Raw genomic sequence first — 58,370 nt, 5'->3', positions numbered from 1 at the left:
CCGGGAGCGGGGACCCGGGCTCCGGCTGCGCGCCGTGGACCCCGCGGGCTCAAGGGCAAACCTTGCTCTCGGGAGCCGAGACCTCGCAGGGCCCGGCCGCGGAAGGTCGGGCGCTGTGTGAGTGCGCGTTGGGCCCGGTGCTCGGGCAAGTCTGGGGACGCCAAGATCCGCGGGCCCCGAGGCCCCAGCTGCGCGGAGCAGGGCCAGCTCGCGGCAAGCAGAGGCGCTGCGACAGGCTTTCGGGTGGCTGGCTCCGCCGAGGCTTCTCACTGACCCGAGGCCCCTTCATTGCTTCCCCCAGAGTTGGGGCTCACCTGTCGGAGAAGCAGCAGGTATTATCACAAGGGTCACAAATGACGTAAGGTGACCAGATTTTAACATTGGTAAAGCGGGACACCACTGATCAAACTCCTATCTTGGCGAAATAGCCACACGACAGCCGAAAACCGTCTACCCTAGCTTGTCGTGCATTCTTTCCAAAAACCGGGACTTTTTTAAAACGCCGCGGGACGCGGGAAAAATTGTTAAAAATCGGGACTTTTCCGTCCAAAGCGAGACGTCTGGTCACCTTACCTAATCGGACAGTTCTTTGGACTGTGGCTGGCTAGAGACGAGACTGGAAGAGACAAGCGATAAACACGTTAAGGAGAAATACTCGCTGATAGCAAACCAAAACCAAACTCACTGTCCCTGTGGGATTCCATGACTAACTGTTCCCGGGAATAGAAAGCCCCTTTTTTCTTAAGCAGGGCGCCTGGTGGTTTCGAACTGCTGACCCTGCCCAACGCATAACCAATTCTTTCACACAAAGCCCCAAACCAGAGGTCAGAAGCGTCACTCCCAACAGTTACTCACCTGCGTGGCAGCCCTGTGCCTCTGCCTCCAAAAATGTCTAATGGAATGAAGAGGGCCCTGCTCCCCACCCCTGTGTAGGAAAAAGCTGAGGCTTTCTGTTCTAAAGAAGGCCCATTAACAAGGTAAAAACAGTCCGTTGAACATTTGGTGAAAACCAGAAACATCCAAACCCTTGAATGAATATCCGCTTGGGAATGTTCCAGATAACAGGATACTGAAGTGTAGAGGCCCAAGCTGAGGGCAGAACGAGAAACTGTCCCCGATTTAGTCAAAATAAGCAAAGTTCCTTGTATGGTTAAACGTGTTTTCCTCCTCCTTCTCCAAGGTCTTCTATCCTCTCTTCAACTTTGTCTTGTGGATTTTCAAAGCCCAGTTCAATGAATCTATCTGATGCTTTCTTTTCCAGTTCCCAAGGACCACTCCTTTCAGCTGAGGGAACGGCATCCCCCTCTATTCATTGACCATCCAACTGCCCAGAGACTTTTCCTAAAATGCTCTATAAGTAAAATGTTTGTCGTTAGGTTAGTTGAGAGCCTAGTGTCTAGGGAAGAAAGTCTGTTAAGTTGCTCGCTCTGTGTATACTGCCTAGAGAACAGAGTTTGTACCATGAGGAACCTCAACAAACATTGATGCAGAAACGAAATGATGCCTTCTAGTTTTCCCTCGTCTCGTTCCTTATCATGCTGAGGAAAACTCTTGTAACAAGGCAAGTTTTACTAAATGCTTTACTTATCAAATCACCCCAAGAAACTATCAACTGAAAACAAAAATTCAAAGCAATTAAGTTGATTCTGATTCATTGTGGCTCCATAGGGCAGAACTGCCTCTGTGAGTTTCTGTAACTTTAGGGGAGTAGAAAGCCTCATCTTTCTTCCTCCGACAGGCAGGTGATTTCAGGTTTCTTACATTGCAGTTAATAGCCCAATGCATAACTACTCTACCACCGGGACACCTGGTCTTTCCTAAAATGAGTGCTCTTGCAAATGAGTCCCATAGACCAGTATTCTGCCTCATTCCCACCCCTTGAGGAGCGTTGGTGACAGAGTGATTGAAGTGCTTGACTGCTAAACAGAAAGTTGGTGGTTTGAAGCCACCAGCCAGTATGCTGAAGAAAAATGTGCTAGTCTGGTTCCGTAAAAAACATTACAGCCATACTTACCTGGCAGGGGAGATACTATGATCCCGAAGGTGGTTTTCCCAGGGCGAGGCTTATCCATTGCACTCCGGAAGTGCTGACCCCTGCATTTCCCCAAATGTGGGAAACTCGACTGCATAATTTGTGGTAGTGGGGGACTGTGTTCGCATTCTCCCCTTTAAAAAAAACCCAGCTAATTAAAACAACAACAACAAACATTACAGCCTTGGAAACCTTCTGGGCAGGGCTGAATTAAGCAAAGTGCAGACACTGAACCCTGATAATCTGGGGTGCCACCAACTTTTTAGTGGCTGTGGATAACTAGGGTTTTTAATATATAATACATCTTCTGCAAAAGAATTGTCCACATATTCTACAATCAATAAAGAGTCGGTACACTTAATAGTTTCAGCAATCAATGTCAAATTCCATTGATCTCCCAAAATGAAAAATTGGCTTTTGCCTATTTTGCTTTAAATGGCTCATATCTCACTTTTGATGCTTTTTGGTGGGGGAGAGGAGGGCGAGGAAGAGAGGGAGAGGTAACAAAGTTAATATGAAATCAAAAGGTGTTATAGAGAGATTATAATGGCTTCTTGGGGGGCGTGGCAGGGAGCTTGGGAGGAAATGGGGAGCTAACAACGAGTACAAGAAAGAAGAAAATGCTCTGACATTGATTGTGGTGATGATTGTGCAGCTCTTCTTCAGGTGATTGAACTACTGAATGTGCGACTTGTGGATTATGTCCCAATAAAACTGCTGAAAAAGATGAAAGGGTGTTGTTAAAGGAAATTAATGATCAAAATTCAAATAAATGTTAGGTTGCTAACTTCAAATTCAGCAGTTCAAACACCACCTGGCACTCTGCAGGAGAAAGGGGAGGTTTTCTGCTCTTGCAAAGATTTAGTCCTGGCCCATCTAGCCCAGAAGCAACAAAGCCCACATGGAAGCAGCACACAACATGTGTGATCATGAAGGGCCGAAGGGACCAGGCTTCAAACACCAAAGGTGGGGGGGGGGATGGGGGTGGTTGGGGGGTGGTGGTGGTCATATCCTCGTCAATGAGGGTGGCGCATGATGGGGACCCAATGTCCATCTCTAGACAACTGGACATACCTTGCAGAGGGGTAGTGGGGAGATGAGTCACTTAGGGTTCAGTATAGCAATAATGAAACCCACAACCTTCCTCTAGTTCTTAAACGCTTCCTCCAACTACTATGACCCCAATTCTGCCTTGCAAACCTGGTTAGACCAGAGGATGCACAGCGGTACAGATGGGAATTGGAAACGCAGGGAATCTAGGACAGATGAACCCCTCAGGACCAGAGGTGACAGTGGCGATACCAGGAGGGAAGGGGGTGTAGAAAGGGGGAATTGATCACAGGGATCTACATATAATCTCCTCTCTGGGGGACGGCCAGCAGAGGGGTGGGTGAAGGGAGACGCCGGGCAGTGTAATATAAGATATAATAATAATTTATAAATTATTAAGGGTTTATGGTTTATGGGGGAGGGGGAAGGGAGGGGGAGGAGAAAAAAGGAAAATGAGCTGATTCCGGGAACCCAAGAGGAAAGCGAATTTTGGGAATGATGCGGGGAACAAATGTATAGGTGTGCTTTACACAATTGATCTATGTGTTGTGATGAATTGTAAGAGCCCCAATAAATTGATTTAAAAAAAAAAAAGATTTAGCCCTGGCAACTATGTGGGGTCACGGTGCATCCGAAATAACTCCATGGCTGTGGGGATTTTTTTGTTTTTGTTTTAGTGTAAGGACGGGCTCAAAGCCTTTTTACTAATTGAAAAGCTGCACACACACCAAGTGAAGGTAAATGTGATTAAACAATGATTGCCAGCATAGAGTTGAGTCAATTGCTTCTAAGGCAAGGCAACTTTACATCCCATGAGAGGGCAAGTAGGCATTGGCTGCATGTTCATGTACTGAGGGCAGCCTGAACTTTATTTTTAGGTAGGGCTTTCATTGCTATTGTGCTTTAATTAAAACTGTTTCTTTCTATTCTTTGCTTTTACCAGTTCTTCAATGATTTCATCACATTTAAGCTACTGAACAATACCGCATCCATAATAAGAATAATTAATTGATTCTTTCTTGAATCACTGTTGAATGCTAAGGGTTTTGGGGGGGTGGGGCGTGCTAACTGAAATGTCAATAGTTCCCATACACCAGGTGCTTTGTGTGAGAATGATAAGGCTTGCGGCTCCTGTGAAGATTTACATCCACATAAACCCAAGGGGGCAGGTGCACTCTGTCCTGGGAGGCCCCCATTCGCTCGCTCTCTTAGTTCACTTCCCGGAGTTGCATAGTGGTTATGAGCTGGGGTGCTGTCTGGGGGAAACACGGGCTCTTTCACTCCTGTAAACAGTTACCGACACTCCCAGGGGCAGTTCTACACTGTACTAGAGGGTCCCTGTGAGTCAGTATTGACTCCACGGCAGTGACTAGATCCAGTTAGTTGCCTCTCCCTCTATTCTTCCTGGCCCCATTCTGAATACTCTCGTAAACTACAAAACAGTAATCACACTGTGGTTCACAGTTATTTCAGCAGTGCCTGTTACCCTGCCCATTCTTTTTTGTCATGATTGCTAGTTCTTTGAGAGCAGAGGCCACATCCTATTCATTATTGGCCCAGCCTTCTCATGGAACCTACTGAAACCTACTGAAAGGAGCTAAGAAGAAGTAAACAATGAGTATAATGTACACATTAGGGGATTATAATTGGAATGTCGACTATGGGTGCATTAATAAAAAGCCTGGCCAGAAAATGTTTGTGATGCGTGTGTGTGTGTGTGTGTGTGTGGTTGTGTGCATGTGTACTGGAGCATGTATATGTGTTTTGACCAGCATCACTGTAGCCAGGAGAAGGACAAAGACAACAGATGGTGTGTGGGAGTTGGTCTTGGAGAAAGCCCTGGCAGATACATGCTGTGCATGGGGTTGGGTGTGGCCAGAGGGAGATCAATAGGGCTCCCTTGATGTTAGGGGCTCTGTGAGAACAGAGAGCTCATTATATTGGGTGTGGGGAGCAGGGAGAGGGTTTTCCTTCTCCTTGACCCTAAAGAAGGAGCTGTGGTTCTATTCCATGGAAGTCAAGTCAAGAGTGATATCATAGGCATTGGGAGTCTCCTGGTTATACCAGTTAGGTGCACCAATAGCTGTCCCTGTCTTACGTGATGAGTGAGGAGCCTTGGCAGATTTCGGGGAGGGACAGTGGTTACCTCTAATAACAGTGAGGACAAGCTTCATTACCTTTCGGAGTTCAAATCTACAGAGTAATAAAGCCTAGCAGCCCAGAGTAAACAGCCCATCCATAAAGAACAGTCGGCTCCAAGAGTGCCAACCGCAGGCGCCAACACCCTGTAGGGCGAGAGGGTGAATCAGTGTCTAACTGAGCTGTTCCCTCTTGAGTCCTCATTGTGAGTCAATCTATGAGGACAGACCCCAGGCTCAGCAACTCATTCTTTCAACTTGCTTGGTGAGAGCTAAAAACTTTTCATGATTTTCCCCTTAGAGTATATACTACTATATTCATGAGTATGGATGTCAACTTGAGAGTCAGATCCAAGCAAGAACCTTTTCCTACAATACAGGATTGCTGCAAATCATAGAAACATTTATGAAATAAAAATATCAAAATGTGAAGAAGTCATTCTTAACATGACCTCCATTATAGGTTCATAAGCGTCTGAGGGGGTGTCTTCTTTTTTCGAGCCCTGCCCTGAAGAATTCTGAGCTCCCCAATTTACCCTGCATCAGAACAGCAGCTTTTGCATCCTCAAGGGACACACAAAGTGTGTGTTTCAAATGTTCTTTGAGCTTTAGGTAGAAAAAGAAGTAGGAAGGGGCAAGATGTAGGCTGTAGGGTGGATGGAGTAAGGTTTACCAATGAAATTCTCATAGGACAGCCTGGCTACATTTGAAGAATGAGCAGGTGCATCACCCTGATTGGGGAGGGGAAAAAATCATCAGTAGTTTTCCTGCTCTCTCTCTCTCTCTCCCTCAATGCAGGTTTCAATTTTTTAAAGATGCCTTCCTAATAAACCCATGTGATTGTCCCTTGTCCTTCACAAAAAATGATCAAGACTGCTTTTTTGTAACCCCACACAATAGTCACCATAGGCTTCTGAGTTGAATTCTCTGCTTTGAATTTAATGGGCCCAGCAGAGTCCCTCAGAAGCCCCTCTTTTGATTGGACTTTGTTGGAAGGCACCCTAACAGACTAAGGCCAGTGTATAATTGAGATCATTGGGCTGCAGCCATTCACTGATCACAGAGCCATTTAAACACATTTGATTTGGAATGAACTTTTGCATGCATGATCCGCAATGCTGGTATTTGCAGCACATACATATGTAGAAATATCCTCTGTCAAACAGGTATTTTGGGTATAGTTCCCTTTCCCTTACCTTTCCATACCTATTCAGCATCTATCTACATATCCACTCACAGATTATTACCACTGTTATGGTAGGATTGTGTATGTACTAGTATTGACCTTTGTCGTCTTTAAGTTTTGTGCTCATCCTCTTGTCTTCCTTTGTCATTGGTCATGTTGTGCTGACTTCCCCTCTAGGATATAATGCCTCTTCCATTCCCCATTAATGCTGGTCTACTGACGAGTTAGTAATTTACTCTCCCTTCCCTTCTCTCCCAGGTAACCATTAAAGAATAACCCTTTCTGTGTGTAAACCACTTGTTGACTTTTTAGGATAGTGGTCTTAGGCTAGGTTCTCTATAGAAGCAAAACTGGTGATGTTTGTATATGTATGTATATGGAGACATTTATATGAAACAAATGGCTTACACAGTGGTAGAAGAGGGCAAGCCCAAGTCTGAGTTGGTTACAAGTCCATGCGTCAGCTGTTAGGGTGGAGGCTTTGATTCAAGTAGCTTTGAGGGCTGATGAACCTAATATTGGCAGGAAGACCACAGACTGGTGACTACAGAGGTGACCAAATTCAAGATCAGCCTGTCAAGGCTGGCTAATGTTGACTCCCATGATCACTCTGGTTGACCATCCACTTAAGTTCAGACAACTGGAAGTTGATGCAGGATCCAGACCCAGCAAAAAGCAAACTTTTTCATAGCAACTACTTATATTGGAAGCAGATCACATCTCTGAGCACACATCCTTTCAAGGATGGCATTAGGGCTTTGAGCTGAGTAAAGATGCTACCTCCCACATTAATTTTCCTACAACTGATGGGCTGCTTAAAAGAGATCCCATTGTGGAAGTGATTATACTGTGTTAAATCACTCCACGGGCATTACTAAATCTGCACTAGAAAACCACTGAGAATCCTGGCCCAGTCACGTTACACAAAACCGAACTGTCTCTTACAATATTTGACCTTTTATGATCGACTAATTTCACTCAGCATCATGTTCATCAAGCTCATCCATGTTATGAGGTATTTCTTAAATTCCTTGTTAAGGTTGTATAATAGTCCATTCTGTTTATGTACCAGAATATGTTTATCCATTCATCTGTTCATAGACACAGGTTGTTTTTGTCTTTGAGATTTTGGGAATTCTGATGAAATGAGCTTGTCATGGCATATATCTATTTATGCCATGTCTATTTATGTCAGGTAGTAGGACTGCTGGATCCTGTGGTATTTCTATTTCTGACTTTAGAAAATGATGTTACAGAGTGGTTGTACTATTTTATATCAGCAGTGGATTCAGGTTCTAGCCTCTTCATACCTTACCAGCAATTGTTGTTTTCTGTTTTGTTGAACTTTGCTATTAATGCTAGAGTGAGATGATATCTCATTGTTGTTTGATGTTCATCTCTCCAGTGTCTAATGATGAGGGACATTTCTTCAGATGTTGGTTGGCTACCTGAATTTTGTAGCCTTTGTAACTTCTTTGGTGAACTGTCTGTTATGTCCTCTGCTCATTTTTAAATTGAGTTATTTGTCTTTATGTTATTAAGTGTTGGCATTTTCTACATATTTTAAAGATTAGTCCCTTGTCCGAGGTGTCATTGCCAGAAGCATTTTTCCAGGCTGTGTATTGCTTTTTCATCTACAGGAGTATCTAAAATTTAGGAGGTCCGAGTCATCGAGTTTATTTTCTCTTGGTACATTTTAGTTATGTTTAGGCCATGTATTATGTCCCCTAAGTTTACTCTTATTTTTTCATTGATGATCTTTTCATTTTAGGATTTACATTTTGGTCCCTAATCCATCTTGAGCTCATTTTTGTATGTGGTGTGAGGTATGAATCCTGCTCCTTTTATGGAAAATGGATATTCAGTTTTTCCAGCACCACTTATTAAAGACACATCTCTTTCCCGTTTAGTGGGTTTTCGCTCTTTGCCAAAGATCAGTTATCTATAGGTGGATGGATTTACTTCTGGGTTTGGATTATGTTTCTTTGGTATATGTCATTGTGCCAGTATCAGCATGTTTTGACTTTGTAGCTGTTTATAGCAGGTTTTGAGATTGGGAAGTGTGAGGCTTCCCACTGATTTTCTCCATTAGTAGAATGTTTTAGTTTGTTTTACATATCCAGGGTCTCTTTTCTTTCCATATAAAGTTGGTGGTTATTATTATTTTTCTTTTAGAACCACTTTAAAGAATGATAGAGGAATCTGGATTGGGATTGCATTTTATAAGTAGAGCTCTTTGGGTGTCTTCACAATGTAAAATCTTCCTATCCTTGAGCATGATGTTTTTCATTGATGGAGGTCTTTTTTGGCTTTTTGTAGTAGTGTTTCATAGTTTTCTTTGTATAGATTTTTGCATATCTAGCTAGATTTATTTCAATTTTTGTTTGGTTATTATAAATGATATTCTTTTCCTTATGCTCTTTTAAGAATTCTCTTTGTTGGTGTGGAGGAATCTGACAGATTTTGTATGTTACACCCTGCCACTTTGCTGACCATACAGGACATAGTAGAATGGCCCCATCAGATATCTCAGACTATAAATCTTTATGGGAACAGACAGTCTCATCTTTCTCTCATGGAGTAGCTGGTTTGACCTGCTAACCTTGAGGTTAACAGCCCAATGCCTAAACCACAGCCATTCCCTTAATAGGCCACATCCAGACAAAGAAGACCAACCCTTGCCGAGGTTTGTAAATGTCAACCAATCCAAAACACTCCCAGTGTACCCCCTTACTTGAGGTTTCAACCTTAATACCCTCTGAAATTCTGTAGCTTCTTGGAACACGTTGTCAAAATCTCCTTGACTCTGTGTTTTCCAATTTTGCAAAAGCACTTTTTTGATATAATATGGTCATTGTTTCCTAATTTTAAGCAGTTATGCTCCTTTGCACTTTCTATTCCTTTTACCTGAAAGAGCGATTTCCAGTTGACAAGATTTACTTTCTCACTCTTGACAATTTTCCCCCAAATGCTTCCTTATCCGTTTTCCCTAACCACCCATTTAAAAACTGTAATTACCCCCACCTCAGAACTTCCTGTTACTATTCCCTACATTACTTTTCTTCTTGACATTTTCTTCTTAGAATCTAAATGACTCTGTGTTTACTCATTTATTATCTAGTGTTGTTTACTAGACTGTAAACTTGATGGGAGCTGGGATTTTTTTCCCTGCTGACTGTGGTATGTGCAGTACCTAAAACTGTGCCAGATTCTCTGTTAGCATTCCACACATATTAGTTGGATGGATAAATGAATGGATAAATACATTCCAAATCATTTTGGAGAGCAGTTTTATTTTTATATCTCCTTTGTGAAAAATGTAAGAATAAGAGGACATGAGATTTCTGGAAGCTTTGGAGGAAAAACTACCAAGCTGAGGTTAAAGGTGAAGTGCAGAGATCATGCTCCCTCTGCACAAAATCCTCTAACCTCGCCATTTTATCCAGGATGTGCCTTACCATGCCTGCTTGAACAGGGAGAAGTTGAAGGAGTTCAGGGCAAACTGCGAACTTCTCTGCATTCTTTTCTTCTAAGGCTCCTTGTCTTGCAGGAGGAACAAATCAAGAAAGCTAGCAATATAGAACCTCACCTTTCTCTAGCCTCCGTAATGAAAGGGAAAGCCTTCGTGGTCGGAGTGTGACCCCGGGGTATTTGGTTTATTTACCCAACTACACTTTCTGCCATTCCCCCCGCCCCCAGTCCCTAGAATAAATGTATGGCTTTGATCTCATCCTAGGGTTTGTTTATGGGACTCCATGGAAAGATAGGGAAATAGCAATGACTAAGAAAGACAGGAGGGGAGCATTTGGCTGTTAGCGGCAGCCTGGACTGGAATCTGTCAGCAGCATGACAGGGCTTGTAGGGTTGAACAGGCAGGCACAGGAGTGTTCACTGAGGGTGTCAGGAGAAACTACAATGCTGACCGAATGTGACTCATGAGCTCAGAGAGATACAGAGGAGAAAACAATCAAAAAATGTTCTCAGATAGAAAATATCACTGGCTTCTCAGCAGTTGTTTCATTCATTGAACATAGATAAGTGACATCATTATGGATATTGAAGCATAAAATAAAAATGCTTTTGAGAGTAAACCTGGAAATAAAATCTAGAGTTTAAAGATGCTTTCAAAATTATTTAGAATGCTGGCTATGTGTACTCTAGTAGAGAGATGCAGAATCGCTACAAACAATAACAACAACAAAACAAACAAGGAGGCAAGGCAATGCAATCACCTACTTTAATGCACTTTTCAACATTAGTCTTTGGTTGGCTGGTTTTGTTTCAGTACGATGCCACTCCACCTAATGAATTTTTTTTTGGTAATAAAACTCTTGACATTTGAGAATGATTTCTTTGTCAAATGATTAGAGGCCACCCAAGGTTATGGTACAATATTACTCCCTTGTTCGCTTCTATCTCTCTCAGACAGGAAAGGGAGTAGCATTCCAGCAGAGTGGCCTTCTGGGAGCACCTCGTGGCAGGACTCTGCTGCTAACCGCAGGGCTGCTGGTTGGAAGCCAGCAGCTTCCTGCAGGAGAAAGCTGACAGCTGTGGAAAAGCGAGGGGCAGTTCTACTCTGGCCGTCAGCATCAAAATGGACCCTGAATTTGTTTAAGACCATTACTGCAAAAAGTCAAGGAAAGGTTTACACACAGAAAAAATGATTCTTTGGCAATTTACCAGTACTGGGAGGGGAGGGGAGAGTACATCACGAACTAAAGGGTACTCATGTATTAGATAAATCATGAGAAAAACAGACTCCCTGGAAGGATTTGGTAGGTCACAGGGCGGTGACAACAGTGAGTACAAGGAAAAGGAATTGTCCTAAAATTGATTGTGGTGATGATTATACAACTCTTCAATATTATTGAATTATTGAAGTGTATGATATGTGAATTAGATGGCGATAAAACGATTTTTAAAAAAAGATTCCATGAAATCTTTTTTAAAAATTTCCAGCAGTGACGGCTAGCAGAGTCTCCGTTTGAGCTTGTCCTGGGGAGGGTGGGAGCTTGTGACTAGGACCTCAGGTGTCTTGTAGAAGAAATATTGGGAAGCACTGCTTTAGGAGAGACGTGCAGGAGCCCTGATACTACCATTAGTCTTGAATTCCCAAATGAGATATTATTTCATGGAAAATTAGTAATTTACCAAATGTGACTCACAAGCCTGAGGAGAGGCGCAGTCCTTTAGATTGTAGTGCAAAGCTTAAGTATTAGGCTGTCCACTAGAAGGCTGGTCATTGGTACCCCCAGTGGGTCTGCAGGAGATAAGACCTCCAGCAAGGAGATTTCAGTTTAGGAAATGCTACAAGGCGGGAAATTACTTCTGTGTAGTAACTTTGCATCTCTAACAAAAGCAACACCATAACATGCTAAATAATAATGTAGTCAAATCAGTCACATCTATGCATCCTAGGGAATTGGAAGGGTCAAGCAATTTTCAGATAACATAGAACACTAACAGGTTGTATCTAGTAGCTGAGCTTCAAGAAAAATGGTTATTAAGCTGTTTTGCTTAAATTGGTCAGACTCTGTCCCCCCCCCCCTTTGGGGGACATAATGGTGTTAGTTTAATCACCTTTTCTGTTTCTCAAAGTCGAAGTTTCTCTTAGAAATATCTTCAAACATTAATCAAACCATTTAAGACTCTGATACAAAGAATTAGGCCCTGGGGGAAATTGCTCCAGCCAGGATTCCCAACAATTTGAGAACATCCACGATTAAAAAAAAAAAAGAATATTTTTTAAAAATTACAATATGCCCTGAAATCTGGCTTCTTGACTTAATTTGCTAGTCACTTGTCTGCTGCTAACCACACCCTCTCCCTTGCCTTTTTTTTTTTTTTTCAGGTTGACCTTTGTTAACTTTTATTGAAACAATATTTGAATGATATCATACCTTTGGCAAGAGTTACACCCATTTCATGCAGAATCAGCTAGGATAAAGGTAAGTCAGTCAACAAAGACTTCTTGTGACTAATTATCCTGTGGGTAGAAAAGAGGAAGAAAGCATATCATTGTATGTCTTCCTTAACGGTAGGATTATAACATTCGTCTGAAGTAACCAGTAAATTTGATGACAGATCAACCCCTTAAGCAGAGCAGAATTACAGGGAAGGCTTAGAGTAGAACAAAGTAAAATCCACATGAAGCTCATGGGACAAGTTACTCTGAGTTCATTAAAGTGGCGTGGTAAGTTTTCATCTGGCTCTGCAGGACAATCCAGCTCTACCTCCGAATTTTCAATTATTGGGATTTCAAATCCACCACTATGGTTCATTGTTCTTCACATTCAGAATTTTACTTGAAAAGATGAATAAATGATCTCTAAACAAACAACAGGTTCAGGGGAAGATTCTGACCGCTAAACTTTCAGGAATAAAGAGATGATGGGTCTTCGATGGATTTTTAAAATTTATTTTTACTTTTTAGAGACTAGATGCACTACATCCGTTGTTCAGAACGAGAGATCCAAGTCACATGCAATATTAATCTCATGAGAGATTCTATGTGGACAAGTACCAAATATGTGATTGGAGGGGTATTGGAAAGTGTCTGTCCTATAAATACTCCACTTCCTGATTTAAGGTGAAATGATAAGTGAGATTTCACTTTTGTTAATAAACATTAGAGGCCCAGGCTCATAGGAGATGTCACAAAGTGCTGTCTGTCATTTATACCTTTCTGTTAGATCATTAATCAACAATTAGATACTTATCAACTAATTATGGTTCAGATTTTTAGAGAAAGGAGAAGGTCATGAATATGAAAATATTGGCCATATTGTCTGCTAGAAATAAAGAAAAACATGGCAAAGTCAAATTTCACTTTCTGCTGAGCCAGTTTTGCAAATAAGACCCTTTTTCACTTGATGGGTAATTTGACCTCATACGTCAAATTGGAACTCAGTCTAAAAGCCTGGCCAGTCTTCCTGCACTGAATCACTATTCTACCAACATTTCATACCCTAACATTACATTATATTAACCCAGGATGGTGGTTGGTTGATAAGCATCCCTGGTGGCACAGAGGTTAAACCCCTTGGATGCTAGCTGTAAGGCTGGTGGTTAGAATTCTCCGCCGTGGTGGGGCAGGGGTCGGGGTTGGGGGGTGGGGTGGGACAGTCTATTTTGTATAGATTTGCAGCTTTGTAAGCTCTATGGGGCAGTTCTACTCTGTTTTATAGGGTAACTATGATCCAGAATCAGTTTGGCTTTGAGACTGGTTGATTGATAGCTTCATTCTTTTTATGTTAATATTCAAGTCAACACCCCTCCCTCGCCTGCCCCAGTATCTGGCTATCCTCATTTACTTGGTAGACATACTATAATAAGAAGTTTTAAGGAATAAAACCTCCCACTCTGACCAGCAGAATACAAATGTGCTAGATACTATTTACAGTATCCTGGCACACTTAAATGATGTGCAAGGTGATACAAGTCTTCCGTTGGGAAGCCTAGATTACTGTTCCATGGAAAAGCCCCTTAAAAGGAGCCACCTGGTAATTTTGATCAAGGTAGTTTTACAAAATGCAATTGGATATGTTATTTTATCTATATTTGCCTGAGTGTTCATGGGAATTTCCAATATAGAGTAGACTTGCTAAGACAGGCTTGTGGCCAAGGCAAAAGATAAAGGGGAAGATGTACTAGAGCATCAGTTTGGAGCTGCAGCAAGACACCCAAGTGAATTGTTAGCTCTGTCATCGATCAAAACGTTAATTCTTAGCCTCAGTTTGACCATTTATAGAAAGAAGACTTTGGATCAGTTAAAACAGCTAGAGTCTGCAGTGTCAGTATTTAATTTTTTTTGAGTTGATTTCATTTGAAGGTTTAAAATATAATAATAAAATAATTTCAAAAACCAAATCTTTATGAACACTTACTATGTTCCAAATACACTCTCATATATATATATTTTACAGAACCACAGGATGTAGAAGTTATTATTATCTCAATAATAATCCAGAGAGGTACTGAGAGATTAGGTAACTTGCCCCAAGATGGCTAGTAAGTGTGAAATTGGTGTTTGAACTCATATAGCTTGCTTCTAAAGCCTGAACTCTTAGCAATGAATTTAAAACACACACCTGGGAAAACAAATCAAAAGCCAACTTTTCAAGGTTCGTTTTGTTCATGGAAAAAAGTGCAGTTTTAAAAAAAAATCAATTAATCAGTGGAATGAGCTTGTATTAGCTCCTCAAACAGTACTTTTGGGGTTCTGCAGCTTTGGTAGGGTTTCATTACTCAGGGTTGCTAGGCTCATCTACCATATGGTTCAAAAACATCTCTTGACTTGTCTTTTTATTGAAGAGACCTCCTTTTCTAGCCAGAGTTGGCTGAGGTAGCACTAGCATGTGGAAGCTTGTTCCACAGGCCCAGTGAGAGAGAGAGAGAGAGAGAGAGAGAGAGAGAGAGAGAGAGAGAGAGAGTTAGTCTTTGTTCTATAGGCCCTGGCAAAGCCTTTGTTCCACACACTAGGAGTGCTTCACCTTGGCAGAATGTACCTTGCTGTTGGATTGCCTTTTTATTTGCTTTTTTGAAAGAATAGTCACGGAATAGCATGGATCAGGACAAAGTAAGAGTCTTAAGAAAGTGTAAAGAGAGAGTAGCAATTTGGGAAATTATCTTTGATATCAGATTCCAACTCAGAGTGACCCTATAGGTCAGAGTAGAACTGCTTCATAGGATTTCCACAAGTGTCAATCATTACAGAAGGAGACTGCCACATCTTTCTCCCAGGGTTTGAACTCCTGGGTTTGAACTCCAGACCTTCTGGTTAGAAGCAAAGTGCTTCGTGTCACCAAGGCTCCCAGATCCGAAGGGGGAGTCACTAAATTTGTGCGGAAACTCTATTATCTTCCAATTTCATTCTTCCATGAAATTTGTGAAGCCTCTTCATATATAAGTCAGTTGGATGTAAGAGAAAAAATAACTGAAGTTAATGTCATGTTTTGTGTTTACATACTCATTTTTGGATTAGTAATAACCCTTGTAAGAGTGGACAACCATATCATTATGCCATTTAATAGCTACCAGACTACCTGGCTCTTTACTGCACTATAATTTAGTTCTTTGTAGTTCATTTTGTTATGGAAGAAGATAAATAATTGCACTGCTTTCTGAGGAACTAACATCCATATTCCTGTATTAGGCATGTTTGGCTTCTTGTGTTAGGATCATTTGATTATCTGTGTTCTCACATAAAATTCACTGTTTGTTAACAATGGTGAAATAATTACATGGACAATATCGGCCAGGTTCTGAGATATAAAACTGAAAAAACCATGGTCCTTGTACTTCATAGGAATGGAAGTTTAAATTGAGATGACTTTGTTGTAGGTGCTGCTGCTGCTGCTGTTGTTGTTTTGTGTGTGTGTGTGTATGTGTGTATGTTCTCACCAATAGAAACACCTCCATCTGCTGCATGTGCAGTTTTAAAATCATTGAAAAGATGGGAGGGGTTTTACCCTTGTACTAAAGTAAGGCAAAATAGGAGCTATATGTACCTGGTATGACTTACCTACAAATCCCTAAAGACACAGTTGGGAACAGATCTCACGTGTAACCTGGGAACTGCCTGTATCCAGTTAACAACAGTTCAGTAGCACTACTGCCCATGTATCCCGAATGCCAGACAAAATCCCCGAACTTCCTTCCCACCAGTGAGGATCCAGAAACCGTACCCACTAAGGGGCAAAAAATAGCAAATTACTGACTCTATGGCAGTCACTGTCTAATCTATTTCTCAGGAGCTACGAATTTTAAAGTAGGTTAGCTTCTGCGGTATGGTTAAAGAAGCACGCATACATTTGTCACCAAACACTTTTATTATGACCACGTTCCATTTTAAAATGTCAATATATTGACCAAACTTACATGATGTCAAATAAAAACTTGTCATACAGCAAGTGAAAAAGCTGAACAGGATTTTTCTGATGAACATATTTTTTAATCCTAGTGAAGAAAAAAAGGATACATTTTTGCTTTGGATTTCATTTTGCATGGCAAGTCAATTCAATTTCAGATTCTTCTGGACGAGATTGGTGTTTTTTACTAAAACGTATTTGCTTTCAATTTTTCCCTTCCAGGTGTACCACCTTTCCGGATTCAGCAGGCACGTTGGCAAGGCAGCAGCATCCCTTTCTCATAAGCTGGATCTTGAGAGGCAACGTGAAAATACTTTGAAGGTTCTGGATTTCCTGTCCAACTTGAATGAGGGTTGCCGTTGTTGTGGTGGTGAACTTAACCCCGTGCAGAAACAGACGCAACAGATCATGGGCCTCTGCTCCTGACCCCGGATCAAGCTTCTATTGGGAAGCAGGAGGCGCCAGCTGTGCTCCTGGGGTGAGCTCGGCTGGCTCATCCATTAGAATCTGGTTCTTTTCACCTCAAGTTGGACTTTCTTCCTGCAGCAACCTTCCTGGTCTGTGGAAGAACTGGGCTGTCCTTGCACTTGGATCCCTTTAGGGGAGTCTTGGGGGCACTAGGACTGAGCCTTTCTAAGTTGACTTTTAAAAAAAGGCTTTATGTCTCATTCAGAAAAACATGTCGTTTTAAACTACGAGAAAAAGTGGAAAGGAAAAATGGAAATTCCATGTTTTATACTCAGTGAGAGATCGTGGCACTGGGCCATGACTTCAACTAAGACAATACTGTGAGCAGACAGATGCTGCTCGCCGGGAGTCGAAGGGTGAATGACTAGCGGGAGCAACCAGGAAGAACCTGCAGCCCTGCGTAGCTGCCCGGGCGCATGCGAAAATGAAGCTCTTCTGAATTTTCACTAGCCCCGGCTGCCAGCTCACGAGTGAAATCTCATCTTGGTAATCGTTTACGTTAGAAGAGGTGACGAAGAGGTCAACAACTAGAGGTTAGTGATAAGCTCCTTTCCATATCCATTTTTGACTGCAAAATAATGTCACCGAGTATTTTCCTGGGATGCTTCTTATAATACATATTCACAAATCCCACCATGTGTTGTTCTAACCAGAGGCTGCTTTTGCTTAGGTCCGGGGTGGTTGGTGGGAGCCAGGCTTGGTATTTCCACAAAGTCTGCAGACACTGGCATACAGTGTCAGTCGACGCCATATGTCATTTATCTCTTCTCACCGACAGTTTTCTTTTTAAAAGTAGCTATTTTAGAAGGCTATTAACATTTATATAACTGGTTTCAGAGAAATATGTAAAAAGGAATTCAATATTTTCTTTGGGCTAGATCCATTCAAGGTGATTACAAAAAAACCCATAAAATAATATTTACACTATATTAAAATTTCCCAGATGTTCTACAACACTTCTATTAAATTGTCTTCTTGTCAGGCTGTGGGGGATACAGATATAGCAGTTTAATGCATAAGCCCATAGCACTTAGTTTGGACAAAAGATGACCGTACGGTCTCCCAGCACCGAGAAGATGGAAAAAACCCAACTGCAGTGGCTTTCCTTCTTGCCAGCAGCTCCAAGTCCTTTAGCAAATGCTTTGTGGTTCTGACATCATCTGAATGATGTAAGCAAAGATGGCAGGTCAGAAGCAGGTGCTGGATTCCAAGAGTTTAACCCACTCACCCACAGTATGTCATTTTAAAGTTATCCACCTGTCTTTCAGCATGGCAAAAACAGAAGTTGGATACGAAATATGTTCCAAGTATTTAAAAATAAAAGCAAAACAAAAAACAAACACCTTAAGAATTCACTGTGATCGCATATCCAGTTTTGGAGTATGAACTAGAAGTTTCAAGTTATAAATACGATCGGGTTTATGGAATAGCCAATCAGTGCCGAATTCAAAGGGCACAGTGAGCTTTGGTTTGCTACTGTGCATCATTTGCTCCAAAGATCCAGACATTTTCAGCATGTTATTCCAGTTCACTTTGGTCCTATCAGACGAGAGCAAGGATCTTCGATGCAGATCATGTTCCTTGACCCTCGTAACTCTGTCGGACCCTGCAGGTTGCCGGGCGCACTGGCAATGGGGCAGATGACTCTTTCCGTCACAATGACATTTTGAGTGAGAAGTGAATCAGAGACCACGGTGGAAGGCTGCACGAAGGGACCCGAAGTGGAGTAAGTCTCAGTTATTACATAGTTCCCATGTTGCAAAGGGTCCGGGATGGAAATGGCTGGTTGGAAAACAGACCCAGAAGCAGACAGTACTTGACCACCTTTCACAGTCATGTCCCATTCTACAGGACGGCCACAGGGGTCAATCCCCAAGCCACTTTCTTTGGTGGACAGCTGAGATTGTTTGGTTTCCTCATCAATACCTAGACTTATCTCTGCAAGCTTTTTGAACTTGGGGCCCAGTGAGTCGAGGAAGCTGTCATCCAGGTCGTCGGCAATGAAACTGCAGCAGCCCACGGAGCCCACGGGAGAGCCGGGAGGCTCCATCCCTTCGCTGTCATAGATCAGCAAGCAGTCATTCGCTTCCTGGTCATCGTCCACTTCTGCACAGGCAAATGCTTTCTAAAAATGGAGAAAACGCAGAGAAAATTGCCTTTTAAAAGATCGCGTTGAAGTGCACTACGGCTCATAGAACTCAAGATATCCCCACAATTGCGCAAAGCAGGTATCCCAAAGCAGTAAAGGAATCGCCTATTCTAGACGTTCTTATTCAGAGATGATCTGGGGAGTGGGTGAGAACATGGTGGGCCCAAAGAGCCCCCGTGGACTCCTGAGCTGCTTCGAGGGAGGGAGAAAGACGTGGCAGTCCGCGGCTGTAGAGGCTGCCGTGGGGCATTCTCCCCTGCCCTATAAGCTCCCTAAGCATCGGATTGAACTCAATAGCAAAAAGATGTCGCTATAAAAAGGTATCCATTTGGATAGGGGTACTCACGGGAAGGTCAGTAGTTTGAATCCACCAGCTCCTCTGCAGGAGGAGACTTTCTACTCCCTGACAACCTACAGTCTCGGGCACCCCCCAGGGGCAGTTCTACGCTGTCCTAGACGATTGCTGTAACTCCGACTGGCCTTGATGAGAGCGTGTGAGTTTTGTTTTTGTTTTCTTTTGGGTTACACATTGGACTGATAAGTTCAAGGTCAGGAGTTTGAACTCACAGAGAGCAGGTGGGGAGGAGAGATGAGGTCTTTGCTCCTGTAAACACTGGCTGCATGGAAACTCCAGGGAGTAGTTCGAGACTGCCCACCATGAGATAGGCTCTCCATGAGTCAGCTTGACTTGATGGCCATGAATTTTATAGCTATCTCTCTGTGTAGATGTGTGTGTGTGTTAGCTGTCCCTTTACACCATGCTTGCTAAAGTCGAAGGGCACTGAAAAAGAGGAAGATCCTCAACAAGATGGATTGACAACAATAGGCTCACAAACCATCGTGAGGATGGCCCAGGGCCTGCTGATGTTTCCTTCTATTGTACTTAGGGTCACTTTGAGTGAGACCTGACACGATGGCATTTACAACAACAACAACATATGTATTTAGATGTGTCTATTTAGATACACACATACATATATACATATACATACACATATATGTGCCTCAAAATTTTCAGGGCTCAATGGAATAAAAAGGCAATGGATTTTTTTCCCCATGAACTTTCTGAAGCCCCCTCATAGACGGTTGACATTCCAACTTGAATCTAGCCTAGGCTTATGTTTTCATTTTTGAGCTTTGAGACCTTCAGCATATTTTCTATGATCGACATAGAAAATATGTTTGATGCCTGAAATTATTCACTAGACAAAGTGGGAGTGTCCAGTGTGTGCTTGTCTTTAGGGTGGGTATGAATTATTGTCTTGTGCACCCTCTGAGCTAGCTCTTAACTAGAAGAGGGCCCCTCCTAGACAGCACCATACCTAGGAATAACTAGAGTCCTCTTCCCAAGCAAACTTCTCCATCAACACATTGGCAGCCTTCCTCAGCTCTGACACCAGGTCAGACGCTGACACCAGCTTGGATACTCTAGGGAGTTTCCCTAGAGTTGAAAGTGCGCTGTAACCATTTCAAGTGTAAGTGGGAACCATGTCAAGCACACCTCTCCTGTTACGCTTTGGTCAGCGAACAAAAGGAAACCACCTAGGTCCCACAGTCATCTCTTGTCCTTTTTCTCTTATAGCTTCCTGACACTTCCCTCCTCCTATCTCTGATCCTCAGTTCCTGTCCCTTAACTTTGGGGTCATTAATTCAGTGGTTCCTCAACATTTTTTGACACGGTACCTTTGAAATATGAAGAATGTGTATAACTCCCTCTCAGAAAAGTTATTTGCACAGATATGCAAACATCATAGGAAAAACAAAATAAGCTTTGCTCTGTTTTGCATTTTTAAAGAGGATGCTACTGACCAAATCACACAAGCTTTCACTCTCAGCCATTTTTCCAGTTGGTGGAACATGGTGTCTCGCATCATGTGCTCCTACTTTGTACCTATCTATCTGTTACTCCTCTTGCTCAAGGACACAACTTTGACAGCCACTTGAGGCTGGACAATAAAATGATAACAACATTATGGGTATTACCTTGTCAGAATGAAACTTACTTTTTCTTACACTTTAACAAGTGGTAGGAAAATGAGTTAAAACACTGAAATATAGTTTAAAAAGAGATCTTTATGCAAATAAGATAATGGTGTGATAAAGGTCCCACTCTATTACCTGAGAAAAGTAGGAGTCTAAGAAACTCATGCTTATTGCTCCTTCTGCATGCTCCCTAGTGGTTGCTCCAGTGGAATGCCTTGTCCTGATGGTCCCAGAGTGTCCTGCTGAGCAGGTGCCCACAGCGGCTCCACACACTGTTCCTGTGACAAATCCCCCCGCGGCTCCAGATCCTGTAGCTGCTCCAATGTTTGTGGTCATTTCCATTCCTGAAGCTCCTTTGCCCACTGTCCCTCCTGCATATGTATTTGTACGAACTTCTAAAATCAAGGAAGAACATTTCATAACTACTCATGCTGTGATTTAATATCTATCTATCTCTGATGAGTATCAGCTAAAGTAAATGGGTGAGAGAAACTAACTATAGAATACAGAAAATATAATGATGTGACTTGAGGTGATCTAGACACTCCACTGTTGTGTGAGAGTTACAGGGGAGATGTTAGTCCATAAACACTGTCAGAGAAGATATTAATTGATAAAATGTGTAAAAGAAATAGCTTTTTGGTGATAATAGCCTGAAATAGAAATGTAGAAAGAGACTCGTCAGCAAACAACCGTGGGAAGCTAATCTTTGTTAATGATAGCTTCTGTGTTCTCATGAAAAAAAGAAGTGGTCAAAGAGCATGGCAGTCCCTGACTGAATATGGAAATCAAAGAGGAATCACACCGAATCTAATCATGCAAAATCGCAGGTGCTAATTTGGTGTCTTGATGCCTAAAGAAATGTTGGTGAACACTGCTCTTCCTGTGACCTTTCTGTGACCCTTTCATAGTGAAGAGAGGTTTTCTAAAGAATCCTGAATATATTCCTTGCTGTGATGGCGTGCTATTATAATGTGAGAAGCAGCTGAGAATCAAGGTGGCATACAAAACCAAGCGGTTAGACATCTGGTGATAATTTATATAGATTTTTGCAGACTAAAAACACTAAAAACCAATTGGTTAGTACAGACTTAATTAACATTTTAGAATTAGGCATCAGGTCCTATTGTACCTCTGGCTTACACCTTAGCTGTGCTATTGTGGTTTATATAAGTAAAACATGGAAACCACCAAAGAAGTAAGCAATTTCATCTTTGTGGTAACATAATGGATTCTGTCTAATTCTGGTTAGACCCAAATATTAATAATTGAATACCAAGTAGAACAACGTGACTTTGGGGAAGGAAGCAGGAGAATAGGAATGAGCATGTTCACATTGGAGACTTAAACTGCAACATGACCAAATGCCAAGAAGAGGCCAAGCTGGGGAGGAGATGTTTGTCTCATTTTCCTACATGTGTGACCGCCATCTTTCATGTTATTATACTGTGGTGACTTTTGCGTTACTGTGATGCTGGAAGATCTACTCTCAGTGTTTCAATACCTGACCAGTCACCCATAATGAACAGGTTTTAGTTGAATCTCCAGACAAAGGCAAGCTGAGAAGACAGACCTGGAGATCTACTTATGAAAATTAGGCACTGAACACCTTGTAGATGGAACAGAGCCCTGGCCGATACAGGGCTGCACATGCTGTTGAACCCGGACACGTTTCCCTCTGCTGTGTGTAAGGCTGTCAAGAGTCAGAGCCAACTCAACAATCATGTGTGTGTGAAATCTTTCATAATTAAAAAGTAATCATTGATTGCCCAAGAGCTATATATTAGTTCATTAAATTTGGAAAGCTGTAATAACTCCTGATATCTTAAATGATGACATATTGGACAAATTAACATTTTGAAGATAGATATCTTCAAATAATAATTTATTCTTAAATATGCTTCAGTGGTGACCTCTTGTGCCATGTGCACAGGCAAGCAAAATATTCTTTAAGCACTTCAATTCCTTTGAATACTAACTTCTTTAATGCAGGCTTTCTTACAAAAATACATTTGATATTCACTTACCAGAATTTTCCATGAATTCGAATCCATTGACTGTTACAGGTGGCACACAGATATTTGTGATTTCCTGAAAACCATGTTAAGAAAATAAATATATTTAAAAAGTGGATCAGATTTCAGAGCAACATAGATGAATGGTGGCCCTTTTCAAATAGTGAGATTACAAGAAGCTCAAAGTCTTGCAAGAGTGACTATTTCAATGTATTGACATAAAAATTTAACAGTGAAAATATTAATAGATTCCATCCATTTATTTCAGCATTGACTCTTAATCTGAGAATCAAGAAGTCTGTCACTTTTATTTCCCATGGTCCCTTTTCCTGTCACAATTTAATTACTTTCTATAGGACTGAAACGACTGCTTTACAAACCGGACACTCACTTTGTCTTCAGGGTGAGCGCCTTCAATTTTCCACTGTTGAATTGTTCCTTCTGAGCCATCAGGAACTGAGACAAATCCACCTGCCACACCTCCTATTGGGCCCATCCCACCATTGCAGGTCAGGAGCAGCAGGGGAGCCACTGGAAACAAAATGAGACGAAATAGCACACGCTTGAATTTCTTGGAAACGGTTTGACTTGACAATTTTCCGAACCATTGGAACAAAAACATGTCTTTAATAGTTACAGCAAATTCTTACTGTAAGGCCAGAGGCCCACTGTTAGGGAATGGATTTTGAGTCGTGTGGTTGTTCTTGAAGATTCTGACTCAGTGCAACCCTATGGATGTACAATAGGATGACACGCTGCCCGTCCCGTGCAGCGAACATCCTTACAGTCGTTCCGTCTGTGAGCCCATCGCTGCAACCCCGGTGTCAATCCAGCCCGTCAGAGGGCTTCTTCCTTTTCGCTACTCCACCACGCTTGCTGTCCTTTTCCAGGGACTGGTCTCCTCCCCAGCAAAATAGCCAAAGTACGTGAGAGAACGTCTCGCCATTGTTGCCTCTAAGAAACATTTTGGCTGTACTTCCAATCACGGTGTTCCTATACAGGGTTGGGAGACTGAGGAGACAGCCTCATCTTTCTTCCTCTGTGTGGCCGATGGGTTTGAACTGTCCACCTTTTGGTTATTAGTCAGCTGTTTACCAGATAGTGCCCTGAGGGCCCAGTTTAATGAATAATATATGTAGTTGTTTGGTTTCTCTATCTTTATCCTAATACATTCTTTATTCTAATACATTTCTGTAATTATTGCATTTGTGGACAGCGAGGTTATGGAGAGGATACCAGGTCATCACACAAGTGAATCCTTGGATGGCCAAGATTCTTACGTGGTCATGAGAATGCTTCGGTTATCTAGTCCCTAATGATCTCTCAGTGAACAGCAACTAATCAGCAACAACAGCCGTTTTGGTCTGGAAACTCATTTTTAATTTTATGATGAATTCGAAGAAGGAATGCAGACCTAAATGCTTTGAGATGTTTTCTGACTCCTGAACTGAACGGAAGACCCTCAGCAACTAGAGCCCTGGCTAGAGCTAACAGCCCATAGCTGCACTCCTCAATGACCGTGAGCCACTCTTACCTGGGAGGGACTCCCGGCTGTGGAAGTACAGCCCTTTGTGCTTATCAGCCCCACTTGAGCAATAAAGACGAATGCCGTTTCTTATGCTCAGAGGCCCTGAGAGAAATACTCGTTCTTGAAAGCAGGCACTTCCCACACTTCTCAGTGCCCTTCCCATGAGCCTGTCCTAGGCTGGCTGAACCCCAGTGGTTGAACTCTGCCTCCTTGGAGGCCGCCCTGTGTGGTCTTTAAAGCACCTGCTGTGAAGCCAGACTTCTCCGGCTGGAATTTTGGCTCTGCCGCTCCCTAGCTAGGGGAGACTGGCCAGACGGTATCATCTTCCTTTGCCTCTGTTAATTCTTCAATGAAATAGGTCAATGATTGTTGCTACCTCATAGGATGTTTGCTGTTAGGATTTAATGGGTGCATCCAGGTAAAGTCCCATAGTGAGTGCTATGAGGACTGACTGCTATTTGCTCTGCAAATTAGGACAGTCTGTGATGTAGGAATCCAGGTGATGTGGTGAGTTAAGCATTCGACTGCTAACTGTTAGCATAGCAGTTCAAACTCACCAGATACTTGGTAGGAGAAAACTGAAGCTTTCTGCTCTGTTAAGGAGTTATAGACTCAGAAACCCAGGGGCCCAGTTCTACTTTCTCTTATAGGCTTGTTATGAATCAGAATCGAATCAGTGGCAGTGGTTTGGGGTTTTATACTAAACTCTGGAAACCAATTATGTCGAATCCCAAACAAAACTCATGGCCACTAAATTGACGTTCATGTACAGTGATCCTATAGGGCAGTGTAGAACTGCTCATGGACCCGAAATCTGAACTCAGGGGCATCATCAATTCTGGCTCATAGCGATCCTATAGAGCAGAGTAGAACTGCCCTGTCGGATTTCCGAGTCTGTAACTCTTTAGGGGAGTAGAAAGTCTCATCTTTCTCCCTTAGAATGGCTGGTGGGTTGGAACTGCTGACTTTGTAGTTAGCAGCCTAATTTGCAATCCATTATGACCCCAGTGCTCCTCAGAACTGGCCACAGGGCAGTATATACCTTCTAGCTGCCATCCTCGGTCACAGTCTCAAATGCACCTGCAGGATACACTGCACACCTCAGGATTCAACATTTCAAAGCCAAGTGTTCCTGCCCTCCCCCAGCTCTGTGTTTCCGCTGATGCCTTCCATTCTACTGAATGACTAGGTACCACCAATTGCTAAGCATGGAAACCTTGGCAGTAGCTGCATTTCTTAGCTCTTCTTTCTATTTCTTTCCATTGTGCCCTTATAATTCCTTCTTGCACAATCACTCACGCCCTGATATACACATAGTGACATGCGGTGCACTCACAGAGCAACAGCAGAAGACCGAAGAATATCAAGCCAATGGCGGCAGGTCCCAGCTTCACCGATGACCACTCTCTGCCGGTGATCCCAGAGTCTTTGCCTGGGTCGTATGTACCACAGACGTCCCTGTGGTCACACTGACAGACTTCCACAGTCACGCTCTCCGGGATCTCGCACAGCCTGTTCTGACCATCCTTAACGGCGAGGAAGACTCTGTACACTCCCGGAGATATCTGCTGCTGGGCACTCAACATCGCTGAGGTAGCTATGGATACACAATCCTACAAATCACTTGTCGGACAAGACAGATTTTACTCTGTATATGACTTGTTTTTGTGGGCAGAACTGCTTAGAGATTACTGTCACCAATAGGGCTGATAGTAAGATAAGTTATGATGGTTATAAAGGATACCTTCTAGGTCAATACTACTGTAACTCTTTTCTCGATTATTGAGAACATTCCTTGCAAAATCTCTGGGGTTCCTAACTGTGGCTTTTAATATTGAAATGATACAAATGGCCAGTTTTTAATCAAGTTTAAATAAAGATTCATTTTTAATAATAGTCTCAATAATGTGTTGTTATTCTGAATAATCTTTGCATTTGCATTAAAGAAAAAAGGGTTCAGTTTGGCAAATTTGTTTGTTCCTGTCTCCTTGTCCCCCTCTCCATCCAGGTGGGCCTATTATGGTCTTGTATGAAGGCCGTCCAATTCTACCCTGATTTTCTGAACAAAGATGATGGGAGACAGGCATCACTTGTATATCTGCTTTCCTCTCTTGGGGGCTGAATCACTGTATGTCTGGCCAACCTAGGATTCTTGGGTGGCTCCCTGAGTGTGTGCTTTCCTCCTCCGTCCATATTTTTGTGTCTGATTTACTAAGACCAACTTTCCACCTTGACCACTGCTACCTCAACTCTTCCTGTCCATCATCAGCCCATAAGTCTAGGGCCCATTATGCTGGGCTACTTTAGACTATGGCCACTAGACCTCTAATCCCCGAGCATCAAGAGCTCCTCATTCTGCATTGCTAGATGGATGTTTCCAAGTGGTATGAGCTCTTGTAAGCCCAGACATGTGTTGTTTGAATCATTGTGTACCTCCCCAGGCTCTTTTAATACTGAGCATTGTCCCCCTTGTCCATCTAGTATTGCCTGATCCAGTCTCACCACCTAACAAAGTATGTCTAGGTCCTGATTCTTGCCATTGTTTCTGTAGCAACCACTTCATTGGCCATGCATCTGATAAGCCCTGTTGCAGCCAGATAAACCCAGGTAGGTAGCATTTGCTACCTGCATTAAATGGGAGATGGATTCTTATCCCAGGAGTATAAAGCCTAAGGGAAGAAGGCCACTGAGAACAGGACCCCTTTGGTGACTCAGACAGCTGTTGACGAAAGGGCACCAGAGAGCATGTTCAGGAGAAGCAGCAAGATTGATTTAGGAAAGTGCCCTGGAAAAGTGTGGTTCATTTGCAAAGGATTTGGAGACATGGCCAGAGGGTTCCTATAAAATCCAGAGCATGCTTATTTAACCTGATGTTTGCTGCTATGGGGTTTTTGGAAAACACAGGAAATGTAAAATTATCAGTGATCAGGGTGAGGGGACAAAAAGGAGTGACAAATGAGCTCTTCCCCATTCCTAGAAGAGTTTGTGGATTTGAGTCCATCAGGCTTTCAAGATCCTTGAGTGCCAGGAGACTAAGTGCCCCTTCTTCTGTGCCTTCGACCGGCCAGTTTGTCCAGCGCAGCCTATGGTCTCGCAGCCTGGGAAAACGTGTGTCTTTATGAGTAGAATAGAAATCCAAACCACTCTGTAATAAAGGAGATGCCTGACGCCTCTATAATGTGAAATGCTGTTTAGGTAGACATTAGCATCTTAAAGATATAATAGTTTTCAAATTTGATTTCACATGAAAAACAAAACAAAACGAAACAGTTCTCTTTCATACTGGGAAGAAATTCATCAGGCAAGGATCACAGACTGCAAGGAATGTGTTTGAATCACCCTGGAAAAGGCTTTGCTTCCAAAGGAGCTCTCTTATCCCTCTGGAAATATAAAGAAGCAACTTGACAATTAAAAAAATTTTTATAAAAAGCAACTGTATAATTACTCACCATTTAGTGATGTGATACTCCATTCAACTGGCAATTTTAAAGGTTGCTCTTGCAGCATGAAAGTATAGGGACCAGTATATTTATCCCTGCTCAGTGGCTTAGCTGAGAGCCTGATGAAAGGTGACGAAGTACAAACGACTCTCTTTTCCGAGACAACTGTTGGGCAATTTTCATTTAAATCCGGTACTTCCACAAAGACGGTGCCTGTCGAGGTCTTACCCGTGTTTTCTGTAAGGGTAACATTGAGCGTTAAAGAAATACACAGAAGCAGTTGTAAAAAGAAAAAAAAAAAGAATTCTCCTTTATGTAGTCTAGTTAGTGTTTCCGTCCCCCCCCCACCACCCCAGGAGATAATATATTTGTTACTCTCAGAAGTGAGAACGTACCATCCGATTGCAACATCTGATAAAAAGCAAATTTGAATTTTAATGGATCAAATTGGCTATTACCTTCACTTAGTCACATTGGTAGTATAACATGGTTAAAGTCAAGTCTTGCAAGACTCTGTAGTCCCTGATTCTAAATGAGACTGACACACACTTAATGGCTGCCTGTAGTACCGTGTGTTGCCCTGAATGAACTTCACTTCTAAACTTGAGCCAAAGTATCTGGAATAATCATAATTGATTCTTATTACTCAAGCTAGAAATTTATTAGGCAAAAATTAAAAAATACAATGCAGAGCCCTGGGAGTGTAGTGGTCAGGTGTTGGATTGCCATGTGCATGGTCAGCGGTTCAAAACTGTCGGGGGTGGGGGAGGGAGGGGAAGGTCACTATGAGTCAGCATTGACTCGATGGCAGTGAGGTTTTTTGTGTGTTTATGTTTTCTCAGGTAGTATCTATTCATAATAATTCATAAAAAGATGCCAGAGAAGTAACACTTCTCTGAAAAGGATTGAAATATGTTTCTTACCATCTACGGCCAGAATCTCGGCTGTGATTGTCTTGTTAACTATGAAAGTAGAATCTCGATCTATGTTTTTGATAAATTTTATTTCAGCAGTTTTTGAATCAATCGTTAGCCAACCACCATTGTTACGTCCCATTAGGTATCTGTTTTGTAATAGAAAAAAATTAGCACTTTCCTTTCAAATATGGGATGTTACATACTGAAAATGATTCATTTATATTTTATATGTTTAGATTTAATATACGACATTGAGATATGTTTCTATTAAAAACAGCAGAAAATGGTATATTAGCATAGATGAGCAATATTTCATAGTCTTTAAGTATGTCTTATCTTGAGTTTCCAATTTTCTTTCTTGTTCAACAAAATATAGTAATAACTGTATCCTTGCTCTTTATAATACAGCAACTACTGTGCACACTACTCATCAGGATTAGAGCATACATATCTTTTTATGTGTTGCTCCATTTACGTGAGTCTTGTTCTTTTGGTAAATGCTCACTTGCATTTAACACTCAATTGGAAGTTTCTGTGAAAATGTTTCTTATTCTCTTTAGACAGACTAAAGCATTTTTGTCTTAGTTCACACTTTAACTTTTGTTTTTCTGGTTGATAGCACAATATACCCGTTCCTCACTTATTGACATGATTGGGTTCCAAAGACCAGGTTGTTCTGCTAAAATTAATATTTTACACAAATGGAGGATGACCATATCAGGTCACAAACTATAGGAGGACCCCATTATTACATAACTGTCAAATTTCATCATTGTAACTGCCAAACTATTGAGAATCATGGCCCACCTAGAGGCCAGACATATGCTGTTAAGGTGCAGAGTGGTTGGGCAGCACGAGATTATTTACTATTGTGTTTACTGCAAAATATCAGCTATTAAGAGAGTCGTTAAGCGAGAAGTAGGTATATGATTTAACTACTTCTATTCTTGAGATATTTAGAGATTGAGAACCTTTGTTTCTCTTTGCATTCCTGGTTTATTATAGTTTATGTGTTATTTGATCTATGTAGCGTATAGCTCAAAAGCACATTAAAGAATAATATATAATAATAAAATGTAAAAATTATCTCACTTGACAGATGTAGCTGCTTTCCCAGTGTCTTCATCAATGGCTTGATACGTTCCCAGAACATAATTGATCAGTTTTTTACTACTTATGCCTTTCTGCACAGTGAAGGTCTTGGAAGAAGGTTGGAATATAAGTCCTTCTCTCACGTTTACTACCTGAATTGTGACCGGGGTGGACAAGGCTCGATATTGAGAGATTATTGATTGGTGAAATTCAGCTTTGTTTTTGACAGCGATACCAAGTTGCACCTTTTGCATTTGTTCATAATCTAGTGCCTAGAGTAAAAATAAAATGAGGAGGATAGGAGTGTCACAAACATATGAGCCATCAAGTCCAGAAGCAAGCAAGACAACTACATGCTAGACGCTAAAGTGGATCCTTTTATAACATTACAATGATATATAAAGCTCCTTTATTAAAGCTATAATCAGACAGCTTTATATATATCACTGTAATGTTGAGATACAGATTTACTATTCTTAAATCACGAGACCTCCATTTGGTAACTGATACAAAACAAGGTACCTCTTTCCAGACAAACAAAATATCATTTTAGCCTCTTTATGTGATACAGCAGGGAAAAAAAATTGTGTCCATAAATTTGAATCCTTGATCTACTATTTATAACAGTGTGATTCAGGGCATTCAGTTTTTCTGACACGCAAGTTCCTAGTTTTGGAAGACACACACACACCCCACAGATATGTCTCATCAGGTTGTCGTGAGGACTGAACAAACTAAGAGTTGATTCCAACTCATAGCAACCCAATGTGTTACTGAGGAGTGTGACTTATGTAGTTTTCTAGCCTGTGGTCTTTATAGAAGTAGGTCATCAGGTCTTTCTTCTCGGGCAATATTGTATAGGTTCAAATTATCAAGCTATAATAGAGTTCTGTAAATGGCAGCTATGATCTTTGGCTACATGTACGTTCTTGATCTAAAACTTTTTTTAGCTGGCAGAAGCACGATCTCTTCATAACCTTGATTGGCAAATTTACATGTACAAAGGGATGGTGACCAATTCTTTGTGGAACCACTTGCAAATGGTCTTGTGTGATGACAACCACATGTTTTGATTCTCAAAGGCAGCTGACCCAAACCAAGGTCCGAGGAATCCCAGGATAGATTTTTCCTCATTCACTTGTAAAATTGTCGAGGGCTTTGAGTTAAGGAGAACTGATTTTGGTTACTTTTGTATATCACTAAAAAATAAATCAGGCAAGAGACCTGGATTTGAATTTGAACTCTAAGCTACCAAATCATAGAAGGATTTATTACACCAAAAATTCAAATGGAAAGCTATTGTTTCTTGATATTTCTTCCATGTATGTCTATATACTTCTGAAACCATATTTCCATCTATCCTACCCGAAGAATTCTGTGCTCTTCAATTTACAGCATTTTTGGCATCCTTGAAGTACTAAAGTTGTATTTGTTTTATTTATTAATTTCCTGGCCCTTCCTGCCTTTGGAGCTGTATCCCCGGGCAAATATCCTGTTGATGGGTTGTTGTTTTAATGAGTATATACCTTCCTAAAGTTTTGGCTCACCTTATAGGCTGTCATTTTCTGAATGATGAGCCATGGAAGTGAGTTCAATCCCAGGCTTTGAGGATCTCAGGTCCACCGTCTCCAGGGTTCCATCAGAATCTGTGAGACCAGTGTGCCTGGCCTTTGTTAATGCTTTTCAGTTTTGTTCTACATTTTTCTCTCCTTCTACCCAGAACCTTGTAATGTGATCGCTTTTAGAGTAGTCAGCAGCCGCAGCTGAGCATTATCTAGTCTGGGTCAATTTGTGATCGTGTTCCCTTTCAATGTTCTTTTGAGTTTGGGGAACAAAATCAAGTCTGAAGGAGAAATGGTCAGATAGGCGGGGTAAGGAGTCACAGTGAAATTCTCATGGGCAGCCCTTGGCACCATCAGAGAATGAGGACCTTGGCTCTTGCAATGGTCCACAGTGACACCAGGCCCGTTCCTGTGTTAGGGAGAATATTTACTGTGGAGCATGAATGGTTTTGCATATGATTCCGAGGAGAGTGAACTTTATCTTAGCCGCCAGCATGTGAGATCACCTGATTCCTTCTCCTCATGCTTGGGCGCTGCCACCGAGGAACAGAATCCATAATTCATACAGGGCTCTTTCCCAGGAAAAGTTCCAGGTGATTCAAATGGGCAATCAAGTTTGATCAGTAATTCTGTAGCCAATGAGGGAGCAGGGATATTCATAAAGGCAAGGGTGACTGATCAATATTGCTCTTCGGGAAAAAACAAACCCAAACCTGCTGGTGGACCCGGGACAGAACAAACGAGTAGAGGAGGACGAGGATGTGCAGGCGCGAGGACACAAGGCAGTGGAGGACCATCAGATGTCGAGGGCCACATCTCGGGCCGAATTTGATGACTAGCTGTGATGGACTGTGATGAAATGCTATGATTCAAGGATAAAGCCCAAGTTTCTTGTTTGGGAGATTGGATAACACCAGCCCGTCCTTGAGATCAGGAATAAAGCCTCAGATTGGCAAGCAACGGGCCCTGCTGGGGCTTTCTAACAAGGCCTTTACCAGTGAGGGTGTGTGCAACCTTATCTTTGAAAACTGCACTAAGAAAGAACAGCCTACAAGCCGCTCAGCAACCCAGGAATCCGACCTTCTCTCATGAAAGGAATGCAATCCGTTGTCTCTGTACTCGGCTCGAGGAATTAAAGAAAGAATCCCCTGTATAGTCCAATGTCCTACAGTATGGATTGTCTGCCAATAATGGTTACTACTTCTGGTCTATACCGCATCCAGGGATAAATATCCTGAAGTGATAACAGGGCATCTCTGTAGCCAAGTATGTTAAATGGAAGCTTTTCTCAATTATTCCTCATCCTATAGATTTAGCTCATACTTTTACCACCTCCTGGGACAAAAGAATGTTTTTCTTTCTGATGGTTATAGCGAATTAATCTGAAATGGAGTTGTTAACTTCGCATGCCCTAGTTCTCTGCATTTTCTCTCCATAACCTATTAGATTAAAAAAGTCTTACTTTCTTGTGCTTGAAGCATGCACATCTATAAACATACAAATATTCTTAAATATCTACAAGATCTGTATACAGGTGTTTACTATAGAAGTATGAACACTTGGAAGCAGGTTAATCAAGACTTCAAAAAGAGATTTCTTTTTTTTCACTGTGCAACCCGCTTCAGTGCCTGAAGCCTGTGGGGTAAAGCCAGAGAATGGTTCGGAGTTAGTTTGCTTTGGCTTATGGGACACTATGAGAGGCCCATGGGATCAGAGCTGCCATAAGTTCAAACCCAGGCACTTTTTAATGTTTTAAAATTTTTTGAGAGATTTCTTGAAGTAATGGGACTTCTAACTAAAATTCTCCTGTGTGTCTTTTCCAATTTGCTTGTAGTAATTTGGTATTATTGTTAATAAACAACGTTTGTTTGGAAAGATGATAGATTTGGTCAATGTAGGATTTTTTTCAATCACTCAAGTGAAGGCAGTGTCCTACCTTCACCACCTGCAGGATGCCGTCATTCGTTCTTGGGTCAGTTTGTATTGCAAACCAATTCCCTTCATTTCCAGAGGTAAAGAAATATTCTGCAAGCCAATTATCTGTGAACTCTTCATCCAAATCTATCACTTGTAGTCGAAGTAATTCTGAACTTAATGCATTTTCCTCAATATGTGCTGAATACTAAAGAGGAGGGAAGCAGAATCCAGAAATCCATGTTAGAGTTTCATTAAAGGGATTATTTTATTATAGATAGTATTCACCCTGGTACTCATCATGTCTCAAAATACATCTTGTCCAGAAATTCAAGAATACCATCTGTGAATACTGTGCTCCTTTCAAAGAAGCATTTCTGTGAGACCAGGGGGTGGACAGTAACTATTAAACAAGATGAGAATACAAGAAGGCAGGGAAATTAGAATAGTGGGAATGAGACAACTCAAATGAAAATACTGAAAAGGTTCATACATGGGGAAGAAATTGATGAATGGGAACCGAAGCGCTCACCCAAAACAACACAACTGTATAGATAAAGATATATCTTGTTCTCTTTCTGATTCCTGCCTTCTTGTTTTCACAGAGGTTTGTATTTTGTAAAGAAAGATACAGAGAACCTAAATAACACCCAGTGATTTAGGCAAAAACCGAATTGGGAAAATAAAGAAGTAAAGAATCAAAGACTCTATTTTATTGCTGCTGTTAGCTGCCGTCAAGTAGATGCTGATTCGTGGTAAACCTGTGTGCAGACTTGATCTCTGTCCCGTAGGGGTTTCAAGATTGTAACCCTTTGGAAACAGTTCACTCCCTCGGCCTTATTTCTGAGATGCAGCGCTAGCTAGGTGTGACTTGTTAACTCTGGGGGTAGTCGTCCAGAACTTAACCATTTGCATCACTCAGGGATTCAAAGCTATATAATTCACAGCCATTGGGTCAATTTGGACTCAGAGCGACCCCTGTGGGTTTCTGAGACTGTAAAACGTTATCAGGGTATAAAGCGTCTTCTTTCTCCTGTGGAGGGGCTGACCTTGTGGTTAGTTAGCAGCCGAAGGAATAACTCATGTGCCACTAGGGCTCCTGCAAAACAATCGATATATTTATAACAAGTATTCTTTGAAGTATCGGAGGTGTACCTGAGATTCTTTAAGCACTGGGAAATTATCATTGACATCTTTCACCTTGACCTTGCATTCACATTGAGTTGATAATCCTTCTCCATCTTGGTCAGCACCACTCACCAACAGGTAGTAACTGCTCATTTGCTAAATGAGTGGGGTAGGGGAGAAAGAAAAAGAATTAGTTTCTAGTCCCAAGAATACAAGTGGTCGTTACATGCTTTCTACTAGCAACTAGCAGAAAGGTGAAACTGTTCAGTCTCATGGTTTATTATCGGGAAGGATTATGTGCACAATCTGTCGCCCATAAGCAGAAGCACCGAGGAGGAGTCTTGTGGGACTCTAGGGTGATTAGGTAGAAGTTCAGATGCGTCATAATAAGTTTCCTTTTTCGGTAAGCTTTCTTATGACAAGACAATATAGTTAGAGAAAAAATAAATGAGGAATATGATGGTATGTTTATCTGATGGGCATTGACATATAAAGCATTCCTATTAATCTCTTCTGAAAATCTTTCGTACAGAAGTAATATAGAGTCTGAATTGGTGGTGGTGGTAGCAATAGGAGGATAATAACGGGGAAGAGGGAGGAAAAGGATACAATAGTCTCCTGGAAGCCAGAGTGAATTCAAAAGGAGACGTCGAAGAGGAAAAGTGTCATATTGGAGTAGACTGAGATTGATTCCAGATAGAAATTTCTCCCTCCATCTAAGAAAATTTCTATTTCTTTATCAGATGAGCAATTCGTTGAAGTTATATCCTTGTCCGTGTATGCTAATGCTTTCTTTCCCGCCCCATTTTAACTTCTGCCAGCACCATCACCCTTGCTGGACGTTTTGTTGTGTAGTGTACAATGGACAGTGTGGATAGACCCACCAGCTCACTAGAATCATACTTAAGTGCAAACCGATTCCCTTGATTGACTCAGTCGATTCCTGTGAACCTCTTTGTCCATTCTCCTTTCATCCCTGGCAAAATCGGGTCACTTTGCTTTGCTTTTTTTCACCTTCCAAACCCAAACCAAACTCACTGCCTTAAAGTCCATTGAAACACATAGCGACACCGTTGGGCAGAAAGAACTGCCCTTTGGGGTTTCTGAGACCTGAGGTTTTTGCTGGAGTAGACAGCCTCCTCTTTCTCTGGTGGAGCAGCTGGTGGGTGCCAGCTGCTGACCCGGTGGTGAGTGGCTCAATGCATAACCCACTGTGTTGTCAGAGCTCCTCTTGTTACCGGCAGACTATTATTGGATGCTCCCCAGGGCCTTCCTTTACCTCTCGATCAAGAGAATTGGTCAAGGTACGGACTTCCCCAGTGTTTCTGCTGATGAGGAACATGGGTTGGCCTGCAGGTTCCTGAGAGATGATTTTGAAGGCAATTTTAGAGTTCAAGTGGTTTGGTTCATCTGCATCTGTGGCATTTAATATCATCACCAGCGAGTCTAGGAATACAGAAGTCCATTTGAGAACATGTCAAGATGGAAACTAGGTTCACATTAAACAGTCAACACAATTTCAAATTGATAGTTGTTTGCTAAGACTTAAAGATACCTATATGCTGAACAACAATACAAAATAAAAAACCCTAAACCAATTCAAACCAAAGCCACGACCTGCCCCCCCAGCAAATAAAAAACGTCATACATCTTGCTTGCCATATCTTTTACTGCCACCTCTCAACTATATAGAACTTTGCTGCTTTCTTTAAAAATCTTCCAGTTATAGCTAAGGTTTGGTTGTGTTGAGTTTGAAACTAACTCCTTCTGTTATTATTATTCCCATCTGTCAAATTATCTAGGGTACTATGAGGTTGTTTCTGTCTCTTATAATGTAAACAGTTCAGTTTGTGCATGGAGGGCTACTTACACTTGCATCATAGACTTGGTGCTACTTAGATACTCCTGTGAATTACGCACACAAAATAAAATGCTGTGGACCAGAGAAGAGCACCATGATGTGCAATACAGTGGCATAGCTACCTAGCTCAACTGTAGATTTTAGAAAGTAAATTCCCAGATTGATTGAAAGATATTTCCCCCTTTAAAACCATCGGTGAAATTAATTTATAAAAAATGATGTATTAGATGGTTACCCGGATTTAAAAATAACTTGGAAATGATACCACAGAAAACTTACTTGAAGCACTATTTTCTTCAATTTCACCCATGAAAATGCTTTGTGAAAAGACAGGAGCATTATCATTGACATCTAAAATTTTGACTGTTAATATAAGTGGTTTCTCGATGTCTTGACCCAAGTAATCGAGAGCTCGACAGGTGATCTAGAAGGTGAAGGAGAATGCTGTCATTATGGCGGCAATGATTGTACAATCACGCTTGATCTAACTGAATATGGATTGTTATAAGATCTGTTGAGCTCCTGCTAAAATGGGGGTGAAATTAAAAGAATGCTATTATTATCTTATACATCTACTTGACCTCATCTTCAAACCCCCAAACCAAGCTCACTGCCATCAAGTCCGTGCTGACCCATCATGAACCCCCTGTGGGCTTCTGAGACTGGAACTACTGATGGGAGGAGAAAACTTCCTTTCTCCCGTGGACCATGACCATGTCGATCACAGCCCAACGCACAGCCACTACACCAGGGCTCCTTAGTTTGAAAGCTTGCAAATTAGGGGCTCTCCTGATATAGATATGTCAGAACCTCTGATCAAAGAATAAAAATGTTTCCCCAAAGGACAGACAAATGGGAAAGAATGCTCGTTTGGATAGAACAACCAGGTGTGTCGTCTTCCCCCAATGCCGATGTTGCCTCAAATCAGCATGAAGCTCCTGGTGAGCTGCCTGTTGGGCTCATTGCTCACTCAGGCCCAATCCCAGTGGGCTCCTTTAGGTGCCCAGCCACAGTGGCGGTTCTTGGCAGAGGACCTTTTAGTGTTCTTTGAAGGTAGCTTGACTCATTGACTCATGGGGAGAGGGGGGCACTGGAATATTGATGTCTCTTTGATATTAACTAGGAGAGGAGCGTCACCTTCTAAAGCCACAGAGTCCCAAAAGAAGATAGTCCAATGTTGAAGACAGAAACTTACCAGGAAGCTTGGCGTTTCCTCGCGATCAACTATGGCAGTTATGTTAATTTTTCCAGTGTATTTGTCAACAACAAAAATTCCAAACGGGGGCTGATCAATTCCTACCCCAGAAATTTGATAGGTAACTTTCTGGGTTTTCTGGAAATCTGAAGTAATCTGCAGCAAAAACAAACAAACAAAAAGCCCCAAATGCTATGACGGATGTCATGTAAGCTGTCTCCTGCCCCACCTCCTCCAGCCCTGAGTCTTCCGGCATCTGTTCCTTTTCACTGACTTGTCTGACACTGGGTGACCTTGGCATCCTTTTGCCTCAGAGTACTAGGAATTTGAAACAAGTCGAATGATGGCTTTTCCTGCCCAGCCTGAACCAGTGTGTATGCAGAGTCTGGAGGATTTGCTCAGACTGTGGCCACGGTGGTGACGCTAAAGGGCTGTGAGAAAGGCGAGGACCTGCCTGTGGGATGCTGAGTGCTTCTTCGCTTAATGGTCACCATGTTCTCCAAATACGCTGTTCATTTTAGTTAAGGTAGAGGGAAGTAGAAAAAAGGGAGAGGAATTGAAAATGAGATATTCAAAATGTACATCGAAATGAACTGTCTTCTCATAATTTTAGGTTTTTACATATTATTATGTAAAAGCACCAAAAGTTGGATAATGAAGCCAAGTTATTCCATCACACAGTTTCAATACTGATCAATTCACAGGCTATCCTATTTTTTTCTTTACCTCCAACTATTTCTCATTATTTTAAATAGATTCCCGGAATATGGATCCAAATAAGGCTTATATGTTGAAATTAGTTGATACATCTCTTGGTTCTACTTTATATCTCTAGGAGCTATGGTACCTCCGTCATTTCCTATCCATTATATTCGTATTATACTTGTGTGTGTGTGTGTTAAAAGTACCAAATCATTTGTTCTGAAGAGTCCCCAGCCTGTACTTTACTCATTAGAATGACGATGTTACTTCAATTTACATCTAATATGCTTAGTCTAAAATCTCACACAGGTCCTGCTAATCGGACTTACTTCAGCAATTGGGTTTCTTTTTGAATTGTCTTCTCTTTCTCTGCAGGGCCTGGCAAATTTCACCCATTCACGTTTATATCTTCTTTTGACCTGTTGTACTGCGCTCTCCTCTTCTGCGTCGTCTCCTCTGGTCTTGTAGAGGAAAGAATTCCATTTTATTATGCGCATTGCTGGCCATCTGTACTTGGACACTGACCATGGACACATGTGTTGAGCAACCCTCTGTGTTTTAAGACTGGATACAACCTGTCTAGGTGCAGTTTGCTCTAGGTAACATCGCGAAGTGAGGAAACAAAATACTTTTCAATATTTGCAAAGTTATAGGACTCAAAATACTATCATTGGATTATACAGTACTCTCTTTGTATATGCCACAGTATATAATTGTCCTGGGCAAATAGGATCAGCTTAATGACAACATATTGATTGGTTTAAAAAATAATAACAACATCTCTATATTATTGGTTTATAAGTTATCCTGATTAAGTGGTTAGAAATTTTATTTTACATATGTTCACTATTAACTTATCAAGGAATCTTAAACATTATATAAATATGCATTTTTTTCTAAACACAACTTTATATTTTTACCGAAGCTACTTTTAATTATAAAGATCTTGTTCATCTTTTACCTGTATTCGCAACTCTCCATGAACCAGCACAACCACCTGCAGATATTTAAATAAAGTCAAATTAAATGTAAATTCTTCAAATAAGTAATTACATAAAACCTATAACCCCATTTATTATATTCAGTTCATATTTCAAAACATTATTGCATACATTCTATTGCAAATGAAGTAAGTTTGCAGAGTCAGTAATTAAAAGGCAATGCCCTGATTTGGAGACAAAATTTTGACAATATAAATGATCTTTTTCAAAATTTTAATCAGACAACATTTTAGTGATATAAAGAAGAACCCATTGAACTCTGCCAGACTGTGCCTAACAGCCTGTTGCAGCAACCAGCTATTTCTTATCTTGCGGTTCTATCAACAGGTCCCCAGAGCTATGCAAGTCACTGCTTCAGAAAACAACACCGAGCATAACTGGTACGGCAGCTTCAGAACGTGCCAAAGGGAATTACTGAAAGCCATCACCAGGAAGGATGCCTGGCAATGACCGCATCTAAAGGTGACCTTGTCACTCCTGTCCTGGCTCACTGTGATTACGGGGCGAGGTGTTTTCTCCAGCTGCACCATGTGGAGGGAATGGAAAGGGACTAGTCTAGTTTGGGAAATAAAACATCAAGATGCATGAGGATGTGCTTTTATGATCACAAATACTGTTTGCTGTGGCTCGTGTATCTGTTCATCGCTACATTATGACCTCAATTTAAATATTGAGCTTATTTTTTATACTGCTATGAACAAATTAAATGAGGGGACAATGAAGTCTTCCCTGTACCCACAATGTGCTGGACCTACCTCTGTGTCATCTGGTTGTCCCTCTGGAACTCAGTCCTGTTTTCCCTCCACCAATCCTACTGTGACTCGTCCTTTAAGATTAATTTAAGGCGCCCTGATGGTGTAATGGGTTACACGTGGTGGGCTGCCAATCTCAAGGTCAGCAATTCCAAACCACCAGCCACTTCAAGGGAGAAAGATGAGGCACTCTACTCCCGGTAGAGTTAGCCTCTCGGAAGTCCACAGGGGCAGCTCTACTCTGTCCTATTATGTTGCTGTCAGTTGGAATCCACTCGATGGCAGTGAGTTTGGTTAAGAATAAAAGGTCCAACAGCCTCCGTGACGTTGCTTTGGCTAATCACTACCTTTCTGAGTTTGGACAGTACATATTCTGTAGTATGCAATTTAGTCCACAAAGGCTTATAATGATTTATTATTTCTGATTGTATTGTGTGCATTACTTTGCTAATCTCAGAGGATTGTGAACTTGCTAGATCAATGTTTCTATGTATTTTATTTCTTACAACCTTCACAGTATCTATTCTTCAGCAGGTGTTAACAGCTATTGATTGATGCACTACGGAGTGGATGCGACGATTATAGAATTCCATTTTAGTGGAAAAGATAATAGGAAGAAATGTAATCTAGAAGAATAATAACAGTAGCTACTGTTTGTTGTGTGGTTTCTCTGTGACAGATATGGTTCATAGCACATTATATTTGATATCTCACTTAACACAGTCATCTGAAGGAGGGTTTATTATTATGATTCCTATTTTATGGAAGAAGAAAGAGAGACATGGAATGAGTACTTTGTCCCTGTTGCCAGCCCTAGGAAGGGTCTCTGGGTCGTGGTTTGAATCTGCCCAGAGGCATGTTGGAAGAAAGGTCTGGCAAATGCTTCAGAAAGAGCACAGCCGGGAAACCGGTGGAGGCCGACCTTCTCTGAGACCCACGGTGTTCTACGCCGTTTGGAATCTACCCAATAGCAACTAGTCTGAGTTTGGTTTTTAGGTCCTGGGCGACCCACGGTTTGCCTCTGGAGGGCGTCCTGCAGCAGGATGACATGCACCTTGAATCAAGGCTGGCATGAATAAATAGAAGTGAATTAGTGGTGGAAAGAAAGCAATGTGATGGCCAAATGAGATTTACACCTGGCCAAAGATTGGGGTTGCTTCTGAGAGAAAAAAAAACAAGTGGAATTATTACATTGTTTCTTTTAAAAAGTCGTAGTCAATACAGTTCCAGCATGTGCCAAAGGGCTAACTGCCAAATTCAGGATGTCTGGATCCACCTGATCTAAACCTTTCAGCAGAAAGGCTTAGTTCAGAGGATAGGTGTTTGATGTGCCATGAAAAAGAACCCCTGAGCCATCCTGGGAGCCTCCGCCTGTGCTGAGGGTGTTGCTGCTCTTCGGGAAGCAGCATCCAGGATGGCAGGTGAGCAATGTGCTGTGCCTTGCTCCTCTTCAACCTCGCTCGCCAAGACCAGCTCACCTGCACGGGAGGGGAAGAACAGACCACACCCCCTCCCCTTTACAGGAAAACGGGAGTCATCCAAAAATATGAGTCATGTTTGTACTAGCCTCAGAGAGTATGAATTTTTTCTAATAGACATTCAGTCATAGTTTCGATTTTCTTGGGAAGCAAACAAAGGGTAAAATCCTAAGTGTGGTTAATGAACATGGTCGGCAGTTGTTGGGGGTTTATTCAGTTAAAAAGGGGAAAAGAATAAGAGCCCTTACTACCAAAAGTGCTCCCGAGTTTTAAGGAACATAGTGAACATTCGATTTTGTGTATGTGTGTGCTTCTCGAACGTGTGCCGAAACTCGTAGCATCCAGTCAGTTTCCACTCTTAGTGATCCTATGGGACCGGGCAGAACTGCCCTGTGCATTTCTGAGAATTTAAAGCTTTTGGGGGAGTTGACAGCCTCAACTTTCCCTCTCAGAGCTGCTGGGGGGTTTAAACGGCTGACCTTGAGGAGAAACACTTCCGAATATGACAATCCTTTTCAGATATTTAAAAAAATAATCATATATTTGCATTTAGAACAGTATTTTCAAAATCTAATATTTTAGGTATAATTACTTTTAATACTGCAATAATAGCTACTTAATTACCTAATATAGTTATTTAGAATATTTAAGAAATATCTACATACTTTCTGACCAAATTATCCATTTTGATAATAATGGAGATACTAAATATAGAAAATCATTTCTTATCTTGGGAATACCTGTACTTTTCTTTCTTCATCATGTTTCCTGGTTAGTGTTACAAGTTTTGGTTATAAGGTTTTTAAAAATCATTGATAGCTTTAGCTAGGAATTCTAAATATTTCATGAAAACAATTCTGCTTATATGAATAAAGTCACAGATGAGATAAAATGATTTGATATTCATATTCACTATTTAGAAATCCAACATATATAGAAAACTAAGAGATATCATGAAGGATACATCACTCATCCCCCCCCTGAATCCTACAAATGTAAATTATTCATAAGCAAGGGAAGAGCGAACATCCTCTGTCATATGAAATCATTTGATCGGATCATGGTATAAAACGGGTCCAATAGTATCATTAAGGGTCTTATTAAATATAGTAGATAAACAATAGTCATGTGTTTGAGCTGATTTTAACAGAGTAGAACTGTCCAGTAGGGTTCCCAAGGTTGTAATCTTCATGGAAACACATGGCTACATCTTTCTCCCATGGAGGGGCTGATGGGGTCAAAGGCTAGCTGTTGAGAGTCCCTTAATCCCATCACATTGCGTACTCTCTATGTGACTCCAAGTCCTCCCCGTTAGTTAATCTTTCAGTGTTCCCATCTGTAAAATGGGGATGCAGTTCACTTTACAGGTTTGTGGAGGAGATCACATGCATCAATAGATTAACAGACCTGGGTGAGTCTTAGCCCCACGAAAGTGCTTAATAAATGTTCATCATTTCCGTCGCCAAGCTTAAAAAATGATAAAGGGAATCACTTGGATTTGAGATGCCTTTTTTCTTATTATTCGTTATCAAAACAAATAGAAACATTCTCTTTCTTGAGCATCAGAAAGAGAAACGAAGCAGAGCTCAACCCCACAAACGTGTAGGCTGCTCCCTGCAAAACTCCCAGGGGGCACTGTTCACGTTTTAGCTGATGTGAGCTGTACCCCTCCAGGTGTGCAGTCTGCTGCCTGGAAGAAAAATGTGCATATTAGACAGATTCAACTATTTATAGTATAATTAGGGAGAGTAAGCAATGGCCTATATCATTTCTTGGTGATGATCTTCCCAAAGTAAACGCTCACCTTAGGCTACTAGAATGACCCTTTTAACTGGAAAGGAAGAGCCAAGGGCTAAGGTGCTTATGACAAACCTCTGGGGCCTGCGGGTTCTAGCCCAGGTGAAAACCGGTTTCAGGTATTAAGCAACTGGGAGTGCTAATTGGTAGGAACAATTACAACTTGCCTGAACTTTGTGCAATTCAGACAAGGCTAGGCCGCGTCCCTCAGCAAGTTTCCTTTGATTTAAGGATCAACTTTTGGCGAGATTCAGGAGGAAATTTATTTTCATATAGATTAGAAACTGGATTATTTCTTCCATCAAGAAAAAAGATGCCTCCAATAGTTTCCTTCCATTAAAACAATTGGGCCAGTTTTACCTAGTGTTCTTTTTCTAAAACTTTAACTTTTGAGTCATGTACAGGCCAAGGTTGTGGACGACAGTCTACCATATTTCAAACATCCCTACGGTGCTCTCCATTTCTCACGACCACCTCAGCTTCTTCTTCAAAAGGACACTGTCAGTAGCTCTGGGCTCCACCCTTCTGTAGCTTACTCTGGGAATGGTGCATTTTGAAGTCAAGTAGTAACACACAGTTAAATAGCTATTGTCCAGATCCTTTTAGGAATGTTATATGATACAAGTGTTTCATATTGTGTTGACTATAAACCACTATACAATGATTTTTGAAGACTTTTAAAGTTCCCCCCAAAAGAGTTAACCTATGGAGAGGAAACATTTTTCAAACACCAATTCTTTCTTCCAAAATGTTGGTTTTGCATCGTGTTAAACAAGCATGAGAAACTGATAAATATTACATTTTTGTCTTCTCTATAACAATTAGGTGTTTTCCAAGCCTGTCCAGCCAAAATAATTAACCAGAAGACTGAACAATTGAAATTTTGAGTAAAGCCCCAAATACCCACCATTCCATTCATTTGACTTTTAGTTTTTCCATTTTACTGTCAAATAAAAAATAACTTTTTTCACGTATGAAAATTGGTATTGGTGGTATTATAAAATGGTAAGGCAAAATATTAGGTTATCAAGAACCAAAATGCTAGGTTATCAAGAACCAAATTGTTATTAAAATATTACAAATACGAAGAGTCTTACAAAGTACTTTGTACTTTTCAAAGCACTTCCTTTGCACCCCGTGTCACGTTTTTTCTCATGGTGGCCATTTAAGTCAGACCAGGAGGGGTTTGGGGCTCTGCCTTGACAGTGGAGGAATCAAGGCCTGGGGTGAGTCAGCGGTATAACCACAGACGAAGCCCTTGACTTTGTTATTCTCTCCGTCCTCTCCAGGCAGCCCTGGTATGATCCTAACCCGGTGGAATTATTTCAAAACCTCCCAACCTGTCTTTTCAACTTTCAAGTTCCCCACCCTTCAACAACAAAAGATGTCCATTCTCACTCAAGAGTGTTTTTAACACCCCACCCCCCACCCCATCACCATAGCCTTTTAAAGCTGGGTGGTTCCCACTTTGGAAAGGATTCTGTTAACCTTCACAGAATGTACTTTTCACTCTCTCATCTGCCTTTCCAAACTCCTGCCCAGACTCTCCAACCCGAGCTATCATTCCCCCCAAACCGGTATGCTCAGTGCTTCTGGGCACATACCACAGCCCACGGGCTTTCACAATTGAAAGTCGCCTTTTGGCACTTGCACTTAAATACAGCTCCCATTCCCCCTGGTGCACAAGCCTTCTTTGCCTACTTTCCTCCTGTCTGATAAGGATGTCTACTTAAAGCATTAATAGCAGACCAACACTGTCCAAAGGATAGATCGTGAGAGTTACAGATGAGAGCCAGGTGGGTTGACTGCGGAGATTCTAGCGTGCACATTAGGAGGGAGGCCTGGTGGTGCAATGGTTAATTGCACTGCTGCTAATAGGAAGGTTGGTGCTTTGAATCCTCCCAGCTGCTTGGTGGGAGAAGGGCCCAGCAATCTGCTTCCATAAAGATCACAGGTGAAAGCCTTGTGGGGAAGTTCTATCCTGTCACATGGGGTTGCCATGTGAAAACTTAACAGCAGCATCCACATTAAGAAAGGTCAGGGGAAAAATAAAATACAATTTGAGTGTATATTTAATCCAATGTCTATTTCATTTTATCCACTATCATTTCAGCATGCATTTAATATAGATTTTTGACTTTTTAATACTCAATGAGATTTTTGACTTTTTAATACTCAAGCTTCCAAAATCGGATTCTATATTTTCCAAGCAACCAACCAATTGCCACTTCGCTGATTCTGACTCACGAAGTTCTACCCCACGTGTGTGAGAGTATGACTGGATTTCATAGGGTTTTCCAGGACTGACTTTTTTGGGGGAAAGTTTATATTTACAAAAAACCAACAAACGAAAACAACCCTCCCTAAAACAAACAACAAATCCATGGCCATCATGTCAATTCTGACTTATAGGCAGTCTATAAGTGCTCCCACACACTGGTTGTGGGGTTTGAACTGCTGACCTTGCAGCTGGCAGCCCAATCCACAGTGCTACCAGGGCTCCTTAAACAATGTCCCTGCATTCTGCTCAACCACATTTTAAGCGCTTGGAGATCATCTGTGGTTCATGGCTGCCCTAGTGGGCAAAACAGATCTAAACTACCCAGTTTAGTAATTATGTATGAAATTATGTTATTTGTGTGTGAGAGAGAAATTTTCCTGAGAGGAGGAACATTGTGTTATCCTTCAGTTTGTTCCATGAGGAGCCATATACAGCCACTGTATGGGTAGGGGTGTTATAGTTTAGTGAGGTCTCATCCAATTATTCATTTATTCATTCTTCAGACAATTGAATATCCACTAGATATTGGAAGTATGCAGAGGGATAGACCAAACCTCAGTATCAGAAAGAAGCTCATCATCCCTCTCGAACAAGAGAGGCAGTTGAGAGTGTTCTGGAAGTTCTAGGTTCTTTACCAATACTGTTCCATGTAGCCCTTCACTTCTTTAGCTTGGTACCTGATCTGCAGTTTACCCCAGAAAAGTTTCTCTGGGTGGGTGGGAAGGCAGAGAACTGCCTCATACTTTTGTCTATCATTCTTGGGTCAATGAAGTTGTTGGATAATAAAATATCTCATTCGATTATAATTATAGGCATCTTTTTCTAAGTCATATCTAATTACATTATCATACTAGAAACAGAGTCTAGGGTGTGATGATCCTTATTTTCTGCCTTTACATTGCCTTAAGAGAGAAAGCTGTGAGGCCCACGAGTTCACAGGGAAGCCTGTCTATCCTACATTTACAATGTGAAAAGTTCTTTCTTGATATTTATTCTCTGACATTTCCTTCTTTCTTTTTAAATTCATCATTTTATTGGGGGCTCTTACAGCTCTTATCACACTCCATCCATCCATCCATTGTGTCAAGCACACTTGTCCATATGTTGCCATCATCCTTTTCAAAGCATTTTCTTTTGATTTGAGCCTTTGGTTTCACCTCCCTCATAAACCCTTGATAATTTATAAAATTTTTTTAATGTCTTACATTGACCGCTGTCTCCCTTCACCCAGTTTTCTGTAGTTTGTGCTCCTGGGGGAAGGGGTGATCCCCTCCATCATTGTGATCGCTTCCTCCTTTCTCCCCCTACCTTCCCCCAGCTCTACTCTCATTATTGATCCTGTCTCTTCCTTCGGACCCTTTTGGAAGGGGATGTCAATTGTCTACAGATGAGCTTTGGGTCTCTACTCGCCCTCCCCCTCGTCCGCACCCTCTGTAATTTCTTGAAGTCCAGTGGTTTGATATTTTTTTTTGATCAGGAAATCCGTTGCTTTCAACTCACAGCAGCCTCATCGGCTAGAGTAGGATTGCTGTACAGATTTTCTAAGGGTGTCATCTGTCGGGAAGCAGATGGCCACATCTTTCTCCCGTGCCAGTGGGTGTTGGGTTCAAACTGCCCACGTTTTGATTGTCAGTCCGGCCCTCAATCATCGCTCCTTTTTAGGTATGGAAATGATAGGAATTGATACCAAGACAAAGGAGGTAAATTGATACCTAGGTAAATTGATACCTTTACCTAGTGGATATTAGTGTTAGAAAAATTTGACATTATTTGTGGCATATTTCACTATTTTGAAATCTAGATGTAACAGACAGTATTGTAATTCCCCTCCATTCCCCACCCAGACCACTGCCGCGGCAGCCACACTCTTCAAGGACAGACTCACTGGCCTGTAACATCCAAGCTAGTGCTCTGCTGTCTGGGGCACTTCTCTTTCGGTAACATGAAAACATCCGAATCAACAGAAATATACTACTCTTTTGAGAAACTGACTTATAAAATGTGTATCTTAGAAAACAGTTTCAAAGACTGGCTATATTTAACACAATGAGTACACATAAATCCTCTTTTGCAGATAATGCCCCCAATGGCTCTGAAGTCAAGCATTTCTTTGATTTTAATTCAACAATCTTTGTTTAAAAAAAGAAAACATGTCAAGGATCAAGATCAGGCATGTAGAACTCTTAGCTGTATGCTGAATAGACAGAGAGCCTTGGGCAATAGAAGTGGTTCTTTTTTACGCCTTTTAGTGTGTGTAGGAAAGGTAGATAAAAGCATTTTTTTGAAGGAAATGAAGGTGGTGTTTCAGAAAATATAATCAGAAGGTAGGATGGCTTACTTCCGAAACTGCAGGGACACTAAATGGTGGCATTCATATGAATCTCTTTTCGTGTTATTTTTCGATGTGAAATATACTTTTTGAAACTGACAAAATAACAACAAACAAACCCACTAACTAAAAGAGGAAATTGGTAACCTCACCAAGTCATTGAAAACTATTCTCTTCCATGGTACACTTTTGGAATTTTGGATCAGGACACAGGAAACACAGCAGCCTTTCAAAGGAGGGGAAACAGAAAGTTTGAAGTAGGAGAGAAAAATAGGACTTACCATTAGAACGGCTAGAGCCCCTGTCGTTCTGCTGGAGAGCCAGTGCATTGTCGCTGCTGCCCCAGGAGGACAAATCCCAGCGAGCTGCTCTTCCCTGCCTTCAGTCCTGAGAACTGATGCCCCCAGAGCCCTTCAGCAGCGCGTCTGCTCACCCCTGCCCAATCCACAGATGGTCTGTTATGTGGTTCCTCCACGCCCTAACCTAAAGGTAGCTCTCATCAGAAAAGCTTGCATCACTTTTGCTCCCAGGTAAAAACTTAGCCACACCTCAATTCCTCATGTAAGAAAGCTTTTGTTGGAAGCTCAAAGAGGAGCTCACAGGCTAAAGACAGAGTTTAATAGGACAGTACCAGATGAATAATAAATTAATCATGACGGGAAGCTCACCCTGATCACACTGGAAAAGAATCTGGTTGTCTTCTGATTGCAGTTGAAAACGAACAGCAACAGAGGACCTACCAAGTCCCGTCAAAGCCGGGCGTATGGTAGAGCATTTATTTTCAGCATGAGTTTGTGTAGTCAGTGCATATAGATCACCAATGAGATTATAATTTATTGAAAGGAACTACAAATGCAAAGAAAAAAGACATCACATCAAACCATCACTAATGTGGGCTTTGAAAGCAAATACTTAGGAATACAATTGGAGTCAACAAGTTACACAGCAGCTAGAATATTTACATCTTAGAATCAGATCTCTGATAATGCTCAGATACTATCTTTCTTAGTTCATCTTTGTCTTTAAAGAATAGTTGCCTAGTGAGGTAGGTGGTTTTTGTCCTCTACTTATGACTCAAGACATTTCCCCTCGAGCAGTCTGTTTTACTTCCTGCTGGTGGCAGACTGTCACAGGTCGGTTCGAAACCAGCAGGCACTTCATGGGAGAAAGACGAGGCTTTGTACTCCTGTGAAGGGTGACACTGTCAGAACCCACAGCGGCAGTTCCACCTGTCCTACTTTGTTTCTATGAGGAAGACTCTCCTCAATGGCAGTGCGCGTGGTTTTTGGAGTTTTAATCTGAATTGGGGGAAAGGGGGGAAGTACCTTTTAGTGTATATTCAAAGTTAGAGTTAAAAGCATTTTTAAGAAGTTTCAGACTGTTTAGAAAAATGTTTTGAGAATGATGAGGGCAATGAATGTACAACTGTGCTTTACACAATTGATGTATGTATGGATTGTGATAAGAGTTGTATGGGCCACCAATAAAATGATTTAATAAAAAGATTTGGTAGACTAATAGTTTTAGGTCTGGAAGGATCTACGCATCAAACTTTGGCAGTTTTTGAGTTTCCGAGGAACCATAGAATCACAAAATACTTTAAACAAAAAGGACTGTGTGCTTCAGGGTTTGAAAAGAAACTGAATTGTAGGGAAAATGCGTTTTTGCAATAACGTTTTTAGCAATCCAGTTTTGTATGAAAATAGCCATGGTGACTTGTGAGGAAGGAGACTGTGATTCTTTGGGGCCTGCAAAGCCCTCACATGCAACTCTGGCTCTTTTCAAAACATGCTTGTGGACCCAGATGTAGTTCACCATTCACCCCCAATCCTGTTTGTAATCAGTCTGATGAGCATTGACTCTCAATGAGAAATAGGGAATTTTAAGAATCTACTTCTACTTGGGAAGAAAATTTCTAAACACAATTTTTGATGTTCTTTGAAGAGGTCATGCGGAATTCTAGTTATGTATATTTTAAGCCTTGAAACAAAAATTAGAATCAGAAACTATTTCTGAACTCTTTCCAACCCTGAGACTGAATGAGACCTCGGGCAAAGCCGTTTCTGAATCAGGAAGTAGGTGCTCTCTGATTATAGTGGTAAACGAGGACACGTGGTCGGGAGCTGTGATGAGCGTATCACATTTGTTAGTAGCTTGTTTAAAGTGAAATCCAGAGATCAAAATGTTGGTTGGTTTTCTGTTACAGGTTTAACTTGATTAACATGGCGCATTTTAGGTTTAGATGTAGTGTTGCTCATCAAGCCCGTTCTGGCTCATGAGGATCCTGTGTGTAACTCAGCAGAACATTGCCCTTTAGTGCACCCATCCCTTATCTTGGTAAGGGTCTTGCTCTCTTTAACTGACCTTCTACATTGCCAAACATGACATCTGTCTCTGGGAATGGGTCTCTCTGGCCTACAGTAAAGGAGAGATGAAGTCACACCACCCTCATTTCTAAGGAGCATTCTGGCTGTATTTCCACCCCAAGATAAATTTGTTCATTCTTTTGACAGTCTGTGATATATTCAATATTTTTTTTTCAAACAGCAATTATTCTTTAATTTTTTTTATAATGCTCAGTATTTGCATGCTTATAAAGTACTTGAAAATACCATGGCTAGAGTCAGGTGCACTTTAAACCTCAGAGCCTTTGACACTTCAAAGAATTTTCCCCCCAGCAGATTTGCCCAATGCAATTATGTCATGATTTCTTGACTGCTGCTCCCATAAGCATTGATTGTGGATCCAAGTAAAATGAAAAGCCTTGCCAACTTTAATCTTTTCTCTGTTTATCATGATATTGCTTATTGGTCCAGTTATAGCATTTATGTTTTCTCTGTTGACATGCAATCCATCCTGAGGGCTGCAGTCTTTGACATTCAACACACTCCGTGCTTTCAGCAAGCAGGGTTGTGTCATCAGCATTTCACAGGCTGTTAACGAGTGTTCCTCCATTCCTGATGCCATGCTCAACACATCGAGAGGGTGACAAATCCCATTCAACACTGCATGGGCAGACAAGATTCTTATTTTTTCCATGTGATCTTGACAGTGCTTTAAACGTATACTTGGGGAGCTGAGTAAGGAAATCAAGCATCTTGGTATTGTACCCATATTTCCAAGGGGTAGGCCAACAGTTTGGAGGTCACTGCCAATGGGGGTGCATTACTAGAAAGTTTGTGGACTAAGCAGGGCTTTCACTTGTTCTTTTAATTTGTTTGCTTTTCTTAAAAAAAGGAGTATTTCCCAGTGGTTTCTGGTGAGCAACTATATTATTATTCTCTGAATGATGACTTAGAAACCGAAGCCCAATTTGAGACTGGCTTTTACCCATGAAGCTGAAATAAAATAAAAACCATAAAAACAATGATCTTAAGCTTCATTACACGAGTATATTATGCTTCATTTCAGCGTTTTGAAAATAAAGAGGTTGGAAGGTAGGCAAAACCCACTACAGATTTAAAAAGCTAAAGAAACCGTACCTCTTTTGATGGAAATGAAACTATATGTTACAATGGTCTAAGAAGTAAAGCAGCAAAGATAAATATTTACTGAAATGGACAGTTTCCACGATGCGTCTAATGCTCATTGTCTACAGTTGTTCGATTATCCTTCACATGAAGAATGTTTTCAAGACTTCATCATCATTAACTTTTGTTTGTTGGACTGGAAACTATTTTCTATGTCAGGCTTTCTCACTCTCTGATGGTTAATTGATCTTGAATGCCCACAGATTCCAGAATTAAGGTATTAGTTCTACAAATCATGTATCAACAAAATTATGCATGTAGGCTGAACGTGATTGCAAAAGCAGTGATCCATCCCTTTTTTAAAATTCAAGGTCATGGAAATCATGCACCTCTTTCTTCAGGATCATCACGTGAGGCATCAAGAAATGTCAGAGACTGTAATTGTACAGCATCTGAGAATAGCAGTTAGTGAAACTTTAGTAATTAGTGAAAATGGTGAGCTCATTGAATGGTTTTCTTTCTACGGTATCTAACATGACTGATCATGCTTCTGGGAGTCCTAGAATTATTTCTTGGAAAAGATGGGTATAACATATTGATTTGGGCAAAACTTCAGAAGGGTAAATATAAGTGAATGTGCACAGTTATAAATTTAACTTATGCCCTGGACCAGTGCTAACCTCCTTTCACTCTGATTTAGTCTGGGTATGTAATTGCTTATTTGTGGGGACATTCTGGTAAGGCAGTATGAGGAGTAGACAAAATGTACTGCCACTAGTGTTTTAGTTCGTACATGTACAGGTTTATTCCAAACAAAACATGTTGAAATTTGTCTCTGAAATCAGTGGATGGCTCTTGAAAAATTCTTTCATACATTTCTCTTTAGGGCGCCATCATCATCATCATCATCATGCAATTAAAACAGTCATGTTGTTGGGCAGACATGGGATTGGGGCAAGTTAAATTCAAGGCAGAGGCAGGTCAGTTTAGAAAATATGTTGATAGTGTTTTGCGACTTCCAAGGGGGAATCTTCATAGATTTTCTTCAAGGACACGAGGTGACCAGGGAGACTTTATTAGGAGGCTGTTTGAAGAGAAGTGATGCCCTGGGGAGATGCAGGGGCAGGAAAAAGGCCAAAGATTTGCCTTTCTTTCCCTTCCCAGCACAGCAATACACCTGTTCATTCTTAGAGGTGAGTAAGGGCTGTTCTATGAGAATTTCATTGGGAAACCTGGTCCCATCCAGTCTACCCTAGCCATGATCTAAGCCCATCAGATTAATTTTCTGTGTCAACACTCAAAGGGTTTTTAAAGGGAACACAAATTGAGTCCCTTGAGGATGCCCAAACTGCTATTTTGATGTGTTGTAAATGAAAGATCCCAGAATTCTTTGGGAATGGAGTAGAGGATAAAACCCTCCCTTCAGAAGCATATGGACCTCACTGGAGGCTGTGTTGAGAAACTATCACTTCATGTTGTGATCTTTTTTGTCCATGGGGTTGTAGTCCTCTCTTCTGACTTACTCTCCTGCAGAAGAGCGAATGAGGAGTTTTTCAAATAAACCTCAGGCTCACTTCAACCAAGTGTCTATTTTGGCAAAAGTTTTTCTTTACCTTGTTTCTTGTGGTGTGTTGGAGATAAAGTCAACCAAGATGGTTCTACTTGTAAAACACATTTTGCATCTAGTTAGTGCCCTCCTTCTCCATGCTAATTTTCTAACCTTTCTCATAGAGCTCAGGCAGTAGGCTTGTCCCTAAACTCTTGGCCCTTTCTTGCCTTTCACAACCCATCCATTCATCACATAGCTGCCTTGAGCATGGTTTTTTTTTTTTCTTTTATAACCCCCCCCCCCCAGCATGGTTTTAAGAGGGACATTGGCTGCGAGTGCTTGGAACAGAATCAGAATGGCCCATCATGGCTTCCAGAGAACTCCTTGACACATCCTCTTTTTTGTCTCCACCCGCATCACACACCCCACCTGCTTTTGTTCTTCAAAAACCTCCTGTATCATCTCTGTTTCAGGTATTGACTCATTTTCTCTCCTTCCTGGCCCAAACAGTAGCTTTACATGACCTTCTTCCAGAGGCCTTCCCTTCTTACTTTGCCCCAGCATCTGCACACTCTCACCTTTATCCCCATCATGCCCATTAATTTTCTTTATAGCACTTCAATTCATGGGTGATTTCTCCATTGTGGAATTTCTTGTATGGCTTCTCTTAGCCCTTCAACTGTGTGCTTTCCTGGATGGAATAATATCTGTTTTATATTTAAAATCCTCTGAATTTGCAGAAGATAAAAGAGCCCTGGTGGGTTGATTTCTGCAAGGTCGATCGTTCAAACCTACCAGATGTTCCTTGGAAGAAAGATGAGGTTATCTGGTCTCATGCATATTTACAATCTCAGAAATATTAGGTACCCTAGTGGCATAGTGAGTTATGCATTGGGTTGCTAACCACCCGGCTGGCAGTTCAAAACTACCAGCCACTCCTAGAGAGAAAGATGAGGCTCTCTACTCCTGTACAGAGTTAACAGTCTAAGACACCCAAAGGGGCACTTCTATTCTGCCCTATAGGATGACTTTGACAGTGAGCTACTAGAGGTACAGCCTGGATTCAGAAGAGGTTGTGGTACTAGGGATATTGTTGCTGATGCCAGATGGATTTTGACTTAAAACAGAGGAGGCTAGAAAGATGTTTACTTGTGTTTCATGGACCATGCCAAGGTATTTGACTGTGTGGATCATAACAAACTGTGGCTAACCTTGAGAAGAATGGAAATTCCAGAACACTTCATTGTGCTGATGCAGATCCTATATATGAATTGTAATAATTAGGTAAATCTGCTGTGCAAGGCCTTTTTAGAGAATCGAAGCACAAGGATATTATGTTCAGTGCTGAGGTGCACCTGCCCCAAGCCATGTGATTTCCAATTGCCTCATATGCGCAAGAAAGTTGGATATTGAATAAAGAAGACCAACGAAGGATGGATGCACTTGATTCCTGGTGCTGGAGAAGAACATTGAAAGTCCCCTGGACTGCTTAAGGGACAAATTGATCTCTCTTGGAAGAAGTATGGACAGAGTGCCCCTTAGAGGCAAGGAGGGCGAGGCTTCACTTTATTTATATTTTTAAGAGTGATCAATCCCTGGGGAAGGACGTCATGTGGGAATGAGCTTCAGGCTGGTGTAGGACAAGGCAGTGTTTCATTCTGTGGCGCACGGCGTCACTGGGTGGGAGCCCTCTTGGTGACACTCACAACGAACAGCAGCAGGACGGCTGTGAGGCCGACTTGACTCGAGGGCAGAGAGTTTTGGTTTGGTTTGGTTCTGAAACCCTAGAACAGGTCACTATAAATTGGAATTGCCTCGGCAGCAGTGGCTTTAGTTTGGGGTTTGGCCAGAGAGTTATGTGAAGAATGTATCTGAAAAACTTGTGTAAGTATATTGGCTGGGCCAAAAAACACAGATATTTTAATGATTTCAAATAATTCCTAAGTGGTCTTCCACAAAGGTTATATGCCCAGTGATCATGTACGAGAGAGTTCTTAACTCGAAAGCATGAAGTTTGCTATAGACCTTTCTTGCTTCCTTTTTATTATGAGAAAACAGGCCTCAAAATATTGCAGAAATCAAATGTTTTGAGAATGATGATGGCAACAAGTGTACAAATGTGCTTGACACAATGGATGTATGTATGGGTTGTGATAAGAGTTGTACAAGCCCCCAATAAAATGATTAAAAAATTTTGAATGCTAATAACAGAGATTGTAATAAATTAAAGTGAGGGTTTTCTCAGTTTTACATGTTATAGTTAGTATTTTAGGGGGTGGGGTGGGGAGGGCCTGCTTTTTTGTAAATGAAATCCAGGATAGGTCAATCTAGAGACAGTCACTGGGTGAATGGTTTTTGGAGTATGTCAGGGAAAGTTTGGGGGAAATGGGGAGCTAATAACAATGAGTACAAGAAAGAAAATATTCTGAAATGGTTGTAGTGATGATTTTTACAACTCTTCATAATATTATTGAACTTTTGAATGGTGTGATAAGTGAATCATAGGTCAATAAAACTTTTTAAAAATGAAGTCAAGATTTGAAGTATATCGATTTTAGAAACCGTGCAGGACTAAGCAAGTCTGATGTATCTTGTGTGTGTTGATTAGATCTCAAAACTTATTGGTGTCAAGTTGAATCTGATGGTCAGTGACCCTATAGAACAGAGCAGACTGCCCCTTTAGGTTTCCAATATTATAACTCTTTATGGCAGTAAAAAGCCTCCTCTTCTCTCAAAGGGTGACTGGTGCTTTTGAACTACTGACCTTGAAGTTAGCAGCCCAACACAGAACCACTCTACCACCAGGGCACCTGGTATTCTGGTATTCCTCCCTGATCTCATATCACCCTGGGCTTTCCACCAGCTCAGAAACAGGATGATAAGAAAACTTCCGAGAACCCAATGTAAACATCAATATCAATGTACTCTGCTCTCATCATTCTTTGGATGATAAAGAACACAACTTCACAAGTATTAAATATCACGGGAGGCATAATTTCTGTTTTTGTAGTCATCAAATGATCCTAGTATTATTGTTGTTTCCCTGAGAAGGAACATATTTCATTTGAGAATTGTTTTAGCTTAAATATCCACCCACTGCTCCACCCATGGGAAGAAATAACACGTGGAACGCTTCACTGGCATCTCAAACCACATGCTTCAAGGCACGGCTGGCCTTGGGAACGGGGGCACCCATGTGCTGGTCTGTGCCACCAACTCTAATTGGTAGCGTGTGGAGTCTGCAAGCAGCAGCATAGAATGTTAAGAAAAAAGTAAATTTCAGGAAAGTCTGAGGCTAGAACAGCTCGTCCTGGTGTGGTGAGGGTCAGAGGTGATTCTGACGTGAGCAGCCGGTCATTCTTTATTCTTAATAGTCAGCGGGTTCCTCTGCCAAAGACTCATGCGTTGCTGCTGCCACGTTGTGCAGTGAGACATCATACACCGATACCTTTCTGGTTAGTAAGAGACCAGTGAGTTTGGCAAACCTGTAAAACTTGCGCAAGTTACTAAGCTCTGCTTGTTAGTATTAGCGTCCTAACTGGGAGCTATAAGCCTCCTGAGGAGATTTGAGAGAAGAGTGTCCAGTGGACCTGTTGCCGCTGTTATTCAAGGGAAAGAAGACCACTCTCATTTCCTGGCGTCTGTTCTGAAATCGTGTAACGCATACGAAAGCACTGAGCTCTCACTCCAAGAACAGGACCCTGTATCTTCTGAAGTTTGGGGCCTATTTAATTGGCTACACACCCTTTTTCTACTCAATACATTAAGAAGAGGACATAAAAATGTTGTTTATCCTATAGAATTTTCTTCCTATGTTGTTTCACATTAGCTTTTAAAAGTATAATTTACTTTTCTCAAAAAACCTATAAACAAATTTAGACTGAACTCTCCATGTCTTCCTCATCATGCAGTCTTTGCCATGTACGTTCATGTTCTTTATTCCAAGAATGATGTTGTTTCTTAGGCTTTGTACTGGAAATGTGCATCAAAAGACAGATAAAGGTAGAGAAGCCTCCCCCCCCCATCCTCTCATCTCAGCACGGCACATCCATGGGTAAATGGATGTGTCCTTTTGTTGTGTAAGACTCAAGGCTCCTTTTATGGTTGCTTGTGCCTGCTGATCAACTTGTGGCACTTGGTGGCTTAATACGAATTCTTCACATTTCCAGTGTGAAGCCAGGATGGGTAGCTTTTAAAACACTTTTTTTTTAACTTCAAAGTGATACCATTTATGCATATTTAAGTTGGTTAGTCTTTGTTTGAAGAACATATATGGAACATAATAAATTTGATCTCCAGTTACCAGGGTTTTGCTAGATTGGAATTTATCAATATTCAATTGATTTACTGACATTTTTTTTCATTTGGGGGTAAATTTTTATCATTTAGGAGATTTTTACACTGTCCCAGAATGCATGGAACCATAACTAATCTTTCACAAGTTGGCACATTTCATGCAGTAACCTGTTGTGTTATTTTTTTCCCATTTCCATAGCTACAAACCAATCTTTCCACCCCTTACCTTCCTGTATAGCTTAAACAAAGCTAAACAAAATCCTCACTGCTATTGAGTCAATGTTGACTCAAAGCAACCCGATCGAACTGGGCAGAACTGCTCCGGTGGGTTTCTGAGATTGTAGCTCTTTATGGGAGTAGAAAGCCTCATCTTTCTCCCGAGGAGTGGGCTAGTGGTTTTGAATGGCCGACCTTGTGGTTAGTAGCTCAGCATAGGTTATGGTATGCATATTCCCTATCTCTCCTACCTTGAGATGCATATAGGAAAGAAATCACTGTGACAAATGATGTTGAGAATATTTTGAAAGAAAGAACTGGACACCCCAGGGAACATTTGGTTTATAGCCAATCACCTTCATCACAATTGCAAACTGGGTCACCAATTCCCCCAAACACATGTCACCAGCTCATGAGCGTCACTAGCTTTCCAGTGGCTGTTCTCCATTCACAGGCAGTATAATTTCATAACATAGTTAGAGACCTTCTTTACTCCCCATGGACTACTGAAATACATTGAGCCGCAGGACCCAGTCACATGGCAAGTGATATAAAAAGTTATCTGGTACATTACCACTTTTTTTTAACTAGGCCCAATTCGGGGTGGGGGAGTGTCAGTGAAAAACAGATCATCATCTAAGGAAATGAAAAGAAAACATCTTGATCATATTCTGGTAACCTAAACAAGTTTATATTTTGACTCCTTCAATCTTCAGGTTATCTGACAGGAAAAGAAGCAAGGAGAAGAATGTGAAAGAGGGAGAAATTCTCTAGCAGAACAAGAGGGCATCAGATGGTCTCCAAGAATTCTGGCCATTTCCCATTCCTTTCCAAGTTCTTATCTCCACCTCCACTACCTCTACCACTACCCCACTACCACCATCACCACCCCACTACCACCACTACCACCATCACCACCACCCCCACTACCACCACTACCACCATCACCACCATCATACCATCACAACCACA

General features: G+C 41.4%; 1 protein-coding gene and 2 non-coding genes across 3 annotated transcripts; 1 reads left to right on the top strand and 2 right to left on the bottom strand.

The window, feature by feature from the left end:
• Positions 1 to 2,006: 2,006 nt before the first annotated feature.
• LOC115871686 lies at positions 2,007 to 2,169 on the top strand. Its single transcript, XR_004047410.1, has one exon. It is a non-coding gene; the product is annotated as a U1 spliceosomal RNA (small nuclear RNA).
• Positions 2,170 to 18,271: 16,102 nt separating this feature from the next.
• DSG3 (desmoglein 3) lies at positions 18,272 to 48,196 on the bottom strand. The gene is made up of 16 exons (XM_004703076.1): positions 48,149 to 48,196; positions 39,191 to 39,226; positions 38,559 to 38,690; positions 37,528 to 37,683; positions 36,612 to 36,756; positions 35,751 to 35,917; positions 34,499 to 34,627; positions 33,366 to 33,551; positions 29,868 to 30,139; positions 28,782 to 28,921; positions 27,868 to 28,095; positions 25,755 to 26,015; positions 23,282 to 23,421; positions 22,903 to 22,966; positions 21,011 to 21,270; positions 18,272 to 18,868 (listed from the first exon to the last, which is right to left on the bottom strand). Exons 1-16 carry the CDS (start codon positions 48,194 to 48,196, stop codon positions 18,272 to 18,274), a joined length of 2,961 nt encoding a protein of 986 aa, XP_004703133.1.
• LOC115871695 lies at positions 33,035 to 33,168 on the bottom strand. Its single transcript, XR_004047419.1, has one exon. It is a non-coding gene; the product is annotated as a small nucleolar RNA SNORA42/SNORA80 family (small nucleolar RNA).
• Positions 48,197 to 58,370: the final 10,174 nt, after the last annotated feature.

The sequence above is a fragment of the Echinops telfairi genome, unplaced genomic scaffold (genome assembly GCF_000313985.2).
Source record: "Echinops telfairi isolate 266 unplaced genomic scaffold, ASM31398v2 ScPeMD7_7400;HRSCAF=8409, whole genome shotgun sequence".
Classification (NCBI taxonomy): Eukaryota; Metazoa; Chordata; class Mammalia; order Afrosoricida; family Tenrecidae; genus Echinops; species Echinops telfairi.
This window is presented reverse-complemented; position numbering and strand designations above follow the sequence as displayed.

Excerpts from the sequence above, each read along its gene's own strand:
- DSG3 (XM_004703076.1), bottom strand. The coding sequence starts at position 48,196 with ATGCACTGGCTCTCCAGCAGAACGACAGGGGCTCTAGCCGTTCTAATG. Across the intron at positions 28,096-28,781 it reads CGAGATTCTGGCCGTAGATG|AAAACACGGGTAAGACCTCG; the intron begins GTAAGAAACATA and ends TTACCCTTACAG. Across the intron at positions 26,016-27,867 it reads GAGTATCACATCACTAAATG|CTACCTCAGCGATGTTGAGT; the intron begins GTGAGTAATTAT and ends GTGTATCCATAG.